Source organism: Salvelinus alpinus, chromosome 2 (genome assembly GCF_045679555.1).
Source record: "Salvelinus alpinus chromosome 2, SLU_Salpinus.1, whole genome shotgun sequence".
Classification (NCBI taxonomy): domain Eukaryota; kingdom Metazoa; phylum Chordata; class Actinopteri; order Salmoniformes; family Salmonidae; genus Salvelinus; species Salvelinus alpinus.
The window spans coordinates 52,139,200-52,210,525 of record NC_092087.1 but is presented as its reverse complement, the minus strand read 5'-3'; the positions used below and the strand labels follow the sequence as shown (position 1 = coordinate 52,210,525).

The 71,326-nt window shown below is 41.9% G+C and overlaps 4 protein-coding genes and 1 long non-coding RNA gene across 7 annotated transcripts in view; 3 read left to right on the top strand and 2 right to left on the bottom strand.

Moving 5' to 3' along the window:
- Nucleotides 1–11,618: 11,618 nt before the first annotated feature.
- Nucleotides 11,619–27,160, bottom strand: LOC139564619 (evC complex member EVC). The gene is made up of 20 exons (XM_071384311.1): nt 26,774–27,160; nt 26,376–26,489; nt 25,879–25,965; nt 25,274–25,497; nt 25,047–25,131; nt 24,699–24,797; nt 24,440–24,577; nt 23,991–24,152; nt 23,442–23,658; nt 19,973–20,121; nt 19,636–19,734; nt 19,337–19,549; nt 18,885–18,994; nt 18,418–18,631; nt 17,812–18,027; nt 17,302–17,437; nt 16,897–16,999; nt 16,400–16,526; nt 16,011–16,101; nt 11,619–15,691 (listed from the first exon to the last, which is right to left on the bottom strand). Exons 1-20 carry the CDS (start codon nt 26,957–26,959, stop codon nt 15,591–15,593), a joined length of 2,871 nt encoding a protein of 956 aa, XP_071240412.1. The 5' UTR covers nt 26,960–27,160; the 3' UTR covers nt 11,619–15,590.
- Nucleotides 27,161–27,195: 35 nt separating this feature from the next.
- Nucleotides 27,196–46,367, top strand: LOC139564609 (limbin-like). 3 transcript variants are annotated; one of them, XM_071384289.1, is made up of 23 exons: nt 27,196–27,795; nt 27,918–27,987; nt 28,326–28,516; nt 28,649–28,705; nt 28,837–29,023; nt 29,390–29,490; nt 29,614–29,679; nt 29,903–30,037; nt 30,382–30,521; nt 31,821–32,145; nt 32,481–32,720; nt 33,178–33,353; nt 33,530–33,689; nt 35,367–35,555; nt 36,019–36,299; nt 36,512–36,704; nt 37,190–37,330; nt 37,971–38,198; nt 38,395–38,624; nt 38,772–38,859; nt 39,024–39,199; nt 44,983–45,081; nt 45,495–46,367. In XM_071384289.1, exons 1-23 carry the CDS (start codon nt 27,532–27,534, stop codon nt 45,931–45,933), a joined length of 4,176 nt encoding a protein of 1,391 aa, XP_071240390.1. In that variant the 5' UTR covers nt 27,196–27,531; the 3' UTR covers nt 45,934–46,367. The 3 variants fall into 3 exon arrangements, with proteins under 3 accessions (XP_071240390.1, XP_071240399.1, XP_071240380.1); XM_071384298.1 differs by having other exon boundaries at nt 37,187–37,318; XM_071384279.1 differs by having other exon boundaries at nt 37,187–37,330.
- Nucleotides 46,368–47,363: 996 nt separating this feature from the next.
- cytl1 (cytokine like 1) lies at nt 47,364–49,480 on the top strand. Its single transcript, XM_071384322.1, has 4 exons — nt 47,364–47,671; nt 47,760–47,804; nt 48,175–48,321; nt 48,686–49,480. Exons 1-4 carry the CDS (start codon nt 47,531–47,533, stop codon nt 48,788–48,790), a joined length of 438 nt encoding a protein of 145 aa, XP_071240423.1. The 5' UTR covers nt 47,364–47,530; the 3' UTR covers nt 48,791–49,480.
- A 12,235-nt stretch (nt 49,481–61,715) lies between these two features.
- LOC139564605 (uncharacterized) lies at nt 61,716–63,212 on the top strand. Its single transcript, XR_011672788.1, has 2 exons — nt 61,716–62,073; nt 62,526–63,212. It is a non-coding gene; the product is annotated as an uncharacterized lncRNA (long non-coding RNA).
- A 6,952-nt stretch (nt 63,213–70,164) lies between these two features.
- The window catches only part of LOC139564600 (homeobox protein XHOX-7.1-like), a 1,942-nt gene continuing 780 nt past the window's right edge, over nt 70,165–71,326 (bottom strand). Inside the window, exon 2 of the mRNA XM_071384258.1 lies at nt 70,165–71,201. Within this exon, the coding sequence (XP_071240359.1) occupies nt 70,783–71,201 (419 nt within the window). The 3' untranslated portion in view covers nt 70,165–70,782. The remainder of the gene's footprint in view (nt 71,202–71,326) is intronic.

Genomic DNA, 71,326 nt, shown 5'->3' with positions numbered 1-71,326 from the left:
GTGATAGTCATTGGTAAACAATATGAGGGGTGTAGGTAAGGGAAGAAGTGAAAATCTATAGGAGGATAGCTCCACAAGGTGGGTTGGGCATGAAATGACAGCAGGCTGTTCAATACTGAGCCATGCTGACTGACATGTGGTGTAGATTGGTACCGGGCAATTCCACATTAACAGAGTGATGCTGAGTCTCAGATTTTTCACTTTAAAATGTATGTTAAACAAACCAATGATTGCAAATTGTTTAAAGTAGTCCTTGTGCATATGATTGTATGGTTTGTTTCACTTTGAAATCATTGTTGTTTTTTTACATACATTTTTAAAGTGAAAAATCTTGAGTGTCGGCGTCACTCTGTACCGTGGAATTGCCCTACAGCTTGGATCAGTCTCACATCGTGTGTTATCACTTATTTGGCTAAATGATTATCCATAGTTGCCGCTACAGCCACAGCAGTCTTAAAATGGACTGTTACCTTGAATGCAACATTAAGATGTTAAAACATTTCAATTCCAACTCTTGTCTGTGATATTTCCTGACGTCAATGCTTGTAGAGAGAACATGTTTGACCAGGTGGAGTCAGACTTCTACTTCATCGCCCTGGACCACTACACGAACAGGCCAGAAGACGCTAAGTTTGGACCAGTGAGTCACCAACTCATCTTATGCCTTACACAACTCAGCACATATGTATCTTTCCACTTTCCTCAAACTCCAGTGCCCTACCGTTGTTTACCTTTTTACCAATGTCTCGATTGTACATCGACCATACTAAATCTAATTCCATCTCCTGTATTGTTCTGCCCTCTCTATAGTGGAATGGAATAAATGGAACCGAGTGAAACGTGTGATTTTCATACGTTTGAGGTGTTTGATACGGTTCCATTGATTCCATTCCAGCCATTACAATAAGCCTGTCCTCCTATAGCTCCTCCCACCAGCCTCCACTGCTCTTTTAATTATGGTGATGCCCCAACTGTAAGAACCTGGAGATCTCTACTGGGTTTGAGGGAGGTGACATGGCCACAAACAGTGCCTGGGACACCTTCCAGCACTACCGCTGTCTGGAAAACAGCCAGAGGGTGGTCTGCTGTAACATTAGTGTGTCAGCTCAGCTGCACCTGGGAACTAAAGGTATGGCACCGCACTCCCAACAGTCATGTATGCTTAAACATACTTGTATGATCATTTATGTGTTTCTTAAAGTGGCAATCAGCAGTTGAAACAGTAACAAAGTGTTCTCCCTGCCCGTTTCGGTAAAAAGCTGAGGGATGGGGCATGGGAAATGTAACCACTCTCAAATTGATAGACCGAGCTATGGAAGCAAGGATTGACCATCACACCTCCTTCTAAAACCTCATTGGAGGAGACGACCAAAAGGTTCCTCACCTCAGACCTCCAATGGGTTTTGAGAAGGACGCGAGTAGAGAGTAAGTGAGGAGTTGAGCAGAGATGAATTGAGACCGAGCTCATGTCATTGTTTTAGGTGGAATCTTATGTTGAATGATACATTTATTCTGTTTGCACTTCTATCTTGGTTCTACTTGTGCTCTTTCCACCGATGGCTCTGGCTTACTTATAACATCTGATAGGATGAGACTCCCTATGCGATTTGACTCCTGTATTACTGACGGTATTCAATAAAACTTCCAATGCCAAATTTTAAATAATTTGAGATTCTGTAACTGATAGACAATGGTAGCTCTCAATCAGACAATTACTTTAAAACAAATCTGTTTTCCTGAGTGCAATGTTCGGTGATTAAAAAAAAAAACTTTATTTAACTAGGCAAGTCAGTTAAGAACAAATTCTTATTTACAATGACGGCCTACACCAGCCAAACCTGGACGACGCTGGGCCAATTTTGCGCCACCCTATGGGACTCCCAATCACGGACGGTTGTGATACAGCCTGGATTCAAACCAGAGTGTCTGTAGTGACACCTCTAGCACTGAGATGCAATGGCTTAGACCGCTGCGCCACTCGGGAGCCCTCATGAATGCATGGTGTTGTTTTGTCCTCAGTGCTCCTTTGAATGCTGTGTGTACGGATTCAGTTCTAAACGTCCATCCTCACCTCCTTCATCACTTCAACAGATTGTCCAGTCTGCTGATAGGGTCATTGGCTGCCACCTGCCCTCCATTGAGGTCCTGCACGACTCCAGGGCAAGGAAGCGTGCAGGAAAGATCATCGCCAACTCCTTCCACCCTTTCTTCCAAAGACTCCCATCTGGCAAACGGTTCAAGTCAATCACGACCAAAACTTCCCGCCACCTGAACCATTTCTTCCCCCGTGCTATGGCCCTCACCAACCGGCCAACTGGTCCACAATGATCCTCTCATCCATGGACTTCGCACTCTGCACTATTCATCCAGACTATGCACCGTGCACTATCATCTTACATGCATAATTTATAATCTAGTTTATAGTGTTCATACTGAATGTGGATCTGTGGAAATTCTGCATCTATATATTTTTGTCTGTTTATTGTGGCAGCACCATTTCACAGAGTCAAATTCCTGTACATGCAAATGTATTTGGCGAATAAAACTGATTCTGATTCTAAAGCTGGTTTATCATATGTCACTTTAGATTTGAAGTGATAATGCCAGAGAAGCCGGTGTTTGGAGGATATATTGGCACTGGTGGTGTTATGCCTGAGACAAAGGCTAAATGTTCCTTTGCCATACTGGCTGGCAATGTTATTTTTCCTTGCTTGCTAACTAGCCAACTACAGCTAATTTACAATCACGTCAAACAGTGCAGCCAGAATAACAGCTGCATTTGCATTTGTTAAAGCTGTTTTCTAGTGACAGTTATTTGGATACATCCATAACAATGAGCTAATGAGGCGCGATTTCGCCTGGCATAGAAAATGTGCTGTCTCGTCAGGACACTGTTGTTCAGAGGAGCTAGCCAACAACACGGCTTATACAATCACTTCAAACTGTAGCTGGAAAGACTGCAAACTAGCTACACTTAATTTCATTATAACTTTTTTTCAATTGACATTTCTTTGTATATATCCATAAAAATTATCCCAGCTGATTATGCCAGCTGACGATTTCGACTGGCAAAGAAACGTTGTCTGTCTGGAGACAGCTGGAGATTGAATTTGAATATTGAAACAATGTTGCAAATGTCAGAGACACAAATTTTTTTTTTACAAATCTCTGCTGTTGAAAACTAAATGTTAGTCTAAAAGACATGTGAGAATGTCTAGATGCTTTGTATAGTGGAGAGCAAGTGTATAAATTGCCTGGCTGAGCTGATGAGACGGTGGATTGCGCAGTCAGATGGAACAGAGTAAATAGGCATTTTAATGTCATAGATTTAGCTGGTGGTAACTTGTGGAATACACACAAACGAATGTGGTTTTAACCAATCAGCATTCAGGATTAGGACCACTCGTTGTATAATCTATTATTATAAACTGGGCTCAAACCACCTGAATGCTGATTGGCTAACAGCTGTGGTATATCAGACCGTATAGCATGGTTATGAAAAAACATGTATTTTTAATGCTCTAATTACGTTGGTAACCAGTTTATTATAGCAATAAGGCACCTCTGGGGTTTGTGGTATATTGCCAGTATGCCACGACTAAGGGCTGTATCCATTGGCCATATACCACACCCCCTCGAGCATTATTGCTTAATTTTGGACTGGTTATGTACTGGATGAACTGTAGCAGATTTTCCACTTTGTGTCTTCATATAATTCAAAATCCCCATGTGCTGTGGGTGTGTGTCCCCCTAAATATTGCCGCATTCTTGATATTAGTGGACTCGTTTTATGGTGTTTTCTAGAGCTGATTGTCTGCTGGCTAACAAGTAATTAGCTAGCTAACTAGCAAGTGGATTACACTCGACTCAAGGCGTAGTATACCTATTGAAATCTATTTCCAAATTAATTTGGTTATCAAGCTGCTTGGTTTCCCAAGTCGTTCGGCACTTACTGCTCAAATTGGCTAGCTAGCTAAACAGAAGTCTCTTTTTTAATTTATTATTATTATTTTTTTGTTCATTTTTATATATTATAATTTTTTTATTTGTAATTTTTATTACCAATGTAGAAAAGTCTGTATACATACAGTAAGTACATAAATAGACAATAATAACATGCTAGGGGGTACAACAAATTAAAGATTATACAAAGACCTTAAAATAAACACACATTTTGATTGTTTTAACAGCTTTCTTATTCGAAGAATGTAGAATGGTCTTAATGTACTGCTCAAATTCCTTATAGAAAACACGGAAGAGTGTTTTTTTGTTAGTGAATTTACAATTATGAATATGAAAATTTGCCAATAGCACAATTAGATTCATGAGGTAAAATTGTTTTTCTTTATCTTTATTATGGTTAAGAAAACCGAGCAGCACATCATTCTCCCATAACAAACAAAAGTCATCAAGAATATTAACAATTATAAAACTGAATATCTTTCCACAATTGTTTTACATGTAGACAATGCCAAAATAAATGTGAAACCGTTTCTGGATGCTCAACACAAAAAGTACAATTAATGTTAATGTCTTTTTTGAGTTTCTTCAGGTAATGATTCGCATGGTAATACTTAAGGATCATTCTGAAAGAGACCTCTTTGACCTTGTTAACAAGCAAGTATTTGTGTGGTAATAACCAGACTTTTTCCCAACAGATATTAGTGACCAATATTCCAGTAACTTGTGACATAAGGAATGGCTACAATATCCCTTTGAAATAAAGCACGTATAGATCTGTTGTTCTGAGGGAGCGAGGAGAAACATATTTTCCCTATTGGAGAGTCAACTGGATTAAGCGAGGGTAGGTCAAGAAGGTGAGGTCTGGCTACACCTCTAAATAACATGAGAGTTCCAGATGGAATATCATCAAAGACTATGGCGAACTCTAGGTGTTACAGGGATATTGTAAAGAGATAAAAATAATAATTGAGTAACAATCCTTCTGCATTAAAAAGTTGACTCACCAGCAGGATATGATTATTGAACCAGTTCGTAAAAAACAAAGACTTGCTTGTATACAAAATGTAATTATTGTTCCAAATGAAATACAGTGGGGAGAACAAGTATTTGATACACTGCCGATTTTGCAGGTTTTCCTACTTACAAAGCATGTAGAGGTCTGTAATTTTTATCATAGGTACACTTCAACTGTGAGAGACGGAATCTAAAACAAAAATCCAGAAAATCACATTGTATGATTTTTAAATAATTAATTTGCATTTTATTGCATGACATAAGTATTTGATACATCAGAAAAGCAGAACTTAATATTTGGTACAGAAACCTTTGTTTGCAATTACAGAGATCATACGTTTCCTGTAGTTCTTGACTAGGTTTGCACACACTGCAGCAGGGATTTTGGCCCACTCCTCCCTACAGATCTTCTCCAGATCCTTCAGGTTTCGGGGCTGTCGCTGGGCAATACGGACTTTCAGCTCCCTCCAAAGATTTTCTATTGGGTTCAGGTCTGGAGACTGGCTAGGCCACTCCAGGACCTTGAGATGCTTCTTACGGAGCCACTCCTTAGTTGCCATGGCTGTGTGCTTCGTGTCGTTGTCATGCTGGAAGACCCAGCCACGACCCATCTTCAATGCTCTTACTGAGGGAAGGAGGTTGTTGGCCAAGATCTCGCGATACATGGCCCCATCCATCCTCCCCTCAATACGGTGCAGTCGTCCTGTCCCCTTTGCAGAAAAGCATCCCCAAAGAATGATGTTTCCACCTCCATGCTTCACGGTTGGGATGGTGTTCTTGGGGTTGTACTCATACTTCTTCTTCCTCCAAACATGGCGAGTGGAGTTAGACCAAAAAGCTCTATTTTTGTCTCATCAGACCACATGACCTTCTCCCATTCCTCCTCTGGATCATCCAGATGGTCATTGGCAAACTTCAGACAGGCCTGGACATGCACTGGCTTAAGCAGGGGGACCTTGCGTGCGCTGCAGGATTTTAATCCATGACGGCGTAGTGTGTTACTAATGGTTTTCTTTGAGACTGTGGTCCCAGCTCTCTTCAGGTCATTGACCAGGTCCTGCCGTGTAGTTCTGGGCTGATCCCTCACCTTCCTCATGATCATTGATGCCCCACGAGGTGAAATCTTGCATGGAGCCCCAGACCGAGGGTGATTGACCGTCATCTTGAACTTCTTCCATTTTCTAATAATTGTGCCAACAGTTGTTTCCTTCTCACCAAGCTGCTTGCCTATTGTCCTGTAGCCCATCCCAGCCTTGTGCAGGTCTACAATTTTATCCCTGATGTCCTTACACAGCTCTCTGGTCTTGGCCATTGTGGAGAGGTTGGAATCTGTTTGATTGAGTGTGTGGACAGGTGTCTTTTATACAGGTAACGAGTTCAAACAGGTGCAGTTAATACAGGTAATGAGTGGAGAACAGGAGGGCTTCTTAAAGAAAAACTAACAGGTCTGTGAGAGCCGGAATTCTTACTGGTTGGTAGGTGATCAAATACTTATGTCATGCAATAAAATGCAAATTAATTATTTAAAAATCATACAATGTGATTTTCTGGATTTTTGTTTTAGATTCCGTCTCTCACAGTTGAAGTGTACCTATGATAAAAATTACAGACCTCTACATGCTTTGTAAGTAGGAAAACCTGCAAAATCGGCAGTGTATCAAATACTTGTTCTCCCCACTGTACCTATGCGGGGAAAAATGATGTTTAAATATTAACGACCACGCTATGAATACTTGTCTATGAAGCTGAACAGAAGTCTCTGCAGTGCATCGCTAACAGAAGGCTCGTAATAGGCAATCAAAACATTGGACTGGCCAATGGTGGGAATTTGTGAGTTTGTCCATCACTCCAGTGAAAGTGACCAATCTAAGGTTTCTAAACACGCACCCACCTTTACGCCCACCCCCATCAGCCTGAAATCCAAAGGTGCCAAGACTTAAGAGAGAGCAATTTGAGAAATTGAGAGCGAAATCTTTACAATGACAAGTGACTATTGCTGGTTGAAATATTTTTTTTTGCGCATTTGAATCACGTTTCTTTGCTAACAGTTCGATATGTACACTCAAAGAATGTGGGGTTCAACCAGGGTTCTTCTAAGATCCTCAAAGTTCTTAGAAGAACCCTAGGGTTCTTGGCACTGAAAATTGCCCCCTAAAGGTTCTTCCGAGAACCCCATAGGAGGTGGGTTTCATTGAGGAACCTCCTTAGTTGGTGGGGGTTCTTGCAGGAACCTAACTGCCCAACTGAAACATTTGAATTTGAAAGGACAGCAGGTGCAGGCACTTAACTGAAACATTTAAAGATCTCCTCAATTTAAAAGTCCCTTGTATGATCTAAAATGTTTTATGGGAATGCCATCTATCTTTTGATATTTGTTCAAATCTTTCTAAAACAGAAAATTGACACAATTCAATAGATATCAATCAACAAAGAGGTAAGAATATGTACGGTATACGAATATGTTGAAGGCTAGCTGTATTTGGTGCAGATGACTGAACTGTTCTGGCTATGTCTGCAGGTATACAGACGAGGAGGCATACACAATTGGTATCGGTATGTTATGCAGATCACATGTACCATCCTTCTCCTTTACCTCTTCAATGAAAATCCCATAGGCATCTACATTATGGACAAGGTATGTGTATGAAAACCATTATCAAGTTTTTTTTAAATTCACATTTACCACAAAAACCAAGGTATGAATACTGTTGTGTGCATGTTTTGTTAATCATCTGTATAATTACTATTTTGGGGATTCACAGACTTCACCCTCCCTACACCTCTGATGAATAAAACAGGAAACCTGTTTGATCACCATGCACTGCAAAATCCTTCTGGCTATGGATACGGAGAACATCAGCACATTAACACGCCAGAGGATATACCCAATGGACTTGTTGCTCTGCTGGTAGTTTACCTCATATTTCGATTTTTTTTATTCTGCTTTACTGCTAAAATCATAATTAACCCCAAAAGGTTCTTCGAGGATCCATTAAAAGGAGTTCTTCTTCAAAGAACTTATAGGGGTTCCCCCACTGTTTCAATTTGAAGAACCCCTAAAGGATACTCCAGGAAACTTTTATTTGTAGAGTGTAGGCCTACTGTTAAATACATTTTTCTTTTTGATCTGTGACCATTTTTAAATTTTTATTTAACCTTTATTTAACCAGGAAAAGCCCATTGAGACCCAGAGTCTCTTTTTCAAGGGAGACCTGGCCAAGAAGGCAGCAACAATCAATACAGTACATCATTAAAACATACAACAATACAATACAACAACATGATCCAGCCTAAAAAAAGCATTTACACTCCTCTGTAACAGTCTCCCATCAATATTTTAAATTCATTCAGTGGCACTAACATATCTAGATGAAGCATGGATTGTAGATTATTCCATGCGTCTGGTGCACAAGAAGAGAAGGCAGTCTTGCCGAATACTGTGAATGTCCTGGGGACTTTAAGTAGCAACCACCTAGCAGACCGGGTATGGTAACTGCTGGTGGTGAAGGAGACCAGACTACAGAGGTAAAGAGGGAGTTTACCCAAAAATACATTGTAGATGAACACATACAAATGTATCTTTCTGCGCATATAAAGTGAGGTCGAACATACCATTTGGTACAATGTGCAATAGTGGGTGAATGACCTAGCATTTGTAATAAAGCGCAAGGATGCATGATAAACAGAGTCCAGTCTCTGTAAAACGGAGGAGGTTGCATGCATATGCAACAAGTCACCATAATCAATTACAGAGAGAAATGTGGCCTGAACAAGCTTCTTTCTAGCCATAAGCGGGAAGCAAGCCTTATTACGAAAATAAAAACCCAATTTCAATTTAAGCTTTGTCACAAGATTATCCACATGAACTTTAAAGGACAACTTGTCATCCATCCAAATACCTAGGTATTTGTAGGATGACTCTATTTCAATGGATAAGCCATCAGATGTGACAATGCTAACGTTCTCTGGCAGAGTTTAAGCTCTGGTAAAGGTCATGAATTTATTTTTTTGTACATTCAAGACCAGTTTGAGACCATAAAGGGAGGCCTGCAGTGACTGAAAAGCAGTCTGGAGCTCTTCAACAGCCTGAACCAGAGAAGGAGCACATGAATATATAACTGTATCATCTGCATATAGATGTAACTTTGCCAGTTGCATCCCATTTCCCAAATCATTAATACAAATTGAGAACAACACAGGAGCTAAAATGGAACCCTGGGGCACACCTCTATTCATCTCAAGAAAGCTAGATGTTCTACTCTGTCAAAGTCACACTTGCAAGCTCTCACATTTACTCATGCAATCTCAAGAAAGCTAGATGTTCTACTCTGTCAAAGTCACACTTGCAAGCTCTCACATTTACTCAAACAATGATGTTTCAATGGCGTGCGCGATCAACTTTTGAATCTGATTTGACACCGTACAACTAACTGCCTCTGCAACGCAATGCTGTAAGGCAAATGCAGCATTTCATTGGAAGTGAATGGACTTCTGGTGTACAACACACTCACTCATCATCACAAATTGTAAGCAAGCTAGTTACAGTGGTGGAGAGAATACCGACAGTGGTAGGAGTAGAAAAGCAGTAGGAAGGATGTTCCAAGTTATGATATGTACCAGTATGTGCACATGGCAGTATTCATACCTTGGCTTTTGTGGTAAATGTGAATAAAAAAAACTTCACTTTTGATAATGTTTTTTAATACAAATACCTTGTCCATAATGTAGAGGACTCTGGGTTTTCCATTGTGTAGATAAGGGAGGAGGAAGATGGCTGCTGTGACTGAGTCCTATAAGGTTTTATAGAAACCAAAATGAACTATAGATGATGCATGTCATCTGCACAACATACCAATACCAATTATACATACCTTCGTGTGCCTCCTGGTCAGTATACCTGCAGACTCAGACACACACAAAAGTGAGCACTTCAGTCATCTGCACCCAATGCAGCTATAGCCTTTAACATATTCTCACCGCTTTGTTGATTGATATCCATTGCATTGCGTCCATTTTCTGTTTTAGAAATGAGTTTAAAAGGGAGACAGTGTCCAACAACACTGCCATTTGTACAAATATGAAAAAAATAGATGGTATCATCATAAAACAATATCAATTTAGATCACACAAGGGAGAAACCTTACCTTACATTGAGATCTTTACATTTTTCAGTTAAGTGCCTGCACCTGCTATCATTTCAAATTCAAATCCAAATGTTTCAGTCGGGCAGTTAGGTTCCTGCAAGAACCCCCACCAACTAAGGAAGTTCCTCGATGAACCCCACCTCCTATGGGGTTCTTGGAATAACCTTTTGGGGGCATTTTGTCAGTGCCAAGAACCCTAAGGTTCTTCAATGAACTTTGAGGATCTTTTAAGAACCCTGGTTGAAGCCCTAATTTTTAGAGTGTACCTTGAAAATCAGACAATTCCTCTAGGCTAATTTGGTCCTTGAAAAGTCATTGAGGTTATGGTGTCTGATTTAGAGCTTCTACTGCTCGAATATAATTATACTAGGATTTAATTTGTTATATATATTTTTTAATGAAAGCACTTTATTTTGTTTCCCGCTGCTCCAATTGAATGGTGTTACGGTAAAATCATGTGTACGTTATGAGCAAGACAACATCGAATGTTGGCTTCAACTTGGTTTTCCATACAACGCGTTCCATTACAAAGGGAACCCGGTTTTTGGTCAGTTTATCATTTTAAAACATGATACAAAACCCCTTAATAACTCCTCAACATCTCAAATAGCAAGACTGACTATCTACCACATGGACATACTTCATTAATGCGTTTGTGTCGGGAGCATGCTATCTATTTAGTAAGGCAATGGCCTTATTATTTTGACATATTTTAGAATGTAAAAACAATGTTAATGCATAATGCCATTGGGTAGGCCCTCCAAAAATGCATTATTCTTAAAGAAATTCCATCATTGTTTTTGTCTAAAGGCTATTACAACAATTACATTTAAAATGTATGTCCTTGAAAATTACAATGAAGTGCTTGAAAAAGTCCTTGAAAGTACTTGAATTTGACTTGCCAATGTCTGTATGAACCCTGTATAGTCTACTTGCTCAGCCTGCAAATGAAGGATAAAATGAACTGCTACTGAAATTATGCAAGCATCATTCGCTTTCCTGTCAGATCACATCCATTTCCTTCAGGTAATTATAATACCTTGATACAGGTGATATGGAAATAATAGAATAGATACTTTACTATCCATTCTATGAGAAACTCGCTTATTGGCAGTGGCAGGAGACCAGCAGCCGTCCGATTGACAGTTAAGATATAAATATATAGCAATAGTAAATAAGAGTCAAAGATGGGTTAGCGATCTGACCCCTGCTATTGCCCTGATTTGGTTGTTGCTCTGCTATTATCAAAGATAGGGTAGATACAGTATCTGACTTTATGGATTGGTTTCCCCTCCAGTGGCGACCCGTCATTCAGGGCAGGTGGGGCAGAGCCTGTTTTGAGCTCCACCTGTTTAGCGGTTTTGCATGTTATTTTGGCATTAATGAGTGTCACATCAGTTTCCAAACAATGTAAAAAAAAAATATATAAAAAATAATTGAGTTAATAAATACATTAGAAGTGCCCATCCAAGAAGGCTCAAGGTCATTGGCCACAGATAAAATCAAATCAAATTTTATTTGTCACATACGCCGAATACAACCTTACCGTAAAATGCTTACTTACAAGCCCTTAACCAACAAAGCAGTTGAAGAACTAGAGTTAAGAACAGATTTGCTAAATACACTAAAGTAAAAAATAAAATAAAAAGTAACCCAATAAGATTACATAACAATAACGAGGCTATATACAGGGGGTACCGAGTCTGTGTGCAGGGTATGGTGGCAAAATTGCAAGATTATGTTATAATGCTTTTATTGCATCAAATGGATGTTTTATTCAACAGAATAGAGTATTCTGTTAACTATTGTGTGTGTGTGTTCTACTGAGGATGGGCCTCTGGGAGATAACACGGACAGGAGATTTATGATGTATTTTGGGGGATAAAACCTAAAGAGCATTCCAGAGCATGAGTTAATGTTTCTGTTCTATACCGTACCAGGGAGAGATGGTTCCACTTTGGAGTCGGAGGGCCAGACACTGGTGATACAATGAAAACTGTTGACACAGCAGATACTGTCTGCTATGTATTATAGGTATCTTTCATACAAATCTTAACCTTGTGACCCATTCTATATACCTGTTGTTCATGTAGGTTGAAGGGGTGTATCTTGGCTATAAAAGACCTTTGTACTTTTGTCTCGGGGCTCTCAACGAATCATCAAAGAGACAGTGATTTGTCGACCAGCCATCACTCTTGCAAAGCTCTCACTATTAAAGGTTTAGTTTAAGTATAACTCTGACTTGTGTGATAAGTTTGTCTCTCCTCATTTGATAGTAAAGAAATGAACCACCACAAGGGGTACATGTTAGTCGAGGTCATTTGTACATGTAGGTACTGTAGACCGGGTGGCCATTTGATTAATTGTTAGTCCGAGTGTCCATTTGATTCATTTGGATCTAGACTTGGAGCTCCTGCACCGCTTGCCGTGCGGCAGCAGAGAGAACAGTCTATGACTTGGGTGACTGGAGTCTTTGACAATTTTTTGGGCCTTCCTCTGACACCGCCTAGTATATAAACTCAGCAAAAAAATAAATGTCCCTTTATCAGGACCCTGTCTTTCAAAGATAGTTTGTAAAAATCCAAATAACTTCACAGATCTTCATTGTAAAGGGTTTAAACACTGTTTCCGATGCTTGTTCAATGAACCATAAACAATTAATGAACATGTACCTGTGGAACGGTCGATAAGACACTAACAGCTTACAGACGGTAGGCAATTAAGGTCACAGTTATGAAAACTTAGGACACTAAAGAGGCCTTTCTACTGACTCTGAAAAACACCAAAGAAAGATGCCCAGGTTCCCTGCTCATCTGCGTGAACATGCCTTAGGCATGCTGCAATGAAGCATGAGGACTGCAGATGTGGCCAGAGCAATAAATTGCAATGTCCGTACTGTGATACGCCTAAGACAACGCTACAGAGAGACAGGACGGACAGCTGATCGTCTTCGCAGTGGCAGACCACGTGTAACACCTGCACAGGATCAGTACATCCGAACATCACACCTGCGGGACAGGTACAGGATGGCAACAACAACTGCCCGAGTTACACCAGGAACGCACAATCCCTCCATCAGTACTCATACTGTCCGCAATAGGCTGAGAGGCTGGACTGAGGGCTTGTAGGCCTGTTGTAAGGCAGGTCCTCACCAGACATCACCGGCAACAACGTCACCTATGGGCACAAACCCACCGTCGCTGGACCAGACAGGACTGGCAAAAAGTGCTCTTCACTGATGAGTCGTGGTATTGTCTCAACAGGGGTGATGGTCGGATTTGTGTTTATCGTCAAAGGAATGAGCGTTACTCCGAGGCCTGTACTCTGGAGCGGGATCGATTTGGAGGTGGAGGATCCGTCATGGTCTGGGGCGGTGTGTCACAGCATCATCGGACTGAGCTTGTTGTCATTGCAGGCAATCTCAACGCTGTGCGTTACAGGAAAGACATCCTCCTCCCTCATGTGGTACCCTTCCTGCAGGCTCATACTGACATGAACCTCCAGCATGACAATGCCACCAGCCATACTGCTCGTTCTGTGAGGGATTCCCTGCAAGACAGGAATGTCAGTGTTCTGCCATGGACAGCAAAGAGCCCGGATTTCAATCCCATTGAGCACGTCTGGGACCTGTTGGATCAGAGGGTGAGGGCTAGGGCCATTCCCCCCAGAAATGTCAGAGAACTGGCAGGTGCCTTGGTGGAAGTGTGGGGTAACATCTCACAGTAAGAACTGGCAAATCTGGTGCAGTCCATGAGGAGGAGATACACTGCAGTACTTAATGCAGCTGGTGGCCACACCAGATACTGACTGTTACTTTTGATTTTAACCCCCCCTTTGTTCAGGGACACATAATTCCATTTCTGTTAGTCACATGTCTGTGGAACTTGTTCAGTTTGTGTCAGTTGTTGAATCTTGTTATGTTCATACAAATATTTACACATGTTAAGTTTGCTGAAAATCAATGCAGTTGACAGTGAGAGGACGTTTCTTTTTTTGCTGAGTTTAGGTCCTGGACGGCAGGAAGCTTGGCCCCAGTGATGTATTGGGCCGTACGTTATATATACTGTAGCTTTGATTGGACTGATCAGGTCAAAATCGTAGCTAGCAAGCTAGACAACCAGTCATCATCATGAATCAAGTCGACAATGAACTGGCAAATCCTTTTCAATCCTTGTCATATGAAGGTAAATTATAGATAAAATGTATTGGTGATCATTGGCCATTTGACATGATGATATGATAGAAATTCATATGATTTATATGTTTACGGTAATGGTAAGATAATGACTAAATGATTTATATGTTTAAGGTAATGTTAAGATAATGACAAAAAATATTCCACCCTGAAACCATATACTTGTATGAAATTTACACGACCACCGCCGAAGTTGGCTCCCCTGCCTGTTCGGGGGGTGCTCGGCGGTCGTCGTCACCGTCCTACTAGCCGCCACCGATCCCTTTTTCGTTTGTCTTGTCTTATTAGTTTCACCTGTGTTTCTGTTGTTTTCGGTTAATGAGCTTCCCTATATTTAGTAGGTAGACCCGCCCTTGTTTTGTGCGGGATTGTCTTTATTTTGTTACGTGTGTGCATTGTAGGCTGAGGTGTATTTTCTTTCTTTCACTTGACACCCTGTGGTTTTTGGGTTGTCACGTTATATGTCCGCGCCCTGTATTTGTTGGGCTTATATTTTGTGTGTGCCTTATTATAGAGCACTATACCCCCAGTGGAACTCTCTCTGCGCCTGAGTCCTGCACCCACCTAGTCCCGCGTGACAGAATTAGAACAAGGACCTTTTGTTCCTTTTTAGTATGTAAGCAGGGTGCACGTGGGAAACAAATTATAAGAGGAGCTATCGACAGACAAGTTGTAATACTGTGTTCCTTACAGGACATTCTGGCTCCACCCGTGGAGGAGAGAAACTGTTAGGCTTGCAGAAAATTATGAAACATGTTGCAGATTAAACAATGTATCTGTGTCATGGAAAACCACCGACTGTCTGAGCAAGGCATAGCTTAAGATTTGAACTTGTTTGTGTGTGTTATAAAGACTGGGTTTGCATTTTTTGATTTTAGAGTACTCTCGTGAATAAACATTTTGACTATTGTAAGCTGGGACTCTTGTCTGTTTCATTCAACCAGAATCTTACAAACTCTGGCTTGCAGACTGAGTAGATTAATTGAAGTTTATGAACATTGATAACGAAATTCTCATTACACATGAACATTACACAACAAGTCGGAAATCTCAACTCAACAATGAGGGGTTTGGAAGGAATCGGTGGCTAACTGCAAGCGTTGCAGAGCAATCGCTAGCCTGCTTTCAGTGGACATAAAGAGGATTAAAAAGGGTTATATTACATGTGAAAACAGCAAAAATGCCCAGTACAACCCCCCCATCAGGTGGTAATAAACATAGTCGTGTTCCAATCATCTACCCTTCTCCTAAAGTGCGCAGTTGCACACTCCCTGTCATGAAAATAAAAGTGTTGGATTGGTGAGCAGAGTTTCATGCTCCCGCCTCTCTCGCCTCTTCCACAATGTTGGATTCAATGTTGGACTCCCCTCCTCCCCTGTAAAAATGTGACATTGATGATGCAATTCATATTCACAAACACTCTTATTTGAAAACTATGGTAGGATATTCATAATCATAAAATAAACAAGAAAACTGTGATAGCTTCTATTTTCAGTAGCAAATATAATGGGCTGTATACCAAGTATGCGTCCAAAATGGTACCCTATTCTCTATATAGTGCACTACTTCTGCTCTGGTCAAAAGGAATGCATTATACTGGGAAAAGGGTGTCATTTCAAAGCCCTGGTCACTAGTACTATTACTACTAATACTGCTAGTGTGCCATTTCAGATACTGCCCTTGAAAATCCTTACCTATGATGTCATCCTCAGTGTTGAGCTCTTTGCCGGGTAATGGGATCCGAGCTAAGGCAGATAGTTTAGCTATGAAGGCCTCTTCTGCCTCCTGATGGAGCAAACACAGAAATACAATATACAAAATTAATACAAATGTATTTTTATTTCATAAAATATTTATTAAAACAATCTTTAATATATAAATCATGAACAACAGGCATTATCCATGACTTTACTTATATTATCTAAACAAACTATGTAGTAATATTTACACATAAGACTGAAGAAATGTTTGCCAACTCTCCCATGGATTAATGGAAGTTAAAACTGAACTATTCTCTGCTTTCACATCAACATGATCATAATGATGAACCATTGTGAATTAGCATTTACAAGGCAGCTGTTACCTGTAACTGTCCTTTGATTCGCTCCATGGTTTGTTCCTGGGCTAACTTCCTTCTCCTCAGAGTTTCACACGCAACCTCCTGCTCCAAGTCATACTGTTCCAACATCCTCTTCTTCTGCAGTTCAACCCTATTAACATGGTGGGTAGTGTACAACGAAAAAGAGTGAGCGCTTCTCTGTATAACACCGTTACAATATTAGTCATGGGTTCATATAGTATTTGTTTTCTTTCATACTTTAGCTGCACTTGATTGAGCCTGCCTGGCTCAAAAGAACAAATGAAATAGTCACAAAAGTGCAAAAACCCATCCATCTGGCACTCCAGGCAGGCTCAATCAAACGCTCAATTTGAACCCAGGTTTGTACATACAGAATTTGCTGTAGACAACTTCATGCCGTGTTCATTAGTTGCCATGCCAAGTCGTAGGAGAGAACGGCAGGGAATAAAATGTATAGGATAAATAACAGTCAATTAGTTAGTCGAGAAAGTAAACAGTACCTCTGATGAAACTCGGTGGACATGGGCTTCCTCCCCCAGTTGGCCAGCTCCTTTAGTATGGCCTTGTTCATCTGAGAGCTGCTCTCTCGTCGTTCACACTCCTCTGGGGAGGGGACAGAACACAACACCACAGTGATAGTTGTATTACTAACTTAGGCCCCCAATTCAATCAATTGAAGATTATGTGAAGGTTTGAGATAGCGCACAGCTTGCTGCAAAAAAACAATGCACCAATCAACGGCGACATTGCACATACACAGCCCACGATTCTGCCAGTAGAACCGATGACTTTCTAGTGTCGTTTTTCAGTGAACAGATTGTAAGGTCCCTCACACATTCATAGTATCTGTAGTTTTAAAATAGAATTAGCACTAACGGACCAAAATCGCCACCTGCTCATCTCACCTCTGGCCTTGTTAGGGTGTTGCTGCTGAAGGCCCTTGGTGATGTCCTGGATCTGAGAGTAGTAGCTGGTGACCATAGCACTGAGGGAATCCCGGGTCACGTACACACTCTCTGACGCTACCTCCGTCAACTGGCTCTACCCATACCCAAATAAATATCAATTAGAATAGATAGAAAATAGATTAAAAAAGGCTATTTAAAAATAATACATAGGCCTAGGTCAGTGGATGCTGGTGAGGGGAGGATGGCTCATAATAGTGGCTGGAATGGAGTCAATGGAATGGTATCAAACGTGGTTTTCATGTGGCTGACACCATTCCATTGACTCCATTCCAGACATTACTATGAGCCGTCCTCCCCTAAGCCGCCTCCACTGGCATTGATCCACCATAATTTATACTTGGTTTTCGTCATAATCTAAAATGATCACATTAGCCCTAGTTTGCCCATGTCTGTCTTAGGGGGTAGGGCCTAGAGGTTGTTTATGAATGAGGCCAGTCGCTCCATTACCTTCCTGCCGTGGTCAGGCTGGGGCCTAGTGGGAGGGGCCTGGTCCATCTGCTGCCAGAGGCTCTGGCTGAGGGCGTGGCCCACCAGCTGCTGGGCGTTGGCCTGCAGGAGCTCCGCTCCCGTCTCTAGCTCCGACAGGAACTCCTGCTGGAAGCTGTGGCCAATCAGCAGTGTCTCCGGGCCCAGGTGCCTCTCGGCAACACTGGCACTGGATTCCTGTGGGCAGTCCAAGACACAGAGGGAGGTGATTGACAGACCACAGTGACAAGGTGACATATTGATAGTCTAAAAAAGAGCTGTAGGTGGAGCAAGAAGGACAGGTAGGGGTCTCTATTTACTGTATGCCTTTAAAGTAGTTTGTCTTCATTTCTAGGGGGAATCACAGTGTGCACTTTTTTGTTCTAGCTCTGCACAAACACTTGATTCAACTAATCAAGGGTTTGGTGATTAGTTGATCAGTTGAATCAGGCATGTTTCTGCTGGGCTGTAACAATATATGTGCATCCCTCTCCAGGAATGCATTGAGAAACACTAGTCAAAACAAGCCTCATCTTCTCACTTTGTAGAATGTATTATAATGTAATGTTAGTGAATGTGTGACTGGACCTGATGCTGGGCTTTGGGGAGCGTTGGTCTGACTGGGGTCTGGGTGTGGTCCTCTAGAGCCAGCAGGGCCCTGAAGTCACTCTGAGACAGCACCTTGAGCTTGGACAACCTCATCTCCTTCAAGACCCTCAGACAGAAGTGTCTGGCCACAAAGTGCCTCTGCACTGCCACCAGCAGGAGGTGCTGTTTCTTCTCAATCAACATCCCCACATGGCTGGGATAGAATAGGGATTGGTCGTTAGTTGAGTCAGGTGTGTTAGTTCTGTGCTGGAACAAAAGCCTACACATCCTATTTGTACAGTACCAGGCATGATAACCACTGTGCCACTTTAAACCATGCTTTTGCTTGTCAGATGTGCTAGAGTGTATAAAATGTTTACGATTGAAAATCAAATAGATTTCAGATCATATATGAAATACTGTATTTTTTTATGCATTTCCACCTGCCAGAGGTCCCCCTGCTTCACCTGTTAAGCACGTAGCTCTGTCTGACCACCATGCCTCTAAGGATCTTCAGCTGCTGTTCACCTAGGTGTCTGAGGCAGGCCAGCACCAGGGCTGCTTCCTCACACCATACCTAGAGCAGGACAAACATACAGAAATACAGTATTAAAAATGGGCGTATTCATTAGGGCACACCATAGCAGAACATTTTAAAACGGAAAGCATAAACAATCGGTTGTAACTGGACCAGATCTAATAGTACTACCTCCCCATTTCATAAAGTTTTTTTTCCATTTAGTGCCTAACGAATATGACCCAGGTGTAACCTGGCGCTTGTCCAGAAGAGTGCAACGTTAAAGAAGGTCCAGATAAAGATGCATTGAGTAGAACAGATATGATGTCTGTCATGTAGAATAGGGAATCGAGTCAGCTCTATTCATTACATTTTATGGGTCCGGCAGCATGTATACAGTACCTGTCCATCTTGCTCCAATTGAGCCTGTACACCCTCCAGTTGCCGTTTGGTATTGGACTCTGCCTGCTGCAGCAGTGCAACCAGGTCACCATCTAGATCCAGCCATAGCCTCTGGCCTTGGTTTGTGGACAACTGGGGCTGAGCAGGGAGAGCGGATAGGAAGATGTCTTTGGCCAGCTCTCCCAGCTTCTTGGACCAGGTGGCATGATGCCTCTGGAGGCACAAAAGTATGGGTTATTTTCCATTAGAAAATAAGTTGAATTAGCACTGCACAGATTTTGGTGAAATGCCATTATTACCCTCCAAAGATCACACACTGCCTCTGCCACTCTCCCATCCTGCTGCAGCTCCAAGTCACTGCTCTGCTTCCTCTGCTTCAGAAGCAGCTCCTGATACACCTGGAGAAGAGAATTGAACTGCTAAACCGGAGCATACAGTTATAAGGAGCAATTAACAATGTAATGTAATGGAACTAGGAAAACCATAATACACAGAGTTTGTACTTATCCAAATTCGATTTTTATAGTGAAGTGAGTGAATAGAGAAGTAGTTTAGCAGTACCGTTACTACTACTATTGTTGTGGCACTGGACACACGACAGGGAACGAATGAGCCTACTAAAAGAGAGATACTGACCTTCACAAATTCCTGGAGGTCGCTGTGCGTCTGTGCAGAATCCAGGACACGGCTTCTCTCCTTTGCGTGAGTCCTCAGGAGTTTATTTTTCTTGGAGTCGATCTTCTTGCACTTTTCATACACAATCTCCTTGGTCTTTATCCTGCATTCTGTATATAAAAAAAATGTAATTACATGTAGTTTTGATTTATTGACATCATTATATGTAAATGACAATGTTACTACACTAAGTTGCTGATTTAGCACAGAATTTGACCCGTTTTCTTTTAACACAATTCACTTAATTCTTCTGTGTATCATTCCGCATTTATCATTTAGAGTTGAGTAGTAAACTACATTACTACAAAATGTACTCGTGTCAAAATGGCATAACCATACAATTATATTTCATTGTCACTACAGTGCGGTTCGCATTGGTTACAACAGTGCACTCAAGGAATAATCACTATTAATTTGTTTGATTTACTCTTTTTAGTAATGGAGAAAGGGCACTGAACATTTTAAGAAGCCAGTTAATTTAAGATGAGGAACTAGGCCACGTGATACTGGAAGATTACCACCATATTCCTCAGGAGGGAAGTTCAGCAGGGTACTAGATAATATCACAACTTCCTAGTGGGCACAACTGGTTACAAAGACGTCATTATGACATCATGTGCCAAATTGTGCCCTCTGGGTACTCATTTCACATCAAATAGAATGTTCATCTAGGTTGCGTTTGTAAATTCACCCTGGCAATCTACTCCGGTATCAGAGCACTCTGGTTTGAGAGTGCCAGAGCGCGGAATAATTCATGAGTTTACGAAAGACCTAGCACCAGTGGCCTGTGTCAGTAAACATTGGGCAAAAGACTCAATGTAATTGTTGCCAGTACAGTGGTTAACCCACTAGATAACATGAAAACAGTATAACCAGCTCTGCTAGTAAAATGGTCAGAGTGTGGTGTTCTCTCATTTGTGTCTGGAAGTAGCTAGAAAGCTAACCAACATTAGCCAGTTAGCTTGACTGTCGTGGTAAGGTCAAAACGCTCTGATCAACCCTACTCTTCGCCCCGAAAGAGAAACGCTCTGAATGATCTTCATTTAAGAACGTCCCAGAGCGCACTCTGAGACACCGGGGGCAATTTAAGAACACACTCCTAATGTCTATGATTTGACCTGATATTGAATTCAGGGAGGTCACTCTTGAACACAAACCAGATTCTTCGTTTCAGCGGTTGGCTATTTGCGCGCGGCAACAATAATGTGTGTCAGGCCATTGGCGTGGTCTCTGACACAACATTTTAGAGGCCCTAGTATTTGCCGCAGAGACAACATTTTGCTATTTTAAAGCAAACTTCCTGCAATTCTAAATATTTTGCCATGGGGCTGAGAGAAAATGTGCAGTTATAAAGCTAATTCCCTTCAATTCTTCTACCCAAGGCTGCGGGGCCAGATGAATTATCAGGATGTGTGCCCCGGGCATGTGCTGACCAACTGGCAGGTGTCTTCACTGACATTTTCAACATGTCCCTGATTGAGTCTGTAATACCAACATGTTTCAAGCAGACCACCATAGTCCCTGTGCCCAAGAACACCAATGTAAACTGCCTAAATGACTACAGACCCGTAGCACTTACATATGTAGCCATGAAGTGCTTTGAAAGGCGGGTTATGGCTCACATCAACACCATTATCCCAGAAACCCTAGACCAACTCCAATTTGCATACCGCTCAAACAGATCCACAGATGATGCAATCTCTATTGCACTCCACACTGCCCTTTCCCACCTGGACAAAAGGAGCACCTACATGACAATGCTATTCATTGACTACAGCTCAGCGTTCAACACCATAGGACCCTCAAAGCTCATCACTAACCTAAGGATCCTGGGACTAAACACCTCCCTCTGCAACTGGATCCTGGACCTCCTGACGGGCCGCCCCCAGGTGGTGAGGTTAGGTAGCAACACATCTGCCACGCTGATCCTCAACACTGGAGCCCCTCAGGGGTGCGTGCTCAGTCCCCTCCTGTACTCCCTGTTCACCCACGACTGCATGACCAGGCACGACTCCAACACCATCATTAAGTTTGCAGACGACACAACAGTGGTAGGCCTGATCACCGACAACGACGAGACAGCCTATAGGGAGGAGGTCAGAGACCCTCAACGTAACCAAGACTAAGGAGATGATTGTGGACTACAGGAAAAGGAGGACTGAGCACGCTCCCATTCTCATTGACAGGGCTGCAGTGGAGCAGGTTGAGAGCTTCAAGTTCCTTGGTGTCCACATCACCAACAAACTAGAATGGTCCAAACACACCAAGACAGTCGTGAAGAGGGCACGACAAAGCCTATTCCCCTCAGGAAACTAAAAAGATTTGGCATGGGTCCTCAGATCCTCAAAATGTTCTACAGCTGCAACATCGAGAGCATCCTAACTGGTTGCATCTCTGCCTGCTCAGCCTCCGACCGCAAGGCACTACAGAGGGTAGTGTGTACGGCCCAGTACATCACTGGGGCAAAGCTGCCATCCAGGACCTCTACACCAGGTGGTGTCAGAGGAAGGCCCTAAAAATTGTCAAAGACCCCAGCCACCCCAGTCATAGAATGTTCTCTCTACTACCGCATGGCAAGCGGTACCGGAGTGCCAAGTCTAGGACAAAAAGGCTTCTCAACAGTTTTTACCTCCAAGCCATAAGACTCCTGAACAGGTAATCAAATGGCTACCCGGACTATTTGCATTGTGTGCCCCCCCAACCCCTCTTTTACGCTGCTGCTACTCTCTGTTTATCATATATGCATAGTCACTTTAACTATACATTCATGTACATACTACCTCAATTGGCCCGACCAACCAGTGCCTGTATATAGCCTTGCTACTGTTTTTTCACTGTCTTTTTTACTGTTGTTTTTATTTCTTTACTTACCTATTGTTCACCTAATACCTTTTTTGCACTGTTGGTTAGAGCCTGTAAGTAAGCATTTCACTGTAAGGTCTACCCACACCTGTTGTATTCGGCGCACGTGACAAATAAACTTTGATTTGATTTTACAATGGCTTATGTCATGTTCTTATGCTATCTGGGTGACTCAAACATTATAACAAAATCAATGGGGGCTCCATTCCATGACATATTTGGAATTTTACACTCCCTGACTGTCTAGTTTTTATTTTGGTGATTGTAAATTCTCAAAGATGATCTTATTTAAAAATATATAACTCCGTTACCTTTCCTACATACTTTAAATCTGGTTTCAGTCATTTAAGTGTATACTGAAAAAGTTTCACCATCCCAAACAGTATTTTACTTTTTTTTTATTGAGTGGCGGCAATGATTTATGAATATAGGGGAACACTACTTATAGATTATCTAAGAATGTAGGTGGTGTGTGTGTGTGTGTGTGCGTATGTGCATGTGTGTGTGCATGCGTCTGTGTATGTCCATGCTCGTGCATGCATGCATGTGCGTCTGCAACATGACTCACCTTCGCTGCAGTGCTGCAGCCCCTCGGCCAGGGCAGTCTGCAGCTCGGCCAGGGTCTTCTCCATGGTGGCGAAGGTCAGGTGGCCGTCACTGGTCAGCTGCTCCAGGCCTCGGGCCACCAGGTCCTGTCTGAGGGACACCTCCTGCCGTAGCAGGGCCGGCTTGGCCTGCAGCACACCCCTCAGCTCCTCCCACCACAGCAGCTTCTCCTGGGTCCTCTGGGAGAGAGCCAGAGGAAAGAGCGAGATGGATGCAGGCCCTCATCAATAAATAGACCCTATCGGCCATGAAGATTAGACAGGTTTAAGAGGTATGACAATAATTCATACTATAATTTTTTATGTGTTACATTTTTGTCTTTTCTATGTTGTAGTTTTTTTGGTTTTTTTACGTGTAATGCATCCACGTGGAACAGCGGCCATGCATGGAACCTCATTAAAGGTACAAAGCCTTGGGTGCAAATGGAGAAGTTCTGAAAAAGCCTTACTTTTATGTAAAAAATTACTTCTTTGTCCTGTATCCTTAAATGTTTCTTGTTCTTATATCTCACCTTCATGTCTGCCACCTGAGTTTCAGTTAGCTGGTTTTCGACCAATAGGAGACATTGGATAAGGGTGTGGATGACATCCTGGGCCTCATCTCTGGGGAGAACACTGGACCTGCCCAGGAGGCTTTGGCAGAAGGCCTCCACCTGCTTGCTAAAGCCCTTGGTCTGTGGAGATAGACATACTTCAAGTTTATCCACAAACATCCAAGTTTTTAAAGAAAATGTTTCCCCATAAACGTCTAAGATTTTTTCCATCAAACTGGCAATTGCATTGTCGGTGAAATCATATGTTACTTTTCTAGAGCAGACAATATGGTTCAATGTTGGCGGTTCAATTTGTATAATGTGAATTACACACTATGCGGTTCAAAGGTTTGGTCGTGCTTTTTGATCTAGTCGACTTGGTTACCATTTGAAGCGCGTACCATTTGAAGCGCGTACCATTTGCGTACCATTTGAAGCGCGTGCTCCAGTAGATCTTTCTGAGTTCTTTCAATCTCCTCCAGGGTACAAGGATCTGAACTTAGATCTTTGTTTCTCTCACAGGAAAACAGGCTGGCTGACAGTTCTTTCTTTAATAAACCCAGTTCCTACAAAGAGACGAGAAAATCAATAAAGATCAGAATCCTTACTTGAGAATTTAAAAGCAGGTTTGTGGGAAATCATGTTACGCATGCACATCTCATGCTAGGATTTGGATTAAGATTGTACCTTTTCTTGCAGGAGAAGAACATTGGTGAAAAAAGCTGAATCCTTTTTATCCTTGGGAAAACGACCGCTGAGTATAATTCTGAGAATTTGGAGAAAGAGCTACAAGGAAATGGGAGAGTTAAGGGAGAAATCTTCTTGAGATTTGGACACACCAACATGTCACACAACATTTTAGCAAACTAGTACTGTTGTCATATTATCAATGGAAATTAACTTAAAAACAAGCTTACAGTAAAGTCGTATAATGCAATATGAGGAGATAATAGGCACTCATAATGCATTCATTGGCTCATGGAATGTGCTACCCAATTGTTTGCTACTGTGTGATGAAAGAAAGAGGTCACCCACCACACATTTCTCTTCCAGGACCTGTGAACAGTGTATCTGCACGTCCTGCAGGGCCAGACAATACAGGCTGATCCTGCCCTCAAAACTACAGTGGTAACAAAATTACATTACAAACACAGCTTAGAAACTCAGCAATATGACATCCTCATACACAGACAAATAAGAGTAGTGTTCCTGGTGAAGCAAGCACTTTAATGAACTGAAATGTCTGTTCCCCATCAGCTCACCCTGTTTGAGAGAGCGTGTGGGGGTAGAGGGCCACCCTGGTGAAGCTCTCGTTCTGCAGACTCTTGGGGACCAGTGAGGAGGAGATGAACTGGCTGCTGTCGTCGTTGTCCTGGTCCTGGCTCAGTGAATCCCCGCTACAGCCTGACGAGGACTCTCCATTGGGGAGGACAGGCAGCTTGGAGTGCTCGTGCAGTGAGGGGTTGGAGGCTCCATCCGCTAAGGGCTGACGTTGGGATGTGACGTTAAAGGGCCAGTTCACCTCAAAGTCAAAGTTTGCCAGATGTTTCAGCAGAATATGTAGTGGACATTTTTTTTTACCACACTCCTGGACGCTCCTCACCTCCGTTTCATCAACAAAACAAACACAATAACAAAGTCTTTGGTGCCGAACAGTGGCACTGTTACGCCTAATGCAGATTAGATCTTTAAAGGGGTAGTTCAGCCATAGACTGCTTTTAAAGGGTACAGAACAAATATCTAAATATGTTTTTGTGCTGAACTATCAGAATAAAGGCAAAATTACATTGCAATTAGTGTTCCAATTTGGATAGATTTGGTTACATGTGGTAGGAAGGCTGTAATATAAACAGATAGATGATCTTACTCTGTATTTCTGGTTGATGGGGTACACCACCTTTGCCCGTGATGCAAAAGCAGCCACATCGCTGTTCACGGGTGGCTGCTTCTTTTCCTGGTAAAGGAATAAACAAAGTGAATTATTAGGGAAAATGTTAATGAAGTCAGGTGAATGTTAATGAAAGCCAAATCAGCTTTTCTTTACACATACTGTACACTCTTAGTTAATTAACTTATTAGTTAATAAGTTAATATCTAGAACCTAAAAGAGTTCTTTGGCTGTCCCCCATAGGATAACCCTTTTTGGTTCCAGGTAGAACCGTTTCCCCAGCGGGTTCTACATGGAACCCAAAATAGTTCAAACTGGAACCAAAAGGGGTTATACTTGGGAACAGCCGAAGAACCCTTTTGGAGCTATTTTTTCGAAGAGTGTAAGTTACCTACCTTGCAATATATCTATCACACTAAGGCACTTTTATAGTGCTGAAATATTCTATATCTATAACTAAAATACAATATATTTACTTTTTCAATGGTAGTGGCACTTTGGACACCCTTCTTGCTGTTGCTGACACAGTCACTGTGGTTGTTCTCCCTATCCTGGTCGTCTCCCTCAAACAGTCTTTTGGCATCATAGCCCTGGTGGAAAGGAATGGAAGACAGTTAGGACTCCCTTAGAATGGGGTCATTTTGAATTGGGTTTATTCGAAAGGACTATAGACTTCAGTTATTAAACAGTTATAAATCGTGTTAATGGTATGCTGATGCTTGTCAAATAGTGAGCTTATGACTGCAGAGTTATTGATTATTGCTGTTATTTTTGCCAATTTGGTCATGCAGGTGGCTAAGTTATTTGGCTATCCAAACAACGAGTTATAACACTAACTAATACAAACCTATAATAAACACCTTTACAAACTTACTTGTCGAGTTAGAAGCATAGGCTTCAGGCAAAACACATACAGAACGGCTGCAGCTATGATTCCAGAAAAAAAACCACATACAGTGGCCACTGTCAATAATCCTGTAAATATGTGCAGAGATTCTGCAAAGTGAACCAAGACATCATTTGAGCAATCAGGATGCCTAATCGTATCGTGGTCGCTCATTTTGGATAATTCCCGGGTGCAAAGGAAGAAAATAGACGAAAAATGCGCATTTCTTCTACGCCTGAAAAAAAGAATCAGGACAACAACTCAAACTGGTCATGGACAAAGACCGCAAACCATTAATCTGCAGAAAACAACCGTAAAAGTTACTTTAAAAAAATGTATGGTGGAAAAGTAATAACTTGAGGTATGACATGGTAACTAACAAAACAATTTTTTTGTAGAAGTCAGATTCGATGTTTCACAGACGGACTATTCAACCAATCATTGAACAGATTTGATGTAACGCAAGACATTTAGGGGTGGAGCGTGTCCTTTTCTTCATAGTTTTGGGAAGGTCTTCAAGGAAGTTTGGATGAATCATTTCCATGACCTATGTTTTTACAGTCGACAAAACTGTTTCTCCTGTTATTTTTGTTTGTTTCTTTTGCATGCCACCTTTTAAGACATATTGTAACACAATTTCGTGTTATCAGAGAACAATGACAATGTTTCCATTGTCTAATACAGTAGCAAGAGGATGCAAAATGTAACGGATTTCGGGAAAGTAGGGAAAGTTTTAGAACAAACGAATGCTTCAGGTACATTTCCTCGTGGAAGTAGTCACTGTATGCACTATTTTCTTCTGTTTTCAACTAGAGTATAGGCCTATATTTTGGAGACGTCTACAGCACCGCCCTTTTCATTCGTATGGGTTCCATAATGTAAGCCATCATGACAATCCATGCCATTCCGCTATCATGTGGGACAGCAACAATGTACATCCCGCGTCCTGTTACATCTCTGTACTATCATGGGAAACTCGACAGAACTCATTTGGAAATGGTCGACCTAGAGTGAGTCAAATTCCCTTATTTCTGTGCCTGTCCTATTTCAAGGGCTGTACATCTATGTCTGTCTGTCTGCTATGCAGTTGTTGGAACAGGTTTTGTTTTTCACTATGTTTCCCATTCAACAGGACTCTCCTAGACCATTTCAGCATGACCCTGGTGGAAAATCAGCAGAGCTGAGCTCGAAGAAGATGGATGGTTTGTTATTTTATGTATTCAGCAACATTTATTATCATCCCTAGGGTAATGATAAGGGTATACCGTCAAAAGTGACGTGGCCTTCTCAACTGAAAGTAGCCTATGACAGTAATTCCACCAGCTAACTGTTAAATCTTCTCAAACCCACTGTGTCATTTGGTATTTTTTGTATTTTGTTAGCTGTTGCAAAAGCAGCAGCTACTCTTCCTGGGGGCCACACGAAACATGACATAATATAGAACATTAATAGACAAGAACAGCTCAAGGACATAATTACATACAGAACTATGTGTACTGTTACTGTACACTATTGTATGTTTACTAATGTTACTTCACAGGACAACCAGGGCCATGTGGGCCCTTGGCTTTCTGTGCTGAAGAGGGTCCTCTTCGTTCTGTGGCCCCAGCCGGCCCCGGGGGCCAGTCCCTCTACACCTCCTTAAGCCATCTGGCCAACGTCATGCAACATAAGGCCCGGAGCCGCAGGAGCAGTCTCACCAGATACATCACTGGTCACACTCTGCCTCAGGTAAGTACACACACAGAGACATAGTCCAGGGGTTGCGGTCAAAAGTCATAATGGAACATAATGGGACAAGTTTCCATCCATGCTTTTGTGAAACAGAAAAACTTATTGTGTTTACTTTGTATTTTCTTTCAGATTCAAAGTGCTGCACAGCCATCAGCATTTGGACTCAAATTTCAGAAATGTGCCCAGGTAAGTAATGTAGACTCTGTAGAGGATGGTCTTGCATTGCTCGTTACTGTTCGGGTAGGCTCGATATCTAGAAGTGTATGTACAATGTGCCCTCATATACCATGTGTTCTATACAATCCTTTGGGACACAGGTGGAGGCAGGTACCGAGTTCCCCCATCTGACGTTCTTCCTGCTCATCAACAACACTGGGCCTCCAGGGGACAGCAACCTTTCCCAGCTGGCCATCAGGGACTCCGTCTCTGGGATAGCAGCACTGCAGAGTGGGGGGATGGTGGTGGAGAAAGGCTTCCAGACCTTCACCATCGACTCACTGCCAGGTACACACGAGTCATGAGAAATCGGTTTCATCAGTCTGTCCGTCAGTCAGTCTGTCAATCAGTCAGAAAGGCAGTCAGATCACCAGGGTTGTGTTCAGTATGGACAAAATGAGAAAATAGCCTACGTTTGAAACGGGGAGATACTACCTGAACTTGTGTAATAAGAAGCACTGATTTTCAGTTTGTTTTGCTACAGTGTACCTCACTGAACATGACCCAGGCTCCATGCTACAGAACAAAGGCTGTGTCACCTGAACTTATCCAATTGGAGTTATTTTGAACATTGTTAAAATGATTGTATTAGCTTTTTACTCAATATTTCCAACCATAGTTAATATCGTTGTTGTTTTGGTTGTGTTTCTGCAGCAGGATCTCAGTACGTTGTGACGTATACTGCCCTCATCAAGGGTCACAAGAGTGAAATTCTGGACCTGCCTGCCTTCCTTACCTTCTCCAATGCTTCACTGGTACTGCAAACACTTTGTCCCTTTTTCTCTTGCTCTGTTTATATTGCCAAAGCAGCAACACTTTACATTGCTGTACATGGGTGCTATTCCAGGGTAATTTATACTGTTATTCTCGCTCTACAGAATGACGTCAATATGTTTGGTCCAATGGTGGCTAATTTGACACTGAGGCTTAACTCCACGAACAAGGTAACCTTGAAGCCTTCATTTCTTAGTTTATCAATGTGATGTCGGTTGATAGTCATGCTCAACGTAATGCTGCGTTTACAATGCTAAACCTTACACACAACCTTACTTTCGCACATTTCATCACAGTAAATCAGATGACAGTATTGTCCGTGCCCCTGATAGTAATTTCTTTCTCTTTTTCAAATATTGATGAATATGACCTACTCTCACTATACACTTTCAGATTTACCCCAATCACTATGTCCATTTTGCTGGGTTTGTTGGTGGATTCTTGCTGTCCTTGATGCTGCTGTCCCTGGGATTTCTGGCCATGAACCTAATATGTGCCCGAGCCAGGAAAAACTCCCTAGAGCGAAGGGTAAAACGTTGTTACTGTAACCTCACCACTATTAGCTTACCTGAGTCCCAGATCTGATTGTGATGTCCTGCCAACTCCATTGCTGTGTGACAATGACAGCAATGAAGTTGTCAAGACAGCACAAACAGATCTGTATACTTGTTAGCCACCCAGCCGTGGCAAAAAAAAACAATGAAACCAATACAAAGTCAAGAAATTGACTCTCTATTGTATTTTATTTGAACTATTGTTTGAAAGATATTTCTCTTCTTGTTCGTTGACTACGGTTGTTTTGTTCTATTTGAAAGCAATCCACAGTAAAGAGATTGTTACTGTTTCTCTTTGTATGTCTGTCATTCCTAAAGAAAAAGCGAGGCGCTTCAGACCCTGAGTATGCGGTATGCAACATGAGTGAGACGGCCAAAGAAGAGGCAGCATTCGAGGACAAGATGGTGGACATCATGGTGCTGGAAGACCCTCAGAACATGTATCAAGCTCTGGAGAAGTGAGTATGGAAATGCCAAAGGATATAATGCTTTATTACTTGTCGTTATTTTTATGATGTCTTATGCTTAGGAGTAGGAACTGTGTTGTGCAACATGCAACAATTTCAAAGATTTTACTGAGTTACAGTTCATATAATGAAATCAGTCAATTGAACTAAATCAATCAAATTTCAATCAATCAAATGTATTTATAAAACCCTTCTTACATCAGCTGATGTCACAAAGTGCTGTACAGAAACCCAGCCTAAACCCCCAAACAGCAAGCAATGCAGGTGTAGAAGCACGGTGGCTAGGAAAAACTCCCTAGAAAGGCCAGAACCTAGGAAGAAATCTAGAGAGGAACCAGGCTATGAGGGGTGACCAGTCCTCTTCTGGCTGTGCCGGGTGGAGATTATAGCAGAACATGGCCAAGATGTTCAAATGTTCATAGATGACCAGCAGGGTCAAATAATAATAATCACATTGGTTGTCTAAATGTATTAATAATAAATGTATTAGGCCCTAATCTATGGACTTCAGTCCGTATCTGGTGTGACCACCATTTGCCTCATGCAGCGCGACACATCTCCTTCGCATAGAGTTGATCAGGCTGTTGATTGTTGCCTGTGGAATGTTGTCTCACTCCTCTTCAATGGCTGTGCGAAGTTGCTGGATATTGGCGGGACCTGGAACATGCTGTCGTACATGCCTATCCAGAGCATCCTAAACATGCTCAGTGGGTGACATGTCTGGTGAGTATACAGGCCTGGGACATTAAACACGAGCAATGGACATTAGACCGGTAGAAATCTGTCCTTTGGTCTGATGAGTCCAAATTTGATATTTTTGGTTCCGAGTAGATGAACGGATGATCAACAGGATTATGACCCAAAACACACCTCCAGGCTGTGTAAGTTATATTTGACCAAGAAGGAGAGTGATGGAGGGCTGCATCAGATGATGTGGCCTCCACAATCACCCAACCTCAAACAAATTGAGGTGGTTTGGGATGAGTTGGACCGCTGACTGAAGGAAAAGCAGCCAACAAGTGCTTCGCATATGTGGGAACCTTCAAGACTGTTGGAAAAGCATTCTTCATGAAGCTGGTTGAGAGAATGCCAAAATTGTGCAAAGCTGTCATCAAGTCAAAGGGTGGCTGCTTTGAAGATTCTAAAATATAAAATATATTTAGATTTATTTAACACTTTTTTTGTCTTCACTACTTTTCTATAATGTAGAAAATAGTTTAAAAAATAAACCTTGAATGAGTAGGTGTGTCCAAACTTTTGACTGGTACTGTATATCTGACATCCTCACAGCCTGGAGATGTCCAGCCTGCTGCGAGCCACCTCCAGCCTGGAGAGCAGTCGGGTTCAGATGTACAAAGATGTGATCGCAGCCCTGCTGGCCGCGCTGCGCTCCCAGAACCACATGTCCCAGCAGGCCGAGCAGCGGCTACTGAGCGTGCTCCACGGCCAGCTGATGGGCATGGAGGGCAAGCTGAAGGAGGAGCACTTGGCACGCATGGCAACCCTGGCGGCCCAGTGCAACCTGGAGACCCGGGAGCAGATGGAGGCGGAGCATCGCAGAGAGGCCCAGGAGAAAGCCCGTGCAGAGGTGCTGTTTCAGCACTCTGACGAACAGGTACTGTAGTGGCTATTATCAATCAAAAACCATTGGCGGAGGTAGAGAGCAATGTGACTTGTCCATAAATAATTAGTTAAACATGCCAGAAATGGCTCCTATGGGCACAGATGGAGAAGCGACTCTAGCCCTGTGCATAAATACCTGATTTAGCTAATTATGGTCAAGACTATGGTTAGGTGATTATTTGAAGCAGGTGTATTAGTGGTGGGCTGGAGCAAAAGCCTGCACACCCAGTAGCTCTCCATGGCACTGGATAGACTAAATCAAGTGCACTTCAAGTATTTCACACGTATATTTAACACAGGTCTGGTTGATTCTGGTTGATTCTCCAGGAACTCCACCAATGCAGTGTCCTCTTGGAGAAGCTCCACAAGCTGAACCAGAGTCACCTCCAGCGCACCCTGCTGGTGAGACACGAGGAGGCCTCAGCCAAGGTCCAAAGGCAGATAGTGGAGTGGAGAAGAGTGGAGCTGCACAAGATCTTCTCAGAGGAGCTGGAGGAAGCCACCAGGATGTGCGAGCTGGAGAAGACCCAGGCCAGGAGTCTCCTGCATGACTACTTTGCCTATCAGGTGAGCTAGTGAAGATGGTCCCGTTCAGTAGGAACAGATAGGAGGAAACACTTTGAAACAGGCAACGTAAATGTTCAGGTAGGAGCTACTTCAGCAATAGTTGTCAGCAATGTTTCAGCAATGTTTCGCTGTATGTATCACTGAAAGTTGTTTTGGACTAAATGGGAAAGTCAAGGGGAAATACTGTCCTCTCAAGTAATCTCTTCACATATATTGCCTCATCTATCTCATCTCATTTCTCCTCATCTCTTACCATCTCTTCTCTTCTCATCTTATCTAATTGACATTCACATTTTAGTCATTTAGCAGATGCTCTTATCCAGAGCGACTTACAGTTAGTGCATTCATGTTGAGATAGCTAGGTGAGACAACCACATATCATGTCTCATCGCATGTCTTCTCAATTCATCTTATCTCCTCTCATTTTATTTGACCTCGTCACATCTCATCGCTCTAGAATCAGCTGGAGGAGGTGCTGGATGTGGTCCTGGCCAACCAACGTTGCATGCTGGGAGAGCGCCACGCCCAGAGGAGGTTCCTGGTGCACAGCCTCCACAGCCTGAAGGGCCTCATCTCCGAGACCTTCTCCAGGACCTCCAGCCAGATAGAGAACTGCTTCAGCCAGCATAGGAGGTTGGTTTGTGCTATGACTCTCTACATGTGTTATACTGTATGTCAGGTTTTATAGCACCTGTTGTCTTCTACCTACTTGTCCTTAAGCCATTGTAGACTACTAAGGGTTCGGGAAACTTGGGAAACATAGATGTAGCCTACATTCCTAAAGTGCAACCTTGCCTGTATTCCAACAGGGGGAGCGATGTGTCTGAAGAGCAGGTGGAGCTGCTGCTAGACAAGGCTCAGAAGGAGCTGGTGCTGGTGAGGCAGGGCCTGGACGAGGCTCTGAACCGGGAGAGGAGGGCCATGCACTGTGGCCTGGTCAAGAAGAGGAGGGACCTCATCTCCGACATGGTGAGATGATTGACAGTGCGTTGTTTAAGTCAAACTTCACAGTGTTTTCTCAGGCAATACATTTGCGTATCTTAATTAGATAAATAATGAGTTAGCACTTATTTGAGAAATACTGAGAAATACTCCCAAATAAGATAATATTTTTTCAAGAAAATATCTCAATCAATTCCCAACTCCTGTGCATTTACTCATTTACTAATAACATAAAGCTGGGAATTATTCTGAGTAATGGAGAAACCACAAATATTACAAATATATACTGTGCCTTGACTTTTTCCACATTTTATTACGTTACAGCCTTATTCTGAAATGGATAAAATAAATAAAAATCCTCAACAATCTACACACAATAACCCATAATGACAAAGCGAAAAAAGGTTTTTAGAAATACTGAAATACCTTATTTACATAACTACATTTTAGAAACCTGAAATATTTACATAAGTATTAAAACCCTTTGCTCCAAGATGCGAAATTGAGCTCAGGTGCATCCTGTTTCCATTGATTATCCGTGAGATGTTTCTACAACTTGATTGGAGTCCACCTGTGGTAAATACAATTGATTGGACATGATTTGTAAAGGCACACACCTGTTTATATAAGGTCCCACAGTTGACAGTGTATGTCAGATCAAAAACCAAGCCATGAGGTCAAAGGAATTGTCCATAGAGCTCCGAGATAGGATTGTGTCGAGGCACATATCTGGGGAAGGGTACCAAAAAATGTCTGCAGCATTGAAGATCCCCAAGAACACAGTGGCCTCCATTATTCTTAAATGGAAGAAGTTTGGAACCACCAAGACTCTTCCTAGAGCTGGCCGCTTGGCCAAACTGAGCAATCGGGGGAGAAGGGCCTTGGTCAGGGAGGTGAACAAGAACCCCATGGTGGAGATGGGAGAACCTTCCAGAAGGACAACTGTCTCTGCATCACTCCACCAATCAAACCAGACGGAAGCCACTCCTTAGTAAAAGGCAAATGACAGCCCACTTGGAGTTTGCCAAAAGGCACCTAAAGGACTCAGACCATGAGAAACAAGATTCTCTTGTCTGATCAAACCAAGATTGAACTTTTTGGCCTGAATGCCAAGCGATTGCCATAGCCTGAAGGACATCCCATGACCATTAATTCCCTGAAGTATTTACATTGTAAAAATACTTACAAGTAATACATATTGTAACCATCATCCATGTACATTTGGTTGTTGATTAGCCATTCTTTCTTTTTTCTAATCATATTTTTATTTAATGAAATGTATCGACCGAAGATTACACAATACAACAGCAGTAGTGTTGTTCCTGTATACATGATTATATGTACTATTATTAAAACTACTGAAATTAACTGTATTCATTATCCTCTTTGCATTGTACTGTATTTACTCAAATGCTGTACCACTATACTGCTTTGGCAATATCTACAAATTGTATATCATGCCAATAAAGCAATCTGAATTTGAAATTAAATAGGTAACAGCTAGGTTTTGTTCTGTTCAGCAGGGCACAGCGTAGTGGAATATTCAGATGAAATATATTGAACGAACATCAGCTCTGTTCTTGCCATTTCTATCTGCAACGTTTTACATTTGCCGACTGAACATACCCAAGGAGTGCCTATAGGCGTGTAGGGGCCAGGGCTCGATTTTAAGCTTTTCAACCTTGTCTTTTTCTCTTCATCCAGCTGCAGGGCCACAAGCAGAGGCAGAAGGAGCTGTCGGCCCTGTCCCGAGGGGGCCTGGAGGAGGACAGGGTGGAGGTGGAGCCGGCCCAGCACCTCCGCTGCTGGCAGAGCCTGCTGACCGCCCAGTGCCTGGAGCTTGGGGAGCTCATCAACAACCTAGACGAGGAGGCCACTGCAGACATCCGTAAGGTATCTCAAAATGACACAACACCTGCCTCTCTCCTTATATACAACGGTTAGATTAGGTAACTGGTAGCTATAACTTGCACAACATATGTTGCCAATTTCGAATCGCTAGCTAGTTAGCAGTGTGCTAGTAGCATCCATTGTGCAAGTGACAGCACTCGCTCTCTAAGACTTAAAGTAGTTGTTTCCCTTGCTCTGCCAGGGCCATGGCTTTTGTGGAGCAAAAGGTAACGCTGCTTTGTGAGTGCAAAGTGTTGGTCTGCAGAAGGTCCCCAGTTCGAGACCATTGACGGACAAGACTTACTTTGTTACAAGTACACAACTTGAAAAAGTTATTGTTAGACAGCAAATGAACATCATACATGATTATACATACATAGGTACATGGATTGTTAACTAACCAAACAAGTAGTTTCACTTTCCCTGACTTTCTATTGACTGGAGATTCACCTTTGACCTCCCCCAGGTCACCATGCGTGTGATCCACAGCGCCATGGCGGAGGTGAAGGCCATCCAGCCTGCTGTCGCCCAGGCTCTGCTGGCCCTGGGGAACCCCCGTGGCCCCCTCCAGCAGCCAGAATCGGGGGCCAGCAGCAGCGCCCTGTCCCAGGCCCAGGAGAGGCTCCATCTGGAGGGCAAGGCGGCAGTGAGGACCCTCCAGGCCTCCAGGGACTCGCTGCACCAGGGCATGGAGAGGGAGTTGCAGGAACAGCAGGAGCTGAGGGCCAGGGGACAGGTCTTCTTCAGGTGAGCAGATGTTTATTTTCCAATCACCTTTTCAGGTCAGTCCCTTGCGCTACAGAGAAGATGGTCATGTTGGTACACATTTCAGATTACTTGTGAAAGGGGGCAAAAAAATAAACCTCTGAGGTATCTTAATGCAAATATTAGCACTTTGTGCTAATTGTGTGTGTGTGGCCATCTGTGTGTGTGTTTGAGGGTATTTTCTATCCTTTCAGGTCTCTGTGTTCGTCACAGCTCACCTTATCGGACGAGGAGCTCCTACACATGAAGCTGGAGTTCCAGAACTGTCTGTCCAGGATGGACCACTGCCTGATGCTGCCCCACGCCCTCTCCCGCTCCAAACTGCAGACCGCCCTGTCCACCTGGAGGAAGGAGATGGAGGAGCAGGCTGAACATCCACAGCCAGAGGTAGGTGGAGTATCTGATACATACAGTTTGTAGTGCCAAAATGATAATACCGCCCTCTGCTGGTTCCTTAGCTGTAACATACTGTAACATACAGTTGACAAAGATCACTTGGACATGTTGCATTATATATATACACTACCGTTCAAACGTTTAGGGTCACTTAGAAATGTCCTTGTTTTTGAAAGAAAAGCAAATTTTTTGTCCATTAAAATAACATCAAATTGCGGATATGGCAGTGAAGTCACTGGTGATGGCCGTCCTATTTCAACTGACGCCAGAACTTCTACAGACATGTAAGCTGGAGCATTGGCACATTGTGGGAATGCATGAAAGTACTGACAAAAACACCTAGGCTATATCCATAGTGGTCAATGGTAAAACAAATAGCAACTAATACTAAAAAGACTAGATGAAATGACAGTAGCCTATGCTGTGGAGATGTTTCCTTCACCATCTCACTAACCATCTTGTGTATTTTCCAGAAGAAGACGAGGACTAAAGGGAAATCCACTGAGGGCAGACAGCGAGCAGACCCCTCAGAACTGCTGCTCTTTCAGAAGAAGATGGAGGACAGGATACAGCTGTTTGAGAAAGAAAAAGAAATGGAGCGCACTGTGAGGGAGAAGGTTCGGTGGAATTCAATTCACTGAAACTTTATTTGTCCCGAGGGGCAGTTATAAAATGGAGGAGAAGGCTTTTATATTGCGCATATCCTCTTTTGTCGCATTCACTTACTTTTTGCTCCTTTGACACGTTCTCACACTTCCGTACAGCTGGACGAGATGGGAATATAGCGGAGGCGGGTAAAGGGGATATTCCCGGACGGACTCCGAAACCTTTAGAGCCTTTCGAGTTTCTCAGACCTAGATTAAGCCTACTCCTGGACTAAAATCCACACTATGTAAATGATCTCATTGAACAACCTTTTTAGTCCAGGAATGGTTTTATCATCAAATTCAGAAAAACTGTCCCTTAGCGTTTGCTGCCAGTGTTATGAAACCTGTTAGTCAGCCTACTGATAAACCTGCTCTTGCTATGACTAGGTTTCCTAGGGCTACCTAACTGGGCCATAGCCTGTTATAAAATGTGCGCATTTAACACAAAAATAAGAGTAAGCGCATAGGGTGTTCGATGTATGTCTCACCAGGGTCCGGGGAGAGCTTAGTTGAGTAACTGTGACCTAATCACTTAACCTAACTAATTTCCTACAACTTTAGCTAAACCCCTTCGTTCCCTGACATCTCCAACATCTTTCTCTCTCTCTAGGTCCTGGAGGAGATGCGTAGCGTGAGGGAATCGGAGCTCCGGAACCAGGCAGACGGCCTGGCCGTGCAGATGGCCGCCCTCCACTACCAGAAGGCTGAGAGGAGGACCAGGGTCCTGGAGACCTCCAGAGCTCTGCTCACCATCCAGAGCCTGCTCACAGAAGAACTGCGAGCCAGCAGGAGCCTGGGGGCAGCCCCCATAGCCCAGAGCATCCAGAACCACTGTCTGGTAGGATAGGACATTGTAGCATGTTGGATGCTTTAGCATGTACTGTAACCTGATTCATACTTTAGCTGTGAAATATTACATTTGATCAAATCCGCCTGAGCAATTTGGTTGCGCACACACAGATACAGGATACAAGATATATCCTCAGTGGATAAAGTTTTTGTGAAGACCGTGATCCCTTTGCGTGTGACTATAGGGTTTGGAGGAAGCGGAGCTCCAGCTCCAGAGGGAGCATGCGGAGTTGGAGAGTCTGGAGTCTGGACCCTCCAAACACAGACCACCCAAAGACCCACACTACTCTGATACTGAAGAGGAAGAGGAAGGGCAAAGGAGGTTGTTTCATATAGAGCGTGACAGCCGCATGGCCACCATCCTTCACGAGGCCCTGTACACGTGTGATCAGGTCATTGTTCTTCAGTCAGAGAGGTGGGCTTTTTGGAGCTATTATTCTGCCTAAAAGAAATGTACAATTGAGAAATATTCTTACACAAATGCACCATGAAGCGTAACACAGAACATAGCTCCAAGTGCGAACAGAATAATTATTAATATTTTATAATATTTTTGTCCCAGGCTGCAAGAGGCCAACGCTAGGAATCAAGCCATGGAGGATCTCAAGGAGCAGCTGGAGCTGAAGAGACTCTACACAAACTGTGACCAGGTGATCTAGCCATCATATAATTGTGATTCTCCAATTGCTTTTTAGTTGCTTTTTAGTCTAGAAGTAGGCTTAATCTGGGTCTGAGTCACTATTTTGTTGACAGTCCAAGCCCAAGGAGACAGTTTTTTTCCCTCCGTCCCTCTTTTTCCTCTATCCCTCCCCAGGATCTGGAGTTTGCAGCCAGGTTGGTGAGGCAGAGCCAGGTCTCCACTGAGGTTCTCCTAGAGGCTCTCCGCCTCCTCCTCCCAACCCTCCCTGAGTCGGAGCTGCTCTCCCTCATTGATGCCCTCTGCCCCAAGCAATCGGTCTTTCCAGCGTCCGCAGAGCAGGAGAGCACAGTGTAAGAACTACTGAAACTCCTTCGTCTAGCAATAGTTTCATTGGTAGTGGATTGGAGTGTTTTCTTCAGAATTGATTAAAGGTATACCGCGAGATTCTGGCATTTAGGCCAGCATTGCTATTGTACCTGTAGACTTCCAGTCATTGCGCTAAAGCTAGTTAGTATTGCTAACTTCCTTCATACTGCACGCAGAAACATAAAAATCGTATCTACGAGTTCATTTGACTCTGGGTAAGTAAAACATGGCCAGAATCTCGCAGTAGACATTTGTAGGTAGAGTCTGCAATATGACATCATCAACATAGCAGGGCGACTTCCTGCTTACAACAGCAACAGACTTCAAATCTGCAGCCACAGAGCTTAAAGGTAGAGTTGTCGGCATGACATCCCCATACACACTGTGGCATGTTCCTGCTTGCAGGCATTAACAACAACAAAGTTCAAATCTTCCATTGCCAATATTGGCTGTTCCCAAGGGATGGTGAAGATCCTTGTCTCATCGCGCACTAGCGACTCCTGTGGCGGGCCGGGCGCAGTGCACGCTGACCAGGTCGCTAGGTGTACGGTGTTTCCTCCGACACATTGGTGCGGCTGGCTTCCGGGTTGGACGTGCGTTGTGTCAAGAAGCAGTGCGGCTTGGTTGGGTTGTGTTTCGGAGGACGCATGGCTCTCGATCTTCGCCTCTCCTGAGTCCGTACGGGAGTTGCAGCGATGAGACAAGACAGTAACTACTACCAATTGGATACCACGAAATTGGGGAGAAAAAGGGGGGTAAAAAAAAAAAAAAAAAGGGCTCCGGGCAGCCGAGCGGAAATGGAGGAAAACTCGCCTCCCTGCGGACCTGGCATCCTTTCACTCCCTCCTCTCTACATTCTCCTCTTCTGTCTCTGCTGCTAAAGCCAATTTCTACCACTCTAAATTCCAAGCATCTGCCTCTAACCCTAGGAAGCTCTTTGCCACCTTCTCCTCCCTCCTGAATCCTCCTCCCCCTCCTCCCCCCTCCTCCCTCTCTGCTGATGACTTCGTCAACCATTTTGAAAAGAAGGTCGACGACATCCGATCCTCGTTTGCTAAGTCAAACGACACCGCTGGTTCTGCTCACACTGCCCTACCCTGTGCTTTGACCTCTTTCTCCCCTCTCTCTCCAGATGAAATCTCGCGTCTTGTGACGGCCGGCCGCCCAACAACCTGCCCGCTTGACCCTATCCCCTCCTCTCTTCTCCAGACCATTTCCGGAGACCTTCTCCCTTACCTCACCTCGCTCATCAACTCATCCTTGACCGCTGGCTACGTCCCTTCCGTCTTCAAGAGAGCGAGAGTTGCACCCCTTCTGAAAAAACCTACACTCGATCCCTCCGATGTCAACAACTACAGACCAGTATCCCTTCTTTCTTTTCTCTCCAAAACTCTTGAACGTGCCGTCCTTGGCCAGCTCTCCTGCTATCTCTCTCAGAATGACCTTCTTGATCCAAATCAGTCAGGTTTCAAGACTAGTCATTCAACTGAGACTGCTCTTCTCTGTGTCACGGAGGCGCTCCGCACTGCTAAAGCTAACTCTCTCTCCTCTGCTCTCATCCTTCTAGACCTATCGGCTGCCTTTGATACTGTGAACCATCAGATCCTCCTCTCCACCCTCTCCGAGCTGGGCATCTCCGGCGCGGCCCACGCTTGGATTGCGTCCTACCTGACAGGTCGCTCCTACCAGGTGGCGTGGCGAGAATCTGTCTCCGCACCACGTGCTCTCACCACTGGTGTCCCCCAGGGCTCTGTTCTAGGCCCTCTCCTATTCTCGCTATACACCAAGTCACTTGGCTCTGTCATATCCTCACATGGTCTCTCCTATCATTGCTATGCAGACGACACACAATTAATCTTCTCCTTTCCCCCCTCTGATAACCAGGTGGTGAATCGCATCTCTGCATGTCTGGCAGACATATCAGTGTGGATGACGGATCACCATCTCAAGCTGAACCTCGGCAAGACGGAGCTGCTCTTCCTCCCGGGGAAGGACTGCCCGTTCCATGATCTCGCCATCACGGTTGACAACTCCATTGTGTCCTCCTCCCAGAGTGCTAAGAACCTTGGCGTGATCCTGGACAACACCCTGTCGTTCTCAACTAACATCAAGGCGGTGACCCGTTCCTGTAGGTTCATGCTCTACAACATTCGCAGAGTACGACCCTGCCTCACGCAGGAAGCGGCGCAGGTCCTAATCCAGGCACTTGTCATCTCCCGTCTGGATTACTGCAACTCGCTGTTGGCTGGGCTCCCTGCCTGTGCCATTAAACCCCTACAACTCATCCAGAACGCCGCAGCCCGTCTGGTGTTCAACTTTCCCAAGTTCTCTCACGTCACCCCGCTCCTCCGCTCTCTCCACTGGCTTCCAGTTGAAGCTCGCATCCGCTACAAGACCATGGTGCTTGCCTACGGAGCTGTGAGGGGAACGGCACCTCCGTACCTTCAGGCTCTGATCAGGCCCTACACCCAAACAAGGGCACTGCGTTCATCCACCTCTGGCCTGCTCGCCTCCCTACCTCTGAGGAAGTACAGTTCCCGCTCAGCCCAGTCAAAACTGTTCGCTGCTCTGGCACCCCAATGGTGGAACAAACTCCCTCACAACGCCAGGTCAGCGGAGTCAATCACCACCTTCCGGAGACACCTGAAACCCCACCTCTTTAAGGAATACCTAGGATAGGATAAAGTAATCCTTCTAACCCCCCCCCCCTTAAAAGAGTTAGATGCACTATTGTAAAGTGGTTGTTCCACTGGATATCATAAGGTGAATGCACCAATTTGTAAGTCGCTCTGGATAAGAGCGTCTGCTAAATGACTTAAATGTAATGTTAAATGTAAAAAAAAAAAAATGCAGTCTTGGCAGAAAAGAAGTCTGAGACATAAAGTCTCTGCCTGGCCATTGAAAACTCAGGGTGAACTTTAGTCAAGTATTCAGCATGGTGCATCTAACAGCTTGCACATCTTTGGTGTCTAACGCTAGTTTTAACCCTCCACTTACATCCAGTAAGTAAATGAAGTCATACATATGCTCACTGTTTAGCAGGCTCCAAAATAGCAATCCCACTAGAGAATAGAACTCTCGGAGCAGTTTGTGCCGTGCACCAGATGTTTAGGCGGGTGTCTATGAGTGACTCACACCAGCACAATGTGTTACTTGTCAGTAAACGCTGGATGCAGTTTGTTTCTCATGTGTCAATTTAAGAATTGAATTTGTCTCCTATTAACTTAACTGTGAATAATGCCCTTCTTGCCATTGTAACAACTGATGTAGCACACACCCCCGAAGTTCCCGCAAGTGGTCCCCCCGGAGGTCGGGCCCCCCAGATAGCATATGAACACGTCATAAGCCATTCTTTATTTATTTTTTATTACAGGAAATTTGCTTTCAAACTACAGGGTGGGCTCCACGAAACTGCGCTATGGCACTAATTGTAAGCACCTGTCACACACAAATATACTACCACAAAAAGTAGAACTGAAAGCAATTTCAAGTAGATTCCAAAGTAGAACAAAAAGGAACTACAAGAAAATGGTTAAACATTTCAGAATTCATGTAGGGAATTAATAGCAAGCTAAGATTTATGTGATCATACAGGGGACGCTGGCATTTCAGTCCACATGAGAACGTTTGACGGAACCTGCGAAAAGATCAAGTCAAAATAAAATCTTCACGTTTCGTAAACTACAGGTGTGGACTAACAGTCAAATGCTTACTTCCGAGTCCTTTTTCGAGTTAAAGATACAAATGTAATAGTGTCACGAGGAATGAATACACAGTAAATAATGAATAACAATGACGAGTATATAATATCAAATAAAATTTTATTGGTCGCATACACATATTGCGGATGTTATCGTAGATGCAGCGAAATGCTTATGGTTCTAGCTCCAACGGTCCAGTAATACCTAACAATACAAAACAATACACACAAATCCCCCCCAAATAACATGGCTATATACAGAGAGTACCAGTGTCGAGTTGATGTGCAGAGGCATGAGGTAATTAAGGTAGCTATTTACATATAGGTAGGGTTAAAGTGACTAGGCAACAGGATAGATAGACAATAGCAGCAGTGGGTAGCCATTTGATTAGCTGTTTAGCTGTCTTGTTTAGCAGTATGGCTTTGGGGGTAGAATCTGTTCACGGTTCTGCTGGTTCCAGAGAGAACAGTCTATGGCTTGGGAGGCTGTAGTCTTTGATAATTTTTTGGGACCTTCCTCTGATTTACTTGGTGTGTAAAATGTTAGTTATAACCGCATTCTTACAGCACTGTCGAAGTAGTGAGACTGATCAATGTGATCTCTCTGATGAGGAAAGAATACTCATTCAAGTCAAATCCCATTTTATTTATCACATGCGCCGAATACAACTGGCGTGGACTTTACAGTGAAATGCTTGCTTACGAACCTTTCACAACGATGCAGAGTAAAAATAAATCAAAAAAAATTAAATAGTAACTAACTCAAGAGGAGTAAAATAAAATACACAAGAATGGAGCTCTATACAGGGAGTACCAGTACCAGATCAATGTGCAGAAGTACGAGTTATTTGAGGTAGATATGTACATGAAGGCAGGGTAAAGTGACTAGGCTTCCGGTTAGATAATAATAAATACAAATATTAGCAGCAGCAAATGATGAGTGTAAAAGTGAGTGTGTGTGAGTGTATGTTTGTTTGTTTGTGTTGTGTGTGCATATTTAGTGTTTGAATGTGTGAGGGATTTGTGTGGGAGTGACAAGTGTAGTGTGTGTATATGGTGTGTATATAAAGTCTAGTGAGTGTGCGTAAGGTCAGTGCAAAATAGTCAGTGCAGATAGTTTGGGTACCATTAATTGACTATTTAGCAGTCTGGCTATTATGGCTTGGGTGTAGAAGCTGTCCAGGAGCCGATGGTCCAGGAGCCGATGCTCCGGTATCGTTTGCTGGATGGTAGGAGAGTGAACAGTCTATGGCTTGGGTGGCAGGAGTCTTTGTCAATTTTTGGGCCTTCCTCTGATTGACTATTTAGCAGTCTGGCTATTATGGCTTGGGTGTCGAAGCTTTCCAGGAGCCGATGGTCCAGGAGCCGATGCTCCGGTATCGTTTGCTGGATGGTAGGAGAGTGAACAGTCTATGGCTTGGGTGGCAGGAGTCTTTGTCAATTTTTGGGCCTTCCTCTGACGCCGCCTGGTATAGAGGTCCTGGATGGCAGGGAGCTCGGCTCCAGTGATGTACTGGGCTGTCCTCACCACCCTTTGTATCGCTTTGCGGTCAAGGGCGGTGCAATTTTTATACCAAGTGGTGATGCAGCCGGTCAAGATGCTCTCGATGGTGCAGCTGTAGAACTTTTTTAGGATCTGAGAGCCCATACCAAATCTTTTCAGCCTCCTGAGAGGGAAAAGGTGCTGCCGTGCCCTCTTCGCGACTGTGCAGGTGTGTGTTGACCATGTTAAGTCCTTAGTGATGTGGATCATACCTCCCCATCTGCGCATGATACATTGGCTGGGAGCGTGGAACACATACTGTCAATGTCCTGTCTGGGCTGGCCAACATTCTGTTTGGACTTTGTTGCTTGTGTGAATAATGCTCTTTGTATGAGGACACCTGGGACTTGGCCTGTCTAGCCAGGAAAAGAGGGAAGTTACTGAGAAAGTTAACTTAAATAGAACAAAATGCATCATTTTGTGGAGTCTCCATCTGCTTAATTCGCTTGTCCCCCGCGTAAATAATTTTCTTTATATCCAGAGAGCTATTTTTCTTTTCCATTCTGGCTGTTTTTTTTTCTCAGGTGGCCAGGGGGAGCAGGAAAATCTCTGCTGGTCAGACTGAGGGAGGAAATGGTGGGGAGGAATGTCTCAGCCCACAGCACGGACAAGGACAGAAACCAGTGAGTGCAAGACAAAGAGCCTCAACTTTTTTCTGGAGCTTTTATTTTAGATGTGGATACACTTTCAGGTCCTAATTCAATCAGTTCTCATCAACTCCGAATGTTGACAATGTAATGTTGACGACGAGGACAGGTGGGTCTGTGCAAATTTAAAAAGGTTACTACCTTGATAACGATAAAGCATAAACATTGATTGTGAGTCAACCTGCAGTGCTGTTTTTATTTATCGGTGATTGAATTGGAGGCTACGGGTACTTTTACGAAGTACTAGGAAATAACTTGGGAGAGACAATATTTGGCACATAGCGACATAGAGCGGTAGACGCATTTTGGTCCCACTTTTGTAAAATACTATATATACTGTAGATGCTTCAGAAATCATAATCATAATCAAATGTCATACTATTTTCCAGGTTCCAGGAGAAGAGACAGAGCCTGCTGGAGAGGCTGTTTCTCAATCCCAGACCTGAGGCTCGCAGGGACGTCATGCAAGTGTTGGTCCAGGAAAAGGGGAGGGGGGGAGTTGTTGCCATTCCCAAACCAGTCGCGACTGGAACGAGCCAAACCATAGCCTCGGAACAGCTCCAAGACTCCGTTCTGATTTCAGTGGGAGGAGGAGTAGAGGTGGACAGTGAAACTGTGTTTGTCTCCACTACTGCAGCAGCACCCTCCACCTCTGGCTCGGCCAACGATGCAGTAGTACTGGACATCCCTACTACGGGGGAGAGGGTGTTTGTGTTCCGTGTTCTGCCGGAGCCCCAGAACACGACAGGGGCCACCAACAGGAAGAGGAAGAAGAGGAACTTTCTTAATCTGAAGAAGGGATCGGTAGCCCCCACAGACCAACCCTGAGCTTGCTGGTGGTTTCAGAGGGTCTACTGTAGACACAGACTTGCCATTAGATTCCTACTGGTCCTATACTGAACCCCTAGCCTGGTCCCAGGTCTGTTTGACTGAAGGAGTTGGCAAAACAACACAAACAGATCTGAGACCAGGCTAGGGGAACATGTGCCCTGTTAGACTCTGTTATGTGCTCTAAAATGTCCCACATTTATGGTACTCAATGATGGTATTATGATAACAATGAGCAAAATGCTATGTATTAACGTTTAATTTAGTTGAAGTAGTCTCAAGGTACTGTAAAATAGCCATATAGTTGCAGTCTTTGTCTGTAGACAGCTAGTTTTTCTGATAATGAATGATTTGCATGTCTTGGCATATACATAAACCACATCACCATTATCAATATTTTAAATAAATAAATACAAATGTTATTTAAAAAAATAGTATCGTAGCGTGTTCCTATCCATTGTATGTTAAAACACCTGCAACAGTCATTTTTTTGGCAAGCTTCAAAATATCAATCCCACAAGTTCAACCAATGTGTTACAACTGTTTTTTACAAATTCATAAACGATCAATAAATTAATAATGATTAGTTTAGCTATATAAACTCAGTTTATTAACTAGGCCTACCTATAACTCTGTAAATCGTTTCATTAACGGCCATACAAATGTTACCAACATGCAGTAATGTAAAGTACTTAAGTAAAAAATACTTTAAAGTACTGCTGAAGTAGTTTTTTGGGGTATCTGTACTTTACTATTTATATTTTTGACTACTTTTACTTCACAACATTCCTAAAGAAAATTATGTACTTTTACTCCATACATTTTCCCTGAAACCCAAAAGTACTCGTTACATTTTGAATGCATAGCAGGACAGAAAATAGTAAAATTCACACACTTATCAAGAGAACATCCCTGGTCATCCTACTGTCTCTGATTTGGCGAACTCACTAAACACAAATGCTTTGTTTGCAAATGATGTTTGAATGTTGGAGTATGACCCTGGCTCTACGTATATGAAAAAAACAAGAACATTGTGCCATCTGGTTTGCTTAATATAAGGAATGTTTTATTATTCATACTTTTACTTTTGATACTTAAGTATATTTTAGCAACTACATGTATTTTTATACTAAAGTATATTTAAAACTAAAAACTTTTATACTTTTACTCAAGTAGTATTTTACTGGGTGACTTTCACTTTTACTTGAGTCATTTTCTAATAATGTATATTTACTTTTACTTAAGTATGACAATTGGGTACTTTTTTCACCACTGCCAACATGTGCTTAAATAAATGTTGATAGTGACATGTGGATTGTTACAGCATGGGATGATACACTTTGTTGTCATCCTGAAGGATGTTGATAGCTGGAAGAAATTTCACGTTTGCAAAATGCATAGGAGCGCGTAAGAAGTTTCATTTCCAGTTATGTTGCGCTTAGTGGATCTTCGACGTCATCATCTCTTTTTTTTTTGTCTCTCCCAACTACAAACTGCGAAGTTGCTCGACGAAGAACACACTCGTTTTGTAAAGCCCAATCGTAGTTGCCTCTACAGAAGAAGCCTTTTTTTAACCGAAGCAACAACGGGTAGAAAGATGAGACTCGCACCTTTGTTGTGTTTCTTCAGTTTTATTTGGTTGGCAGATTGTGCACCACCGACATGCTATTCCCGAGTGCTTGGCTTGAGCAAGGAAATAATGGACCTTTTGGAAAAACTGCACAATTATCATCTCACGGTGAGCTATTTCAATTTCATTTTTTGATAAAAACAGTTATTTTCTTATGTATCCAAATATTTTCTAATTTAAACGTTTTATTCCGTAGAAAACCTGCGTGGAGATTCTGCCCACAATGTTTCTGGATGTGCACGTAAGTTTAACACCATGTAATTTATCTGAACAAAAGATTGATTCTCAGACGTCATACCAGTATTGAAGAAAAGGTCGACAGAGGGAACCAGAATCTGATTTGACGTCTCATTGGGTTATATTGCATTAACTGTAATGTGTTGGTGATGCAATATGCATGGTTGATGTAGATTAGAAGATGCATGCATTCCATAATGTGATTGGATGCCGATATCAAAGCAGAAAAATATAACTTGCCAATCAATTTAAAATAATATAAACCAGTTGTTGTACACCAGTATCTGAAACTATTTCTGTGTAACTTTTGAATCAATATATTATAATATTAATTTAGCTATAGGTTATACAATGTCTTTGTTATTTCCCTGTAGAATTCGTGCATCGTGACCAAGCTCCGTGACTTCCTCTACGTTGTGGAGAACCTTCCCACACAGTACTGCAGAGAGCGACCCAGGATCGTGTTGTTGAAGCGCAAAGTCAACAACCTGTACACGATTATCAACAGAATCTGTTATCGGGTATGTGTGTGCTTAGCTATGCAGAAGAATGAACCATGCGGTCTCTCATAGCCAGCATATTATTAAAATAAAACAAATCTGTCATAGCCTATTCTGTATGTGGTGCAGGAAATGACCAGCCTGTTTCCAGATCTGTTCTGCCATGCCAACCCTTATAATGACAATGACATGAGATGGCCTTTCTGGAACCAAGCTAGGGAATTACAGCCCAGAGTTCAGTTCAATATAAAAGATAACATGATTACTTCTGCTCATTTAGTTTAATGTCTGCCGACGTTTCGTCAGTTTTGCTCAACCTTTCACCCGCATGCTGCAGCTGAAGATGTTGTGTATGCCTAGGTCTGACTGTTTGACCTCCCCACAGGACCTAGTGTATTTCACAGATGACTGTGAGGCCATTGAGACTGGACAGAGTAACCCTCGCTACGGAGAGGACAGGCTCCAGCTGCTGGTGGAAGAGAAGAGATGAGCCCATCCAGAGACAAACACACACACGCTCACATGTGCGAACAGCGCACATCTCACACACACACACACACACACACACACACACACAGGAATGGAAGTGTGAGGGTATGTAAACCCTGTTTCACTCAAAATCACACACACAACACACAACTCTAGTGGAAAAACATGCCAACGCTGTTTATTTTCTAACCAATGTAGTGGTGGCCTACAGAGTTGATGTTATTGGTGAAGTCTCATGTTAGATGGCATGTGTCTGGTTACATTACACCAAGTGGTGGAGGACTTTCCACAGGAAATTTGCTGAATACCAGCCATTCCAATGAAACCCTTAAAATAATAAACCAATAAGAAATGTTTGTGAGCCTCGCTTACCGCTGCTTACTTACCATACTGTTCGAAAGGGAATGCCTAATTTATCCAAATATGTTGTATGTTTCCATAACCCTTCGTACTACTAAGCTGTCTTAAGGCTTACACATACCCAGTTCCCAGCCTGTACACCCCTGAGAAAATAATGATTACCTCATGCTTGTTGTTTGATTGTATGAATAGGCCTACTCTTTAACCTTTAGTTATGTATCTTGTTTTGATGTAGGCTAAACTTCATAATTATTGCGTTTTCTATGTAATTGGTACAATATACGTTTGTGTAGTGTATTACTTATATGTATGTAATAAAACAACTATATCTTTTTGATGCCTGTGAGTTTTCAAATGTGGTGTGTGAGCAGCAAGCACAAATGCAATTGATTTTCTTTTAATATTGCAAGACAGTCGAGTGAGTTTTGATATTGAATTCGCATTGTGAGTGAAAACAGGAAATGCCGTGCAAGGATGTTGGCTGGGGGTGGCAGTGGGCGTAACATGCAGGACTGGTAATATGTGATTGGCAGTGGCAGTTCCAATCCAGGTGTGTTTTTGTTTTTTACATTATCCTAACCCTTATCTTAACCATTCACTGGTATGATTAAACTTTATCCCTTGTGCTTGCCTTTAAATATTGGTTGTTTTGAGAATCGGACAATGTTTCTCAAGACTGTTAAGATTCAGACAAAGTCACAGTTTCTCACAAAAATGGAGTCAACACTCTACAGACCCAAACCCAACTTCTTGATGAGATAAAGACAGTTCAAATGTGAAGAAAAAAAACAAGACTAAGACCAGCCCTCTTAAAATGTCTGAAAAATAAGCAACCATATTGAAAAAACAAGGTTCCCTGGCAATTTTAAGTTGCCACTCTTACAAGAGATGGCACTCACTGGTGTATCTTGACCACGTGACTTGAAAGACTACACAAACCATGGTCTTGACCATGATCAACAGACCAAGACATTGGGTGCCAACCCAGGCCCAGACACTGTGTATTGAATCCCAGATCAAGACTGCATTTATGTGACCAAGATCAAGACTCCATCTCTGGTTTATCCTGACTGTAAGTCTGACAAACTTAGATTTTGTTGTGAAATGTCCCTTTACATACCTAAATGTGTTGAAAAGAAGCCAGCAAATTCTGAACTTTACTTAACAATATATTACTGACTTACCACAATACTGAAACACGGTTTTCCCATTATATCTTTTGTTACATGATGACTTTGCAAAAGTTATTACTCATAAAACATGATTGATTGACTGTGGCAGGAAATCTACATTGCTGGGGAAGCTAATCTGAAAATATAGTTTACCAAGCTACCAAATACTTCACAGTTGAAGAAGTTAAACTACACTAAAGCTACCCTTAAGGAAAATATATACTGAACAAAAATATAAACGCAACATGCAACAATTTCGAAGGTTTTACTGAGTTACAGTTAATATAAGGGAATCAGTCAGTTTAATACGTTCATTAGGACCTAATCTATGGATTTCACATGACTGGGAATACAGATGTGCATCTGTTGGTCACAGATACCTTAAAAATGTAGGCCTCAGGATTTTGTCACGGTATCTTTGTGCATTCAAATTGCCATCGATAAAATGCAATTGTGTTTGTTGTCGGTAGCTTATGCCTGCCCATACCATAACCCCACCGCCACCATGGGGTACTCTGTTCACAACGTTGACATCAGCAAACCGCTCGCCCACACGACGCCATACACATGATCTGCAGTTGTGAGGCCGGTTGGACGAACTGCCAAATTCTCTAAAATGACGTTGGAGGCGGCTTATGGTAGAGAAATTAACATTAAATTCTCTGGCAACAGCTCTGGTGGACATTCCTACAGTCAGCATGCCAATTGCACACTCCCTCAAAACTTGAGACATCTGTGGCATTGTGTTGTGTGACAAAACTGCACATTTTAGGGTGGCCTTTTATTGTCCCTAGCACAAGGTGCACCTGTGTAATGATCATGCTGTTTAATCAGCTTCTTGATACGCCACACATGTCAGGTGGTTGGATTACCTTGGCAAATAAGAAATGCTCACTAACAACGATGTAAACAAATTTGTGCACAGAATTTGAACAAAATAACTTCTTGTGCATATGTAAAATTTCTGAGATCTTTTATTTCAGCTCATGAAACATGGGACCAACACTTTACATGTTGCGTTTGTATTTTTGTTCAGAGTAGTTTACTTAAATGAAGTAGCTTTGAAAAAGTAGATCACTACATCCAAATTATTTTGTGAAAATTGTTCATAAAGTATGTACATCTGAAATGTCATAGACTACAAATTTCAAGACATATCACTTTGGGATCATATGTCAACAGAATATGTAAATTAGCCTATTAAACACAAAAACTGTTTCAAGTGAGAATTAGGCAGGTCTGATGCCGAAGAATAAAGGAAATTATTGCCCAGTACAGTAGTTAGCTACACGGCAAAGAAATGTAGTTAACTACTGAAAACACAATCTAGATTATATTTTAGTTCAACTACCACCAAGCTACTGCAAAATGTAGTTAACTACTGAAAGCACTACCTAGAGTAAACTGTAGTTCAACTACCACCAAGCTACTGTAAAATGTAGTTAACTATTTTTTTTATTTTTTTATTTAACCTTTATTTAACCAGGTAGGCTAGTTGAGAACAAGTTGTCATTTACAACTGCGACCTGGCCAAGATAAAGCAAAGCAGTGCGACACAAACAACAACACAGAGTTACACATGGAATAAACAAGCGTACAGTCAATAACGCAATAGAAAAAAAGAAAGTCTATATACATTGTGTGCAAATGGCGTGAGGAGGTAAGGCAATACATAGGCCAATAGTAGCAACTAATTACAAGTTAGCAAATTAACACTGGAGTGATAGATGTGCAGATGATGATATGCAAGTAGAAATACTGGTGTGCAAAAGAGCAGAAAAGTAAATAAAAAACAATATGGGAAGGAGGTAGGTAGGTTGGATGGGCTATTTACAGATGGGCTATGTACAGCTGCAGCGATCGGTTAGCTGCTCGGATAACTGATGTTTAAAGATAGTGAAGGAAATATAAGTCTCCAGCTTCAGCGATTTTTGCAATTCGTTCCAGTTATTGGCAGCAGAGAATTGGAAGGAAAGGCGGCCAAATGAGGTGTTGGATTTGGGGATGACCAGTGAGATATACCTGCTGGAGCATGTGCTACGGGTGGGTGTTGTTATCGTGACCAGTGAGCTAAGATAAGGCAGAGCTTTACCTAGCACAGACTTATAGATGACCTGGAGCCAGTGGGTATGGCGACGAATATGTAGCAAGGGCCAGCAGACTAGAGCATACAGGTCGCAGTGGTCGGTGGTATATGGGGCTTTGGTGACAAAACTGATGGCACTGTGATAGACTGCATCCAGTTTGCTGAGTAGAGTGTTGGAGGCTATTTTGTAAATGACATCACCGAAAAAGTGAAAAAAGTTGAAAAGCATGCATTTAGTTTTACTAGCGTTTAAGAGCAGTTGGAGGCCACGGAAGGAGTGTTGTATGGCATTGAAGCTGGTTTGGAGGTTTGTTAACACAGTGTTCAAAGAAGGGCCAGATGTATACAGAATGGTGTCGTCTGAGTAGAGGCGGATCAAAGAATCACCAGCAGCAAGAGCAACATCATTGATATATGCAGAGAAAAGAGTGGGCCGAGAATTGAACCCTGTGGTACCCCAATAGAGACTGCCAGAGGTCCGGACAACAGGCCCTCCGATTTGACACACTGAACTCTGTCTGAGAAGTAGTTGGTGAACCAGGCGAGGCAGTCATTTGAGAAACGAAGGCTGTTGAGTCTGCCGATAAGATTACGGTGATTGACAGAGTCGAAAGCCTTGGCCAAGTCGATGAAGACGGCTGCACAGTACAATCTTTTATCGATGACTACTGGAAACACTACCTAGATTAGACTTTAGTTCAACTACCACCAAACTACTGCAAAATGTAGTTAACTACTGAAAACACTACCTAGATTAGACTTTAGTTCAACTACCACCAAACTACTGCAAAATGTAGTTAACTACTGAAAACACTACCTAGATTTTAGTTCAACTACCACCAAGCTACTGCAAAATGTAGTTAACTACTGAAAACACTACCTAGATTTTAGTTCAACTACCACCAAACTACTGCAAAATGTAGTTAACTACTGAAAACACTACCTAGATTTTAGTTCAACTACCACCAAGCTACTGCAAAATGTAGTTAAATTACTAGTTGTAGTTTACTGCTCCCCAACACTGGAAATCTAGATCTTATACAAACAATCAGGGGCGTCACTTACCCCAATGTGAGGGGGCGAAAAGTAAGTCATGATTTCTGGGGGGTGGTCTGGAGGGTCTCTGCCTCCGTCCTTAAATTGGAGAACTTTGCATTTTTCCAAAGCCTGCAAATGCTTTTTCTTGAAATCTAGAGCCATAATCATTATGCTTAATTCTATGTAAAATAAAACAAAAATAGATGATTTTTTCTGCATATCTAAGCATACCTCTTAGCTGTCTGTATCTTTCTGACTGGTGGTTATTTTTTTGAAGAAACTAAGTATGCTTCTCTGCATCTCTGCTAAAATCTAGATAAATGATTGAAAGGAATGTGAGTCTCGTTCAGTACATTTAGTTATTGCTTGCTTTTCTAAACTCTACCAATCTTGCCAGCAGGCATGCCAGCTAAGATAGTTAAACAAGCTAGCTAAACTAACGTGATTGATAGCCTGAAATGGCTTCTTGGTATCTAATGGCTAGTAGTATGTTTTGTATTTTTTTTTTTTTAAACAGGACAAATCTGAGGGGGCACGTGCCCCTGTGCCTAATATGGGCATGACGTCTCCGTAAACCATAACCTCTTGCTCAATTCTCTTTCTTGCTAGCCCCTTGAAATATAGGTGATTTTGTAAACTGATATTGCTTGTCAGCTGTTGTAAAGCAAAATCCACTGTATCTTCTTTTACCAGTTGTATATTACATTTGTTCCAAAGGGAAACTGGGCAAATGTATGATACTTTTTTGACATATTAGATACTTAAGAATACATCAATCTTGCGCAAGAATAAGTATTGAGGAAGACTCAAGCTGCACTATTTAAAGTGAAGATGAGGAACTATAGATACAATTATAATTGACAAATAGAGAAATTCATACTTCAAATACAGACACTCAGTTATACAAACGTAATGGCTTTCTCCACCATTCAAAATATTTTGATTATGCTGCCCTACCCTCTGCTGAGAAGCTGAAGTATTACAGTATTTGACTATACAATGTTGTTACTAGAGTTGCCTAATTACAGCGCCATCTGTACTACACCGAAGTAAACTGGCCATCTGGCATTTCGGGCAAATCCCAGATGAGCTGGTCCATTTTTAGTCCAGTGGGCCTGTCTAACTAGTTTTTTTGGCGCAAAATGATCATTATCTGGCTAATAAAACGTGCTTCAAGGAAAGAAATGGACCGTGTGTGGGGACCTTGAGGGAAAAAATTGGTTGGTTAAAGTTGGGTCTTGGGATTGAGCTATTGGACTAGGTTGTGGCAAGATAGATTGCTTTCTTGCCACCTTTTACTCTTCTCATTCGTACGTCATCAGCCTCTCGTTTATTATGGGAGTATTCATCTATGTGATAGGATGGGAACCAACGTTTTCCAAATACTTCTCAAGGGTTCCTAGTTAGGGTGGGATAGGTAGAAAAATATCTATTTTTAAAACTGACCTGTGCAGGTGAGTGCTTTATTCTGAACGTCATATGTTGTGTATGCTGTGTCTTTGCTGCACAATTGTACTTCTTTGAGGATAACCATTTTGTGACCATGCAGAGAAGGTATGCGTGTTGAGTTTGGTTATCAGTGTTTTTATATTTGACAATGATGTTCAACATTTCTTTTGTAAAGTTATGCCTCTACTGTAATGCCGTTTTGATTTCAGTTGTTTTCAGATGGTTTACGTTTGGAGAGGCTTTGGGGGTCCAAGGCGACCATCAAGTAACTTCACCAATGTTGTATTTTTAAAATATTTACTGTTTGTTTAAATGCAGTGGCTAACTTTTCTTTCATTTCTTTCTCCACTGACGTAGGCTATTGTTTGTCATTGTTTTTGGTCAGTTTTTGTGTAAATCGGTCTGCAACAATGATCTACAGTTGAAGTCGGAAGTTTACATACACTTAGGGTTGAGGCATTAAAACTTGTTTTTCAACCACTTCACAAATTTCTTGTTAACTTCTTTGGCATACTGGTTTTTGGTCGGAATTTCGGCTTGAAGTAAAAAGTAAACTGCCTGTTACTCAAGCCCAGAAGCTAGGATATGCATATACTTGGTAGCATTGGACAGAAAACCCTCTGACGTTTCTAAAACTGTTAAAATAATGTCTGCGAGTATAACAGAACTAATATGGCAGGCAAAAACCAGAGGAAAATCCATCCAGGAAGTGGGATTCTTTTGATGTGAGTGGTTTTCCATTGAATGCCTATTGACTATGTAATGGGTTAGGGCCCAGATTGCAGTTCCTATGGCTTCCACTAGATGTCAACAGTCTTTAGACATGGTTTCAGGCTTGTTTTCTGAAAAACGACGAAGAACAATACCTTTTGGTCAGGGGTCTATGGAATCATGCAGTACTGGTTTTCGCGCCCTTCGTTCTTTTTCCTATCTATTGAATACGCAATTGTCCGGTTGAAATATTATCGATTATTTAGATAATTGACACCCTGACGATTAGTTATGAACATCGTTTCACATGTTTCGACGAACTTTACTATTAGGATGTATTCGTCTGCATGTTTTGACCGCCTTTGAGCCAGTGGATTCCTGAACAAAACGCGCCAACAAAACAGAGTTTTTGGGATATAAAGAAGGACTTTATCGAACAAAAGGACCATTTGTTATGTAGCTGGGACCCTTGTGATTGCAACCAGATGAAGATCTTCAAATGTAAGTGATTTATTTTATTGCTATTTCTGACTTCCGTGACTCCTCTGCTTGGTTGGAAAATGTTTGTATGCTTTTGTGTGCGGGGCGCTGTCCTCAGATAATCGCATGTTATGCTTTCGCCGTAAAGCCTTTCTGAAATCTGACAAAGCGGCTGGATTAACAAGAAGTTAATCTTTTAACCGATGTATAACACTTGTATTGTCATGAATGTTTATTATTACTATTTCTGTAATTTGAATTTGGAGGTCTGCAATTTCACCAGATGTTGTCTTGGCCAAAGAGGTTTTAACAAACTATAGTTTTGGCAAGTCGGTTAGGACATCTACCTTTGTGCATTACACAAGTAATTTTCCATCAATTGTTTACAGACAGATTATTTCACTTATAATTCACTGTATCACAATTCCAGTGGGTCAGAAGTTTACATACACTAAGTTGACTGTGCCTTTAAACAGCTTAGAAAATTCCAGAAAATGATTTCATGGCTTTAGAAGCTTCTGATAGGCTAATTGACATCATTTGATTCAGTTGGAGGTGTACCTGTGGATGTATTTCAAGGCCTACCTTCAAACTCAGTCGCTCTTTGCTTGACATCATGGGAAAATCAAAAGAAATTAGCCAAGACCTCAGATTTTTTTTTTGTTGACCTCCACAAGTCTGGTTCATCCTTGGGAGCAATTTCCAAATGCCTGAAGGTACCACGTTCATCTGTACAAACAATAGTATACAAGTATAAACACCATGGGACCACACAGTCGTCATACCGCTCAGGAAGGAGTTCTGTCTCCTAGAGATGAACGTACTTTGATGCGAAAAGTGCAAATCAATCCCAGAACCACAGCAAAGGACCCTGTGAAGATGCTGGAGGACACAGGTACAAAAGTATCTATATCCACAGTAAAACGAGTCCTATATCGACATAACCTGAAAGGCCGGTCAGCAAGGAAGAAGCCACTACTCCAAAACCGCCATAAAAAAGCCAGATTACGGTTTGCAACTGCACATGGGGACAAAGATCGTACTTTTTGGAGAGGTGTCCTCTGGTCTGATGAAACAAAAATAGAACTGTTTGGTCATAATGACCATCATTATGTTTGGAGGAAAAAGTGGGAGGCTTGCAAGCCAAAGAACACCATCCCAACAGTGAAGCACAGGGGTGGCATCATCATGTTGTGGGGGTGCTTTGCTGCAGGAGGGACTGGTGCACTTCACAAAAAAAGATGGCATCAGGAGGGAGGAAAATTATGTGGATATATTGAAGCAGCATCTCAAGACATCAGTCAGGGAGTTAAAGCTTGGTAGCAAATGGGTCTTCCAAATGGACATTGACCCCAAGCATACTTCCAAAATGGTGCAAAATGGCTTAAGGACAACAAAGTCACGGTATTGGAGTGGCCATCACAAAGCCCTGACCTCAATCCCATATAAAATTTGTGGGCAGAACTGAAAAAGTGTGCGAGCAAGGAGGCCTACAAACCTGACTCAGTTACACCAGCTCTGTCAGGAGGAATGGGCCAACATTCCTCCAAATTATTGTGGGAAGCTTGTGGAAGGCTACCCGAAACATTTGACCCAAGTTAAACAATTTAAAGGCAATGCTACCAAATACTAATAGAGTATATGTACATTTCTGACCCACTGGGAATGTGATGAAAGAAATAAAAGCTGAAATAAATCATTCTCTCTACTATTATTCTGACATTTCACATTCTTAAAATAAAGTGATGATCCTAACTGACCTAAGACAGGGAATTTTTACTGGGATTAAATGTCAGGAGTTGTAAAAACGGAGTTGTATTTGTAAATGTATTTGGCTAAGGTGTATGTAAACTTCCGACTTCAACTGTATATGATTGGTGGATTGTTGTTCCCCTCTTTGCCCTTGTAGATCTGTGATTGATTAATAGATACATGGTGGAAACTCCTTTAAGGTAGACATCCCAGTGGAGCTGAGGTATGGTTGGAGCTACAGTGCATTCGGAAAGTATTCAGACCCCTTCCCTTTTTCCACATTTTGTTACGTTACAGCCTTATTCTGAAATGGATTTAAAAAATAATAATCTCATCAAACTACACACAATGCCCATAATGACAAAGCAAAAACGTGTGTAGAATCTTTAGCAAATTTATTACAATTTAAAACAGAAATACCTTATTTGCATAAGTATTCCTGAAAGGTTGCTGGATCGAATCCCCGAGCTGACATGGTAAAAATCTGTCGTTCTGCCCCTGAGCAAGGCAGTTATCCCACTGTTCCCCGGGCGCCGAAGACGTAGATGTTGATTTAAGGCAGCCCTCCGCACCTCTCTGATTCAGAAGGGTTGGGTAAAATGCGAAAGACACATTTCAGTTGAATGCATTCAGTTGTACAACTGACTAGGTATCCCCCTTTCCCCTTTTATTCAGACCCTTTGAGACGAGAAATTGAGTTTAGGTACATCCTGTTTCCATTGATCATCCTTGAGATGATTCTACAACTTGATTGGAGTCCACCTGTGGTAAATTCAATTGATTGGACATGATTTTGATAGGCACACACCTGTCTATATAAGGTCCCACAGTTGACAGTGCATGTCAGAGAAAAAACCAACCCATGAGGTCGAAGGAATTGTCCGTAGAACTCCGAGATAGGATTGTGTCGAGGCACAGATCTGGGGAAGTGTACCAAAATATTTATGCAGCATTGAAGGTCCCCAAGAACACAGTAGCCTCCATCATTCTTAAATGGCAGAAGTTTGGAACCACCAAGACTCTTCCGAGAGCTGGACGTGTAGCCAAACTGAGCAATCGGGGGAAAAGGACCTTGGTCAGGGAGGTGACCAAGAACCCGATGGTCACTCTGACAGAGCTCCAGAGTTCCTCTGTGTAGATGGGAGAACAGCCATCTCTTGCAGCACTCCACCAATTAGGCCTTTATGTTAGAGTGGCCAGACGGAAGCCACTTCTCAGCACATGAGAAGAGTTTGCCGAAAGGCACCTAAAGGACTCTCAGACCATGAGAAACAAGATTCTCTGGTCTGATGAAACCAATATCGAACTCTTTAGGCCAGAATGCCAAGCGTCACGTCTGGAGGAAACCTGGCACCACCCCTAAGGGGGAAGCATGGTTATGGCAGCATCATGCTGTGAGGATGTTTTTCAGCAGCAGGGACTGGGAGACTAGTCAGGATCGAGGGAAATATGAACAGAGCAATGTACAGAGAGATCCTTGATGAAAACCTGCTCCAGAGTGCTTAGGTTCTGACTGGGGCGAAGGTTCACCTTCCTACAGGACAACGACCCTAAGCACTCAGCCAAGACAACACAGGAGTGGCTTCGGGATAAGTCTCTGAATGTCCTTGACTGGCCCAGCCAGAGCTCGGATCGAACATCTCTGGAGAGAACTGAAAATAGCTGTGCAGCGACGCTCCCCATCCAACCTGACAGAGCTTGAGAGGATCTGCAGAAAATATTTGGAGAAACTCCCCAAATACAGATTTGCCAAGCTTATAGCGTTGTACCCAAGAAGACTCGAGGCTGTAATCGCTGCCAAAGGTGCTTCAACAAAGTACTGAGTAAAGGGTCTGAATACTTATGTAAATGCTATATTTCCGTTTTATTTGTAATAAATGTGCTTTGTCATTATGGATTATTGTTTGTAGATCGATGAGGGGAAAAAACCATTGAATCCATTTTAGAATAAGGCTGTAACATAACAAAATGTGGAAAAAGTCTTGGGGTCTGAATACTTTCCGAAAGCACTGTGTTAGCACAGTTCGTACACCTCGCCTATGCAGAATATTGTAGTCCAATTAGGTCAACTGTCCAGATTGCTTTAAATGAAGGAACCCTATACCAGAGACAATGTAGTAGAAGTATTTAGTGTGATACAGTAGCATACACTATATATACAAAAGTATGTGGACACCACCTCAAATTAGTGGATTTGGCTATTTCAGCCATACCTGTTGCTATATGTGTATAAAATTGTGCAAACAGCCATGCAATCACCATAGACAAACATTGGCAGTAGAATGGCCTTCCTGAAGAGCTCAGTGACTTTCAACGTGGCACCATCATAGGATGCCACCTTTCCAACAAGTCAGTTTGGTTTCCATGGCCGAGCAGCTGCACACAAGCCTAAAATGACCATGCACAATGCCAAGCGTCTGCTGGAATGGTGTAAAGCTTGCCACCATTGGAGCAGTGGAAACGCGTTCTCTGGAGTGATGAATCACGCTTCACCATCTGGCAGTGCAACAGATGAATCTGGGTTTGGTGGATGCCAGGAACATGCTACCTGCCCGAATGCATAGTGCCAACTGTAAAGTTTAGTAGAGGAGGAATAATGGGATGGGGCTGTTTTTCATGGTTCAGGCTAGGCACCTTAGTGAAGGGAAATCTTAACGCTACAGCATACAATGACATTTTAGACGATTCTGTGCTTCCAACTTTGAGGCAACAGTCTGTGGCAACTTTTTTGTTTCAGCATGACAATGCCCCCTTGCACAAAGCAAGGTCCATACAGAAATGGTTTGACGAGGTCAGTGTGGAAGAACTTGACCGGCCTGCACAGAGCCCTGACCTCTACCCTATCGAACACCTTTGAGATGAATTGGAACGCCAACTGCGAATGTGAAAAAAACATACAGGCCAGAAATGTTAGGTTTCTAATATTTTCTCCTTTATTTTCCACACTATAGAACACACAAACGTTGAGCGTCTGTTTCATTGTAATAGAATGAAATGAAGTTTCATTAGCAAAACATGCAACCTTATTAAAAATATAATTTACCTTTAACCATCCACATGTGGCTTGTTTGGAGGTCCAATGTCCTCACATTAATATAGCATAATTGCAATGCTGATTGATAATCATTACAGGGTAACATACTTGCCTTATCCAACTTCTATTTTGTGTCATTTAGCCAAAGTGCAAACAAACACTCACACCTATCAGGGGGGCAGATCATTTTGCAATTCTATGTTCTGTGACATTGCACAAAAAATTGTAAAGCGCCTCATTGTACAACTCAGTAATTTAGCCAAAGGGTGGCAGAAATCATTCTCTGGTTTGCTGATTTAAATTGGTCTGTAAAAGAAAGATCAGAAACGTGTTTGTTTACATTTAAAGGCTTGCCGAAGTAGTGTTTGTGTATCTTTTAATGCTTTCATTTATGAGGGTTTCGGGCAATTTTCCATCACATTTACAATGTTATTGTGTCTTAAAAACAAATACTGCCTCATTAGTTCACATAAGAAAATATTTCCCTTAAAATGTTCTAAATGACTGGCCAGAAATGGTAATTATACCCCTCTGACAAATTTGGCCACAAACAGAGATTTGTGTTTCGTTGTACTCCACCCTCTTCGAGTTGAGCAGAACTCCAGATTACATTCAATGTCCAATAAAGGCTTTGTTCCTCTTATCATTAGTATAATGTAGTTTTCACACTTTTAATGCTTTTTTGTTTGTTTTCTAATGTTAACTTACTTAATTGTATTCAATGTGATTATCATGACACAACGTTATAATGCAACAGTTTGTCCCCAGCAACTATGCTAACTGATGTCAATCATTAGAGAGTTAACTTTTTTTTAAAGTTCAAAGTACACGTGGGCACAACGGGAAGCAGCGAATGAAGTGTGTTGGAAATAACAGGATTGACACCCACAGATATGGCATAAACAGCCTGAGAGAACATATTTCTGAAAATGTTCAAATTCCAGACAAAGACCATTCTCTGAGGACAGTATTCAATCAATCCAGCCATGGTGGATTTCCGGTCAGTACTTTCAGAGGTGCATTTGATCTACACAGAAGAATATCCAGGAGGGCGAGAGCTGACACTTGAGAAATAGTCAGTTGGGTTATGTGTACAGGATCAGAGTTAGTCAGGGTTGGTCAGGGTTGCGCTGGCTGATGAACAACTTGGATATCCTTTGAAGATTCTTGAAAACAGACTTGAACAGAAAACTGTCCACTGGGTGAGATAAACTAAAACCAGCAGGACTCAGGGCCTGAGCTGTTCAGCCATGTTCTAAAATATATTTGTCACATTTTCTGAGAATTTAGAGAACATTAGGATTAGAACATTACAGTTTCGATGAGACATTTTGTACTGCCTTATAAATGCATTATAGCTATTTATACATTCATATAGTTTAAGGAGCCCTGAACTATTATGAATATTTACAGCATGTTTTACAGTGCATATTGCCACCAGTGTATAATGCTTTATGAATGCTTATGGCATTCAGGGAACATTCTGTTAGTACTTCTTATACAGATGCTTTAGAATTACTTGAAGGACATTTCCGTGTTTTGTAGAGCATAATAATTTGGTTTATTTGACTTTCATAATTTGGTTTAGTACAAGATCGTAGAACAACTGTTCTCATTTCCATGTCAGCATTTTCCCTTTCCCATTCTTACCCAGTCATGACACAGAAGACACTCCTGACCCCTGGTGGATGCCAGAAGTTATCACTCAAGGAAACAGAAAAGTGTGCTCTACTCCTAATCCAGGGTTTCTCAAACGTGGTCCTGGGGGCCAACCCTGGTTGCACGATTTGGTTTTTGCCCAGCACTACACAGCTGATTCAAATTACCAACTCATCATCAAGCTTTGATTATTTGAATCAGCTGTGTAGTGCTAGGGCAAAAACTAAAACATGCACAACAGGGTGGGTCCCAGGACCGAGTTTTGGAAACCCTGCCTAATCAAGTAATCTAATGCTAGTTATGCTGCTTCAGAAAACACCATCAATCGCGAGTTAGCCTCTTCTGACCTAAGTGTTATTTTTTTCCATTTCATCTGGAGATACTTTTGTCTGATTCAGACAGAATGTTTGGAAATGGATAAATAGAGGTGATCTTGACTTGAAGGTCCATTCCAATACATTTTGGTAGCTAGGGGGAAATGTTACTATGTGGTCTAACTGTATAACACAGTTGTTAAATAATGTCCACTGCTTTTGAATTTTTTTTATTTTTTAAATGGAGTAAATTTCATTTTCACATTCCATTACATGATGGCAATAGTATTTTGACTGACGTTCAGGAAGTGTCTTAAAGGTGTATTCAGTCTCAACTAAACGCCTGCATTCTGCGCAACGGACATCATATTTCCATCTGTGTTGTGTGTTCCATGGAGGGACATTTCATGTCCTTGCATATTGTAATGAATACTCAGGGAGAAAAAGGTGTAGATTCACACGCAGAGCGCGGCAGATGTTTATTAAGCCTTCGCAGAAGGCAGGAATCGTGGTCGCAGGCAATGGTCAAACACAGGTAGGCAGTCAAAAACAAACAATACCTCACAACCATACAAACAGAAAGAACTGAACAAAATAGGGAGCTGATGAGACCAGGTGAGAAACGAACACAGGTGAAATCAATGAACAAAAATGAAAGACAGGGCTGTGTTCAAGAACACAAAGAAACAGGGCTACATTCAGGAACACAAAGAAAAGGCACACATGGTTGACTAAGAAAAGAAAAGCAGAAACTTACACATATATCATTACTGCTACTGCTGTAACTGTTGACATTCTCCCTGCTTGCTACCAAATTTGTTATCAGTTGATTTATTCTTCTCAATAATGAAAATGAAATGCAATGGATTGTAGTAGTAGGAATTACCAGTAGCCTATTAACATAGTGATTATAGGCTACAAGTAGGCCTACATTTTACTACAGTTACAAAGCAATTTCAAATATTTTCAAATAAACTCAACTTAACAGGAGGCGTAAACACAATTTATAAAAGTTTAGACTCCTTGAAAATCCTATGCATGGAAAAATGACATAATATTATAATTTGATGGTGCTATATTGTTTATTATGATTACTGTTAGTGTTAACCCTACTACTAGCTACTTTTACCCCTGTCTAAATGTACCTTCTTTCATCAATCCCTCTACTAGCCTAAACGTTCACATTGTAATAATGGTACTGGCACTGCACTGCCCTGTATATAAGACCTACATATACAGTGCCTTCAGAAAGTATTCACACCCCATTTTGTTGTTACAGCCTCAATTTTAAATGTATTACATTGAGATTTGCTTTCACTGGCCTACACAAAATACCCCATAATGTCAAAGTGTAATCATGGTTTTTGAAATTTTAACAAATTAAATTCAAAATGAAAATCTGAAATGTCTTGAGTCAATAAGTATTTGACTCCTTTGTTATGGCAAGCCTAAATAAGTTCAGGGGGGAAAATGCTTAACAAGTTACATAATAAGTTGCACGATAGTGTTTAACATGATTTTTGAACGACTACCTCATCTCTGAACACCACACATACAATTATCTCTAAAGTCCCTCAGTCGAGCAATGAATTTCAAACACAGATTCAACCTCAAAGACCAGGGAGTAAGGTTTTCCAATGCCTCACAAAGAAGGGCACCTATTGGTAGATTTAGTTAAAAAATTGTTTTTACAAAAAAGCAGACAATGAGTATCCCTTTGAGCATGGTGAAGTAATTTATTAGAATTTGGATGGTGTATCAATACACCCAGTCACTACAAAGATACAGGCATCCTTCCTAACTCAGTTGCCACAGAGGAAGGAAACCGCTCAAGAATTTCATCATGAGGCCAATGGTGACTTTAAAACAGTTACAGAGTTTAATGGATGTGATAGAACTGAGAATGGGTCAACAACATTGTAGTTACTCCACAATACTATCCTAATTGACAGAGTGACAAGAAGGAAGCCTATACAGAATATAAATATTCCAAAACATACATTGTGTTTGCAACAAGACACTAAACTTTTTGTCCTGAATACAAAGTTTTATGTTTGGAGCATATCCAATAAAACACACTACTGAGTACTACTCCACATAATTTCAAGCATAGTGGTGGCTACATCATGTTATGGGTATGCTTGTAATCGTTAAGGACGAGGAAGTTTTTCAGGATATAAAAGAAACAGACTGGAGCTAAGCACAGACAAAATCCTAGAGGAAAACCTGGTTCAGTCTGCTTTCCACCAGACACTGGGAGATGAATTCACCTTTCAGCAGGACAATAACCTAAAACACAAGGCCAAATCTACGCTGGAGTTGCTTGCCAAGAAGACAGTGAATGTTCCTGAGTGGCCAAGTTACAGTTTAGACTTAAATCTACTTGAAAATATATGCCAAAACCTGAAAATGGTTGCCTAGCAATGATCAGCAACCAATATGACAGAGCTTGAAGAATTATGAAAATAATACTGAGCAAATGTTGCACAATCCAGGTGTGGAAAGCTCTTAGAGACTTACCCAGAAAGAGTCACAGCTGTAATCGCTGCCAAATTTGAGTCTACAAAGTATTAACTTAGGGTTGGGAATACTTATGTTAATTATATATTTCTGTACTTCATTTTCAATCAATTTACTAAGATTTATGAAAACATGTTTTCACGTTGTCATTATGGGGTATTGTATGTAGATGGGAGATAGAGAAAAAAAAAATAATACATGTTAAATTCTTAAATTCAGGCTCGAAAAACACAACAAAATGTGAAAAAGCCAAGGGGTATAAATACTTTCTGAAGGCACTGTAACTGCATTATCGTGTTAATTTTTTAAAAAGTTCTCTCATTTCACGTGTTTTTCGTATCTATATTACTACCTTTACTGTGCATTGTTGGGAAAGAGCTCAGACGTTAAGCATTTCACTGTACTGGTTGACACCTGCTGTATCCTGCACGTGACCTTGAAACGTGTATAGGTCATTAACCTCTACAATATGTGGACTCAGATTATGCGTGACTGCATAAACTACATAAAATACTGATTCAATCAAACTGTACAAATTCTGGTTCAGTGACTTATATTGTATTGTAGGCTACAACCATATGAAAAATAAAGTCAGGGCATTAATGCAACTTGTAAAATGTTGTGTGACCAAGTTATAAACTAATTCAAACGAGCGTCAGTTTGTTCCATTAACGGCAATTTCCTATAGCCTATATACTGTATATCTAATAACTAACTATACATTACAAAAATAACGACAGTAAGATTGATGATAATATGAATAGGCCTAGTTATAATACCTGTATTATTCTAGCCTACAATAAGGGCCATTTTAATGTGTGGTGGACACATAGGCCTTTACGTGAGAGCATAATTTATGTGAGCAATTTTGCTTGCGTTATAGGTTTGAATTAGGCCAATTGTAGTTTTGGTGGCTATTCGTGATGATTTATTGATACAATGCGCATATCGCAATAATCCATTTGGATGGATGGACCATGTCATAGCCCATGGTCATGCAACAGTATTTTTGTATTGTGCTAGACAACTTGAATGCTCAACTTTGAGCCAATAGGTAAACTGTTTGTAAATTGAACAATCATTTTCTCAAATATCTTTTTCCAGACACAGACATTTTTACATTAAAGCTACATTTCAGTCATTTAGCAGACGCTCTTATCCAGAGAGACTCACAGGAGCAATTAGGGCTAAGTGCCTTGCTCAAGGGCACATCGACAGATTTTTCATCTATCGGCTCGTGGATTTGAACAAGCTACCTTTCGATTACTGTTACAACGCTCTCAACCGCTATAGCGATAGGCTAACTGCCGCCAGACAAACGTTACACATTGCCTGTATGAGGATAATAGGACTCCTAGCGCTGCCATTCAAGTAAAGTACAGTTAGCCGCTTGAATGAGCCTGAGGGTATAATATTCCTAGCTCATATTTTGATAAAGGATTGGAAATATCTCATTATAGGCCTAATGCTTGTAATCAAATGGTTAAACTTTTTTTTAAATGAGGTTGTTCATTTACCTATTGCCTATATGCATTTGCCTATATGCGTTACTGAAATTACCTGGACAGCAATGTTCATAGCCTATCAAACAGCGTCAATTCTGAAACACATTAGACAGCAAAAAACGTGGCATCGTGAGAGAAAATGTTTAAATATAATATTCTGATTACCCACCACGGTGTAGTGATCCGCTTAATATTTGTAAAGGAAATAAGCATAAACAACAATAGCCTACTCTATTAAGAAAATAGTCTAAATATGATCCGTTTAAAGTAAATTCAGGTCAACAGAGGAAGCTGCCTGTTTCCCGCCTCGATACTATTGTATAACTGTGTTGTATAACTTCATATGCAATGTAGGCCTACTTATTTATTTATGAGTTTATTTTACCACAATCCCAGACAGGCACTAAAATAATTGCCATCCTTCTCCCTTGACAGTGGGGTCTGACGCATATGAGGGGCAAGAAACGAAATGGTGTTTCTCTCCTCACTGTAGGCCTGCCTACCCGTTGTGATCCTTTGGAAGATATAAACAAGTGAGTTTGGTTTGCTTTTTGGCTTCAGGCAAGATAGAGGGGGAAACGAAAGAAAGACAATCTTCTTGAAAGAACCGACAGATCCCCTTTGGCTCTTTTGTGTGAAGTTTTTTCCCATTCAGACAGAGCGTTCATCCGTGTGATTTCTCAACTTATTGTCATTACTTATTTATTAATTGATGCCTACTGGGTGAAATTGAGCGTCGATGGACTCGCCACAACGCACGTTACAAGCCTGCACATCGCAGAAAACTATCTTTTGACTGCCTATGGTAGGGCAGTGCTGTGCAGGCATATAACCTATTATCTTCCAGCGAACCTCTGTGCAATTCAACTTCACCATAACATAAAAGCTGTAGCCTATAAATCTATTGTTGTTTATCCGGCGAAATAATATATTTTTTCGCCCACAGAAACGTGGCCTTGTTTACGTTGGGCGCGTTTAAGCAATTCACTTTTGTCAAGTTGGTGACCTTTTCAACGTGTGTTGCATTAACGGGATACAAATTGTCCGACTTGCACCTAGTCGACTGCATGAACTTTACAAAAATCATGGGATCAAATGTCATGAAGGTTTGACTGCAGTTGACTGCAAGTGTCTGCAGTTGCTATTTGCCAACTTCATCCTGCAGCCATTGCCTGGATTGTGGGAAACTCTTACCAATTATTATAATGTTTTTGTTTGACCCATGCAAACGTGACCAAAGAGATGACTGAACTAGGAATCAACTTTGCCTTGATTCGTGTATTCAGTGGATATACAAATGAATGTGATATTTGAGGCTCTCTCTCACTAATTAATTGTGCAACCTACACACACGATTTCAGTTTGTGAGGGTGTGATATGGTGGTTGTAGACATGTTTATTTCAACATTATAAAGACACACTTGCATAAACAATAGCAACACTGCCATGTTGATCTAAGCCTTGCTGTTGGAAAACCACATTAGTGTCCGACTTCAGGCTGTTGCAGATGCACCACCGCGACTTCACTCATTCGTCTACAGTCGGTTTGCTTTAGCCTTTACCACTCAAACGCGCCCAATACATTCGCGTGAATGCTGAAAAGGAAAGGAAATGCGAGGGAAGAAAACTGTTGCACGTTGCCAGTCCCTCATTGACATTTTAGGAATGATAAAAGTTCTGCCTTGCCTGGAGCTATAGCCTCGCTGGAGCCAGCGTTCATCTGCGGAAGATTGCCTTTGCTCGTTATAGCAATTATTTTACTCTAATTTAACCCCTGCCTGGATGGCATGACCGGTTAAAAGCAGCCTCAATTTGGGAGCGAGTAGTAATTTTCCCATATTATTTTCCTATTTTGCTACAAGTCTTCATCATTGCAACAATTGACATGGACTTTATTAGGTTTCAAAAATATTTTCTCTCTGTGCCCAACTGAAGAATGTCAAGTAGCCTGCATTTATGTGTCGAATGACACACGTCTGCTAACACTGTAGAAGTGGCTCCTCCACAATGTAGGTGTCACCTGTCCAATTATAGTCGGTAATGACGTTCCACCGAATCGTTTAGGCCTACAGGCAATTGAGCCCTATAGACTCAATCTCTAATTTGCCGGAGTGTTTTGAAGTCTGCACAACTGATGGTTGTAGATGTTGGTCCTCACTGAGCTCTCCTGGCGCCAACAAAATCTGGGTGAGTTATTTGAAAGCAATGGGCAACAGCTGTAGAAATATATTCCGCGTTTTGCTCAGCGAAATGACATTTGACAGGTCTAATTCATAGCTGTTACACTTACACTGACTGCAATGTTCAAGAAACGGCTGCTCTTTCACAATTAGGCCTACAAAAATGTGGGTGAAATATATTTTAAACTGGCTACCCCTATGGTCACACAGACAACAAAAAACGTGAGTGAAAGATATTTTGAACTGGCTTCCCTTATGGTCACACAGACAAAGCATGCATGCAATTTGCGTATTCTGTCGACGCCTCTGTGAGCGTTTATTTCCAAGGTTTCTGCCTTTTAAAAGTTCAAAATACTTATTTTTAATTAGGCTACTTTTCCACAGTGATAGTCCAACCGGAAATATCAGGCTAAAGTCCTGCTTAAATAGTTTTTATGTATATTAAACAATAGCGTTCGAATGAAGTCGCACAATTTTTGAAGAAACATATAGGGCTACGTTTTGTTGATTGAATTAATGTATAGAAAAATGAAATACATTTTAGAGTAGATTGGTCTGAAATATAGACTACTATTCCCACATTTTCCCAGCATATTAGTCATTTTCCCATTAGAAATATTATTCAAGTAGCCAACCACTGTCTACACTCATTGAACTCGATATTTTCTGACGCTGACACCACATCATTATGAATACTGAAGTTGGCCTAAAATCAACAAAGTGTAACAAAACATAATGTCAACAGCAAATTCAAATTTTAAAAGCAGTGAAGTCATCACTGCATTTAGCTAATATGTAATAAATAGGCACTACTCAATAACTGCTGGCATGTTTGAATTTAAATTAGGTCTATATACAGGCTAATCTAGACTGGCTACATAGAGAAGCCACCAATGGAAATGTGGTTCAAAGTCATGAAATTCCATCTGTCAAAATGTGTATGAACCCTTAACGGTGAACAATCAGAGGTCTCTGTAGCATAATGTAATTTGGGGATTACTGTGAACATAGTCTAATGGACCGATTTGAAAAAAGACAGCTCCTGCACCTCTCATCCCAAGCCAAGCACTGAATCTAGTCATGTGTACTGCCAATCAACATGAGCAACTGCTTAATGAAAAAGAATAAACCATTTATTGTTAATTTATGTCACAAATATATTCAATATAAATGAGGGTATTTTTCAAATATACAGTAGTTTACAGTACACAAATCCCTTCCGAAGGGAATCATTCAAACAACAGACAGTGTTGTTATAATATTTTTAAAAATGCTGTGGTTTTCCGAATTTAACAAAGAGCATTAATTGACATTGGATTAAGTAACCCACTATTTTACGCATTGACATGAATGCAAGTGAAAAATATACCATCTTAGTTATCCTTAGTCTGCAGTGACAGCAGTTCACAGAAGTGATGAGAGCCCAACCTACCTTTTGGGTCTTATGTGTGTTGGTGCAAAACCCAATGAGTAAAACTTTCGCATGGTTTAAGTTTTTAGTGGACTCGGGTAGAGCTTAGCTAAGCTTTAGTGACCCAATAATCAACCATGGCATCAAACTAATGGCAAAGTAGATGACTATACTTGACATACCGAGGAAGACTGCACTTTTACAAGGCAGTCCTTACTTATGACTATCCAGTCGTGATATTCAACACCAGTCTTTTGGCGATGTGGGTCTATGTTGAAGCACTTCATAGTCAACATGGCACAGAATATGTCCTTCCTTCACGTCAGGCGAGGTGATACATGCTGTATCCGACATGAGCAGCGTACAGTCCCATGGGAGACATCGGCAGGGAGTGCCTCTGGAAGTGGTGCGACCCTCCATACGACGAGGGGACATGCGCACCGAGCGGAAAGGAAATTCCGAACGCCGGAGGCAGCATTGGCTTGGCTGCCATTTTTAGTTTTTCCAGTTCTGCCTCCTGGAGCCTCTTGGCTTTGGCTCGTCTGTTCTGAAACCATATTTTCACCTGGGTCTCAGTCAGGTTGAGCGAGCTGGAGAACTCTGCGCGCTCGGCGATGGAGAGGTACTGCTTCTGGCGAAACTTCCTCTCCAGAGCCAGGAGCTGGGACGTGGTGAAAGGGGTCCGGGGCTTTCTGTTGGTCTTGTGCTTTCTCAGTGGACAGGCGGGGGGACTTAGTCTTCCTGCAATAACCACGATAGAAAACATCGTCAAAAATCATATACTTTCAGAGTGACAGACATTAATGAGGTAAAGTTGTTTTGATGTGTAGAATTCATAATAATGCCATAAACTTTAAAATAGTTTA

What these genes read in the sequence shown, in the direction of transcription:
- LOC139564609 (XM_071384279.1), top strand. Translation starts at nt 27,532, where the DNA reads ATGCTTCAGGTACATTTCCTCGTGGAAGTAGTCACTGTATGCACTATT. An exon ending in ATTGTTCTTCAGTCAGAGAG is followed by an intron (nt 38,625 to 38,771) that starts GTGGGCTTTTTG and finishes TTTTTGTCCCAG; the next exon opens with GCTGCAAGAGGCCAACGCTA. An exon ending in ACGGACAAGGACAGAAACCA is followed by an intron (nt 45,082 to 45,494) that starts GTGAGTGCAAGA and finishes ACTATTTTCCAG; the next exon opens with GTTCCAGGAGAAGAGACAGA.
- LOC139564619 (XM_071384311.1), bottom strand. Translation starts at nt 26,959, where the DNA reads ATGAGCGACCACGATACGATTAGGCATCCTGATTGCTCAAATGATGTC. An exon ending in CCATCAACCAGAAATACAGA is followed by an intron (nt 25,498 to 25,878) that starts GTAAGATCATCT and finishes TCCCAACGTCAG; the next exon opens with CCCTTAGCGGATGGAGCCTC. An exon ending in GCTGCAGCACTGCAGCGAAG is followed by an intron (nt 20,122 to 23,441) that starts GTGAGTCATGTT and finishes TTTTATATACAG; the next exon opens with AATGCAGGATAAAGACCAAG.
- cytl1 (XM_071384322.1), top strand. Translation starts at nt 47,531, where the DNA reads ATGAGACTCGCACCTTTGTTGTGTTTCTTCAGTTTTATTTGGTTGGCA. An exon ending in CAATGTTTCTGGATGTGCAC is followed by an intron (nt 47,805 to 48,174) that starts GTAAGTTTAACA and finishes ATTTCCCTGTAG; the next exon opens with AATTCGTGCATCGTGACCAA. An exon ending in TCAACAGAATCTGTTATCGG is followed by an intron (nt 48,322 to 48,685) that starts GTATGTGTGTGC and finishes ACCTCCCCACAG; the next exon opens with GACCTAGTGTATTTCACAGA.